A 72,089-nucleotide genomic window follows, 5' to 3' on the forward strand; every position below is an offset into this window, starting at 1 on the left:
ATCAGAGCCTATCCCTCTAGATAGTATCTTGATCCCGGTTGGAATAGCCTCCCATAGTACCTTCCACCTAAATGCTGGCCATTTCTTTTGCCACAATTTATTGAGGGGGGAGAACCAATCTCTTTTGAACCTTCGATTGTTGTAGATTTTTTTGGTTTGCAATTCAGACAAATTTTTGTTTTTTGGGCTATTGCCATGCTTTCCAATCAAATTCAATCTCACTAATTGGCATCAAAACATTCTTCAACCCTTTGATGACCCTATTAATTAGAAGTCTTTCACTTTTGTTGAAGTGAAACTGGGTAGTCAATTGGTCTACTTCTTTCCATCTCTTGCTGGCATCCCACAATTGAGCCAAATGGAAAAGTCCTTTGTTAGTAGCCTTTTATTGGAATTAGGGTTGCAAGGAAACACACACAGCTTGGAATAGATGAAGAAGCTCAAGGCACACAACAGAGAGTGTATTGATTAGTACATAATGGAAAGATAAGTTAGCCCTAGATTGATGGGAGTATATGCAATGCACGAGGGAAAAAACTGCCTTGTGAGGGAAAAAAATGCCTCGGCGGTCCTAAGTGTGTTCACACACATCACTACCATGTATAATATGGTAACAAGTTCCCATTGAGTATAATATGACACCTAATGTATAGGGAAGTGCCATGCCATGAGGACATGTTCCATTTATGAAGGGAAGCAAGCCCAAAGCTTTGCGAAAAGCTTCAAACTTCTCATGAGGCAATACCTTTGTGAACAGATCTGCAAGGTTGTCCTGGGTCGGCACATAAACCTAACTAATCTCTCTTAAAGCTGAGAGTCTCTCTCTAACATAGTGATAATGCACCTCAATGTGCTTGTGTGAGAATGAAAAATTGGGTTACTTGCAACTGCCAATGCGCTTTGGCTGTCAAGGTAGATGATGATGGCAGTGTCTTGTCCAACACCCAAATCAATCATAAGGCATCTAAGCCATACACACTCAATCATAGCTGTGAAGGCTGCCATGTACTCAACCTCAAAATTAGAAGTGGCCACAATAGGTTTCTTCTTGCTCACCCATGATATGCATGAACTTCCAAGAATGAAACAAAATCCACTTGTGGACACTCACGTCTCATAACAAGCAGCCCAATGAGTCCAAAAAAGCATGTAAATCTAGCGGCACAAAATGCCAGATGCAACTATTTCATCATCAAAATTGAGATCATGAGCTGTATATCTATCATCCACAAATTTTACAACGAGACCAATTCTTACAAGTGCAGATACAAAAGAAAGATTCCTTTTTATCCCTGGTACATCAGGTCCATCAACAAGTGTGAAAGAACTGCCATTCATAGTAGTTATCATAATCTTTTCAACTCCCTTGATTGGATAAGAGGCATTGTTGGCACAAAGTGACTGTATTCCCATTAGAGATAGACTCGAGAGAAGTAAACAATCACGATGTGAAGTAATGTGCTTTGTAGCACCACGATGGAACATAAAAAAATGGAAACTTACCTGCAAAAAAGAGAACTACCCACCAGTTGGCCTATGAAAAAGAAATGGGCATTGATCATCCAAGCTAGGAACTTCACATGGGAAGTCGGAGCACTATACAAACTAGGGAAGGATGGAATAATGAGACGATGCATGCCAACCGAGGAACGAATTGAACTGCTAAAAGAAGCTCATGAAGGAAAGCAGGAGGATACATGTCAGGGGAATATGACAACTAGGAAACTATTACAAGCTAGATACTATCATACTGGTGAAATTCACTCTTCAGAGACTCCTAAGCATGGGCCAAGGTGTGCGACGCATGTTAGAGAATGGGGAGGCCCTTACCCAGCAACATGGTGCCATTACAACCTATTCAACCCATAGCTCTACTCATGAAATGTGGAATCAATTTCATGGGACCCTTCAAGAATATGGGGAAATGCTTAGAAAGGGAATTGGTGGCCTTTCCCATGCATGTAAGGAGAAGAGAATCTTTCTGTGAAGAAGAGGGCAAGAGGGGAGCACAACTCCGGAGCCTCATGAGACCCTCAAAACCCAAAAGAGAGATGGATAGCCAAATACTCCTCCCAAGTATCGAGATATAGTATACTATATATGCCCCCATACATGCTATCCTATGGCCCCTAGCCACTAGAACCCTAGCCTTGTCCTTACACATGTATTATTATGCAAGAAGTTTGACATAGTTGACCATATGAATGATGGATTACTTGAGAAGGACACATACTTCAACAACATGTGATTCAGTATGTATGTTGAGTGTCGTGTACAAGGTAGAGCATAACAAGTGATTGATGAGCTTTTGATTCAAGATTTTGTCTCTTCAAGTATGCTTATTGCAAGGCATGTTCTCAACATGGATAGACAAATCTACTTTGTGGTGTTTTAGTGAGTATCTATCGGTGCATCTTTCAGAGCACGAAAATTCATTCAAGAACTTTCGATATGAGATGTCATCCCTTAGACCACGCTTATTGTTTGACTTCAGTAGTGCAAAGAAACTCTACGCTATTTTGGTGACTATGTATGCCAAGTATGATGCAATTGCTCCATCACAATAGGTCATTCAGAAGATTTTGGTTCAAGGTATTGGACTTCAATTATTGTAGTGGATGGCCCAACATGGGCAAGGCAAAGAAGCTCTTAGCTATTTCGGTAAGTATGTATGCATGCTTAGTGTGGTACTTTCCACAGAGTGAGCTTCTTGTAGGAATCAGGAGCTCAAGGAATTCTTATGAGAACTTGGTAGAATGTAGTGGTATGAGAGGTATGAGGGTGGAAAAGCGGGCATTAAAAAAATACTCATGAAGGTTGCGAGCCACATACTATGCTTCCAATAGAGCTGTTCAACATTGTTTTCTTTTTAGCAGTGCAGGAAAAGGAATCCTCCTTTGGCCTTTCACTTTCTATAGACCCAAGGGAGGCTGTAGGAAAAGCACACACAATTGCCTAGATAGATCAATGCGTAGACCTTTTGAATTTCTTAAATATTGTGAACTGAAGCCATGGATATATACGAGTGTCCAACCTCTTAGCCATGTGAAGCTCATACCTGCAACATATGTCATAACCCTTGTTTGCAACAACTTAAACATATATATGCAAGGCCTCTTGTAGATTTAAACATATGAACGGCCTCCTATATCTTGAAACCGTCTCCCTTTCTACCCTAGTTGAGACAGGTTCCATGGCTTCTCTTGAAGCAGACGATGAAGAAGAAGCACTCGCACGTGAAGGCCCAGCAGGAAGTGCTCCCTTCTGTCAGGATCCATGGGAACATGCATCCAAGGTTGCCTGCATTGCGCCTCACCCTCGTGCGCAGGCGGATTCCCACCATGGCTACTTGTCTGATCTTCCTCCTCCTCGTCCTCCTCTGGGCCCTCTACTCTTACTGGCAAACCATAGGGTATGCACTCAGACCCATGTGGGATACCCCTCCCAAGCCCTTTCACCATATTGCCCATTACTATGCAGAAAATGTCTCCATGGCAACCTTATGCTCTCTCCATGGGTGGACTGTTCGGACACATCCTCGCCGTGTCTTTGATGCTGTCATATTTAACAATGAGCTTGACCTCCTCGAGCTCCGATGGCAGGAGCTCGCTTCTGTCATCGCCAAATTTGTCATACTTGAATCGAACAGCACCTTCACAGGTCAAGGAAAGCCTCTCTGGTTCACGGAGAATCTCCAAAGGTTCGCATTTGTGGAATCACAAGTGGTATATGCGTGCATGGGAGGCAGGCAGCTAGCGAGAGGGGAGAACCCATTTGTTCTTGAGTATGCACAGAGAGTTCACATGGACAAGGTGTTACAAGGTGCGGGGATTGATCAAGGGGATCTCCTTATAATGGCTGATGTCGACGAAATACCGAGTGCACATACGACCAACCTTCTCAGATGGTGTGATGGTATCCCAGATGTAATGCATCTGCAAATGAGTACATATCTTTACTCCTTTGAGTTCCTCTTGGACAAGGACACTTGGAGGCCTAGTGTACATGTGTATGCACCAGGGAAGACACAGTATGACCATGGCAGGCAGACAGATCTCATTCTCGCCGATGCGGGCTGGCATTGTAGCTTCTGCTTCAGGCACATTGAGGACATTGCATTCAAAATGCTGGCATATAGCCATGCGGACAGGGTAAAGTCGCGCGTATTTTTGGAGACCCAGAGAATACAGGCAATTGTGTGCAAAGGGGCCGATCTGTTTGACATGCTACCAGAAGCATACTCCTTTAAGGACCTCTTACTGAAGAGTGGTGAGGTCCCAAGGTCTTACTCTGGTGTCAGCCTCCCATCGTTTCTGCTGAATCATCACGAAAGGTTTAAGTTTCTTCTTCCTGGCCACTGTGTGAGAGAGAGTGGGAGAACACATTAGCAGATGGTTGCTTGTTTGTTGTTGGCGTTTGTTGTTGTTGGGATCAAGAAGCTTGAATCTTTGAATCTCCTAACAACCCACCACATGCTTCTTAGCTACCCTACTTACGCTTTGCACTTGTTTCAATTGACATGTCAAGAGCTGTTTTTCATACAGGGGCTCACAAGCTATATCAATTATCAATGGGCATTTTAATTCTCTCGGAAGAGACTGTCTTGTCATATCTCTTTGGTTTAGCAGTTATCTGCTTTATTTATGTTTTGTCAGGTTGAGCATTTCTTGTTCTAAGACAGTTTTGTAGGTCGGGTAGAGGCATGTCGATACAAGTCTGCTATCAATTGGGGTCTGTGCTTGGATTGTGTGTTACTACTCAGATAGTGATTGCTTGTAATGGCACAAAATACTACAGTAGCACTACTTTAGTATAGTCTCTCGTAAATAATCAGTGCTGTTTATACTGAGCAAAAAATTGAAGCTTTGGTTATTGTGCGCATTATTTGATAACCAACAGTCAGATATTATGGAAGTTCAGCATGGAAAGGAAGAGCATGTTGATATATGTATTCTGATAGAGTGAAATTGAGTGGTTAGTAGTCAGCAACATAGTACCCATAATCTTATTGAATGGCTGATTGGGAAGATAGTGAATGATGGTGAGCAAAGGTTTTGTGTGTCAATGAAGGTAAATTGCGTCACTGAGAGGAATCAATACTGGCACGGTGTAACAAAATTTGTGTCTAGCTTAGGCACAACTACCCTACACAATATGTTTCTTTTTTTCCTTTTGTCTTGACAGTTTGGGACAAGGAGATTAATTTGTACCACTCAATCACTACGTTGTGCTACCAAAACAAGGGAAAATGGTGCTCTTAGAGAAAGTAAGGATGTTTGGATTAATGTTTTCAAGACTGAGATGGGGTTTGGGTTCCTGTTTTGTTCATTTCCACAATGTACAAAAAGTAAGGCACCACATGTATCCTAATGCACGAAAATGCTTGTATGTTTATGCTAGAATACTGAAGAGTAGAAGAACACTCATTTTGAGATTGCATGGGTGGTAGAAGCTCTCCTTCTCTCTTTGGCTCAATGTTAAAACATTGACAACCTACCTTTTGTAACAAATGGGGCCATCTCATTGAGCACAAAGAAGTTAAAGAAAGCAATCAATATGCTATACCTTTTAACTTGAAATGTCTTTCTAATTGATTCACAAGGCTCGGGAAACATTTTTTGTGGACCCGGCTTTGGAACCTTTTCAACGATACGAACAGGCTAACCTTAAATTTGAGAAGGATAATCACACTCAAAATCTCATATTATAACTGAAAATTTCATAATTTGAAAATTCCATAATTTGAACCGGCTTGAGAACCTTCTTACCCAAATTTGAGCCGATCATTTTTCAATTTGAACAGGCTTTGGATAAAGAGAATTTTCTCGAGCCCTTCTTTTTGATCATCTGTGAAAGCCATGCTTTGAGATGATAGCCATCTAACTAGGAAATTGCACCCTTCTTGCAAGTCCTTCGACTCCAGCAAGCTCGTGCTCAAAAGAACTCATTGGCAAACTGTTAACCCTCACGGCTCACAGATACCCTATCACCTACGACGGACGTTGTATTATTTACCTGGTAGAGTCAGGTACCGGGCTTGTTGGTCCAATAGGAAAAGGGTAAGAGTGATCGTCGATGAGAGGCGCACTCATTTAAGGGATTAGTTAGCTAAGCATGGACGCCCAAGTGTGAATGGGACGAGCTCATATAAAAGTCAACTAAACCTAAAATTTAGCCATTCTCTCATTTGTGCAATTGAAGAGTGCTCTTGCTTCATCTTCATTTTCTTCTTCGTCATCTCTTTGTGTTTGTGTGTGTAAGAGAGAGAGAGAGAGAGAGAGAGAGAGAGAGAGAGCGAGAGCGAGCGAGCGAGCGATTGAGCATTGTGGCGGCACGACGGCAGTGAGGCGGTTGAGTGCGGAGTAGCGGCGTCTCTCTTTTCTTTGCGACGAGGAATCCTCCACGACAGGAAGCGTAGAGCGGTGAGTAACACACCATCGTCATCTTTGAGTTTACTAGTGTATGCTTGTTGTGTGCTTTGAGCCATTTGTGGCTCGCACACAGTGTATCGGCAAGTTCTTTGCTTTGACACGTGGGACATATGCGCACATTTTTAGCGCCGTTGCCGGGGAATGCCATACACTAAGTTTGAATGGCACTCTGTGCTTCTTTTGTGATGCAATTTCAATTGTAGGAAAGGTATGAAAGGAAGGTATGTGTGTTGAGAAGAAGGATTTTGTGTTGCTACTTTGTATTTCTTTGTTAATGGAGTTTTCAAAGGTACTGTGTTTTTTCTCTGTATAAGGTGTTAATATTAAGGTTGTTAGTTCCGTGTAATGCAAAGTACAGTAAGTAGGAAGTAGATCTGTGAGAGCTAATGAAGTGTGTTAGTGTGTAACAATAGGTGTCATTAGGAAATTTCGGAGGTCATTTGGAGGGCCTTCTAAAAAAATGTATTTTTCGCACTCTCTTTTTAGAAAATATGGCGAATAATAGAGGCGGATCTGTCATGGTAAAAGTTCAAAAAATATACTTTAAGTAGATTCTTTACCCTTTTGAACATTTGTCCGTAATGATTGAGGGATAATCTTCTTTTCAGTTGCATTGAATGAACCTCGTCAACATGGAGGGAATGAAGCTAACATGGAAGGACGAAGCCGCATCAACTATTCACTTTTCATTAAACCTGCACCTTTGGCTAATGGCGTACTCCTCAAATGGCACAAATGTTACGCAGAAACAAGCCAAATATCACCTTCACATTGATTTGGACAACGAGTACCAACCATTGATTAAGCGGAGTAAAGCAAACACACATATACCTCCCACATCCATATACATGCTTAGAGCTCTGGGAGCTAAACACATAGATATCTGGACGAGAGGCTCTCTCTATCCTAAGAATCCAATGACTAATGCGTTTTCAGCAATTGTCAATCCTACAAGCTTATTGACCTTTGCTGGTTATGGAGAAAACGGCCTTTTGGGTTATTGTAAATCTCTTACAAGGCAAGCTGAAACTTATAAGGACATTCTCCAAGATCAACAATGTGAGATTGTTCGTCTTTCACATTTGCATTCTACATATCAGGTTACCATCTTGCAACACAAAATAGAGGTACAGAAACTGAAAGGAAAGGTACGAAGTTGTCAAATGAAGCACACCATCTTGGGTGGTCGTATCCGAAAGAAGAAATTGCGCAATCTTGAAACATTGCAGGTTGCATCCGGAGGTCTCAAGAAAAGAATCCGAGCATTAAAGTGATGCTTCTTGGTTGACTAAATAGTCTTAGTTAAGTAAATTTTTGTTTTTCTAGTTATGCATTGTTTTCATGTGTCTAAATAGTGTTAGTTAAGTAAATTTTGTGTTATTTACTTATGCATTGTCTTCATGTAGAGATTCAATCTATCATGACAAGGAAAACATTGACCCCAAAGCCAATATAGGAAAGAGATTGAAGCCACTTATAAGTAGAAGCCTTGCAGCAGATATAGTACATGGAAGTTTAAGGTCCTACAACGAAATGTAGTGGTCCGCTTTATTTCAGAGAACTCAGTGCGTGCAAAAGAGATACAAGGCACACTTGATTCACTTGGTGTAAGCAAAAGAGGATATTCGGCTATACAGAAATCTGTCTCATCCATCTTTGTTAAAAAGGGAATAAAATCCAAACTTTTACCATCAGCCTCAAGTGTTTGGAAAGAGAGGCTTCAGCTTAACGACGCACAGGGAGAATATTTTGGACAGCCGTTTCATATTAAAGTAACTTACACTGGCCATGGAGCAAACATAGCATATGATGAGTTCAATAATATTTTTATGGACCTGCAGATGTTGCAGAAGAGAATGGTGGAGTTTTACAACATCACATTTTGAAGAGTCACGAGGGGTATTACATTTTGTGTTGAAACTGTATGAGTGTGAGCTTGTTAAAGACAAGAAGTTAGAGCGTGTTACTATTACTTTAATGAATAGAGCCCTCTCAAAGTGTCCCACTGATGATCCTTTGTATTTTAGTGCTCAATCAGAATCTAACATATGGTGGCTTGGTGCTTTTGAGGTAAGCGAGATTCTCAACTGAGCTCAAATGTTCACATCTACTTGTCTCATTTATTTTGTGTTGCAGGTAAAGAAAGAAGATCATGAGATTCTATATTGGGTGTTCCATCAAACTAATGTTCTAGAGGTGATTGATCGACAGACTAACCAGGGAGAGGTACTACGTCTAGATGGAAGGGGAGACTTTCAAGTTCAATGGCATCTTGCAGGTGACCTCAAAACATTAAAGTGCATATATAATTGTAGAATGGGTGCAATGGCAAAGTCGCCGTGTTTGTTTTGAGACTGGATGAGTGTGAGCTTGTTAAAGACAAGAAGTTAGAGCGTGTTACTATTACTTTAATGAATAGAGCCCTCTCAAAGTGTCCCACTGATGATCCTTTGTATTTTAGTGCTCAATCAGAATCTAACATATGGTGGCTTGGTGCTTTTGAGGTAAGCGAGATTCTCAACTGAGCTCAAATGTTCACATCTACTTGTCTCATTTATTTTGTGTTGCAGGTAAAGAAAGAAGATCATGAGATTCTATATTGGGTGTTCCATCAAACTAATGTTCTAGAGGTGATTGATCGACAGACTAACCAGGGAGAGGTACTACGTCTAGATGGAAGGGGAGACTTTCAAGTTCAATGGCATCTTGCAGGTGACCTCAAAACATTAAAGTGCATATATAATTGTAGAATGGGTGCAATGGCAAAGTCGCCGTGTTTGTTTTGCATGGAGCCTACAAAGGTCATGGACCCAAAGTGGTGGAGAAAAGCTTCAATACGTCACATTGAGGACCCTGCTTTTCGACCGGTTTTGAAAATGCCACTTGTGAATGTCCACATATGTACAATGCATGCCCTTTGTAGAATTGTGGAGAAATTGGTCTACTTATATATCGGGTTTGCTTGGAAAATCAAGAACTCAGCAGAGCGACAGGTGGCTCTGCAGTGCTTAGAATTGGTACTGTCGGATATGGGGCTTCATGGTGGCAATGTGAAAATCTAGCGGGATAAAAAGAGATCAACTACTGAGAAGGATGCCCCATGCAAACCATCTATCGGTGGGGTGAAGGCACGGAGGTTTTTATCTAAACCCCAAGGAATATGAGATCCGAAGCTAACAAAGCATGGAAAAATATATAACACATCTTATGTTAGCAAGGTAGAGTATCAGAGCTGGAAAAAGCTACATATTGCAGTCAAAGATCAAGAACCAACTACTCGTAACGCGAAGGCTGAGGTTTGACGATCGATAGACATGCTATTTTTGATGTGTGACTAGTCACAAGGTGATATGAAAGTTCAAGGAGAATCTCAACCTTCTCAGGAAATCATTCAAGACAACATGGACAGACACTCAGATTACTCACTACATGCTATTATTGTGTATTTGATTCTCTTTTATGTGTAACTATGTGAGTGTAAAACATTCTAAGTAATCTGTTTTCATATCGAGCACATCATTTTCAATCATTTACCATATTTTATACAAAAGTATGGGAACACGGCTATATGGAAGACCCAAGGGATGGAAAAGTCTCATTACATGGCCAGAAATGCCTATTTCAGGCACACACAACATGGTGGCTCTCGGATCAAGGCTAACAGTTTGAGAGAACTATTTGAATGGTTCTATCATAGAATCATTCATCGAATGCAGGCAAAAGAAGTCTTGGCCTCTTCAGCAACAGCACAAGCCATCAGACATTTACAACAAAATAAAATTAAAAGATCAATGGCATACAACAACTCCGGTGCTCGTGAAGGTCAACGAAGGTGGAGAGAGACAATGGTGTATGTGAACCACAAGTGGAGAAAGATACTATGAGTGGATGACATTGTACAAAATTTCAATGTTTATGTAATACATGATGTTAATACAATTGCTACTTGAAGTGTATCAAGATTTTGAAGGTTCAATTTTGTTTTTTGGCACATCACCCTTGTAACGAATCATGAGATGTTTGCCATACTCTAAAAGTTCATCCGGGTTTTGTCTGCCAAGAGCTAGTGCCATTGTTGTGTGAGTGTAGTAATACGCCGCCCGACCACCTGTATAGCCCGGGCAATAACCAAAACAATCTCTGGCAAACACTTTTTCCACAAGAATGACTTTATCTGCACTTTTGGATAGCACGGGTCCACCCAAGAAGCGTGATAGTGTCTTTAATGTGTAAGTTACTGTTGTACCCTCTTGTGACGTTCCATTATGAAAAACTATTATCGGCGCCTCGCAAAGCTTTGAAAGGTAATGTGCCAGGCCGCATCCCTTCCATGATACTCTCGAGTCCGCCGTCGAAGGAAGTCATCCTTGTCATCAATCCAAGACTGCACATATCATGTCTGAGTAAGTGACACAGAGAGAGAGAGAGAGAGAGAGAGAGAGAGAGAGAGAGAGAGAGAGAGAGAGAGATTTTATTATCGTCCTCGGAGGTCAAATATGACCTATGGGACCAAAGTTACATGTGATGTAGTATGTGTATGGCTGATGAGTGACTCTCGATGCTCCAAAATTGTAGTGATGAGAGTCGCAATGGAGAGCCCACACTTTGGCTGGGAGAGGAAAGTGTGTAGGTCTAAGCTATGGTTGAAAATGTGAGAGAAGCAAGTTCAGATGTGATCAAAAGCTGAGCACTCTAGTAGTGTGTGGTACTCAGACTCTCGAACTTGCAGTGAGCATAATGTGCACAATCGATTTGACTCTTCTCCATTGCCCCAACGCCCTATCTCGCATCGAAGGAAATGGGAGCTAAGCCGAATTGCTGCGATAGTGCGTATCGCGGACAAGGGAATAGGCTCAAGCATGTAAGTGTGACTACGGTTTCCTCTCTCAGCGAAGAACATGGTTTTGTAGTTGGGGGCAATATAGGTGGTGTAATATATGAAGCGTGACTCACCGGATTTCTCCCAAGCCATAATACATTGGCGTTGTAGAAAAGCTTCATTCACTTGAGAGTCAATTGAAGCATCATGTAGCAAGTGTAATGCATCCCATCTCCCAAACCACTTCTTTATGTCTTGCATCCATCCCGTGCTCAAGATCTTGCTTTTATGCGTCTTTTGAACTTTTTTGCTTGCTTCCCATGCAATTGTAGGAAGTCGATGTGAGGGGTTTTGACGCATCTTTATCATGTTCTCCACAACCCTTTCCATGCCCATAACCTCAATTGGAAGAGATCCCGACTCAAGAAGTAGGAGCATATATGGTGTTTGTGTCTTAACTTGGAGAAAGTTTGTAAGAAAACGCTTTTGGACATTCTCAAACTCTTTCCAAGTAGACTTTGAGATGCTCCCGCCCCACACTTCAACTCCATAAAGAAGAACCGGTGTCACCAATGCATCAAAAAGATACTTCTTGAGAACCCAACACTTGATGTTTCCCGCATTACACATGTTCTCAAATGCATAATATGCTCTCTTTCCCGCTTCCAAACAACGCATAGCACATTCATGCCACTTGTGATTGGATGGAACCTCAAGGCCAAGGTACTTAAAGCTCTCAACAACTTCAAGTGTCTCGTTGTTGTACACAATGCATGGCTTCTCCTTATGGTTGGTTTTCACAAGCATAACCTTTGTTTTGGATTCATTTACAATCAGCCCACTATGCAAGCAAAAGTTCTCAAGGACAACCATAAGCTTTTGTGCATCTTCTAAAGTGTGTGCTAGAAGCACTACATCATCCGCATACAACAAAAGCATGATTACCGCATTGCAAATAGTGACCTCTTCAATGCCTTCTTCTTGTATAAAGTCAAGTACCATTTGTTCCAATTGATCGATGCATAGACCAAAGAGAGTTGGTGACAATGGACATCCTTGTTTAACCCCAATAGTGCTTACAAAAATTTCTGAAATTTCTCTTCCCATGCGCAATTGACAAATCACCTTCTCATAGATTCGAGAAACCGCAAGCATAAACTCACTTGGCACTTGGAGTTCTTCCATCCTTCTCCACAAATTGTTACGTGGAATCATATCAAAGGCTTTCTTAAAGTCCACAAAACAACAATACAATCGCTTGCCTTTCAACCGACTTTCCTCCATGAGAACACGAAGAGTGACAAGATGATCAATGGTGCTATGGCATCGACGAAAACCCGCTTGTCCCTTTGCACTCTTGTCATTCTCTTTAGTCCAATCACTCAATTTCATCTCCATTATGCACCCAAACAACTTTTCCATAAGAGACCCAATCATTATAGTCCGGTAGTTGCTTACATTCTTTACATCCCCTCCTTTATGCAAAGGCTTAACCCAATTAGTACTCCAATCATAAGGTATACCATGTTGAAGTGCAAGGTTGAACATATCACACATCCACTCATGGGTAAAATCTCCCGTCCATTTGATCATCTCCGGCTTGATATCTTGAAGATCTCCCGCTTTGCGAGTGGCCAACTTTTCAAGCCCACCGCATACATCCTCAATAGTAAAAAAAGACGGCATACATGGGAGTGAACCATAAAATGGCATTTTTTCAGTATTTGCTTGCTCATATAATTGCCTACAATGTGTGTACATATCCACTAGACTCAAGTTACCAAAATTCTCAACCCGCTTGCCTCTCAAGTTTCTCCAAAATCTTCCACATGCATGTGCCTTTTCTTGGACTTGAAATTCTTGTTGCTTTACTTCCCATCTTCTTCTCTTCTTTTGAATCAATGCCTTGTATGTATGCAAATGACTTTGATAGTTGTCTTTGTCCATAGTTGCATCAAGCTTTATCAAGGACTTTCGAGCATCTTGACATTCTTTATCAAACCACCTTTTTCGTGATCTATCTTTGTTGATACCATGGAGATGCTTTATGGCAAAGCATTCTTCCACACAAGAACAAATAGCTTTCTTGAAAGCTTCCCATTTAGTTTCCAATGGTGCATCACATTGAAGCTTTGTCATCCATAATTTTTGCTCAACCATTTCAATGTACATTGATGTCCGTTTGAAATCCATACATAGTGATAACTTCTCTTTCCTTTGGTTGAGATTATCATGCTTAGTTGCTTCTCCACATGAAAGGTCAATACATAAGGTGCGATGGTCGGATTCCGGGGTCCATTGACCAAACATAAAACTCTTTATGCGATACATGATGGCTTCAGAGAGTAGCATATAGTCAATCACACTATCCCCATTATGTCTCCTACATGTAAATCCATTGGTTCCACTCCACAAAGATACACCATTGGCAATGAGCATACCCGTGCTATTAAACATGTGTAAAAGTAACTTTCCATAGTGATCCGGCTCTTTCTCATCCATTGAAGTACGATCATACAAGTGAACTTTCTCCAACTCCTTTGAAATGTATGGCATATCAAATTGTTGAGTATCATGTTGCAATGTTTTTGTGCGAGCATTCATATCCCCAAATACAATAACATCACCTTCACCTTTGAAATAAGCAATGTCCTCTTCCAAATCAGAAAATGGTTGATCTCTATCCATGCAAGCATAAAAGGGAGAATCATGATGAGGAATGTAGCAACCGGCTACAAAAATGGGTGCTCTTTTTGGTGTCATAATTTTCAGTCATACATAACGTTTGTACTTGTCATCTTTCACAATTGATACAAAATCTTCCAATCCTTTCTTAACCATACATGCTAACCCTCCTTGTCCTCTTCGTTGCTTGAGATTCTTTGACCACATCAATGAATGTACATTGTAATCCTCCAAGCCGTTAATCCTTTGTGTATCATGCTCCCAAGTTTCAACAAGAAGTACAACATCGGCTTTGTTTGTTAGTTCATCAATGCCAAACCCCGCATTCCATGGGTATCCATTACAATTCCAAAAGCATATTTTCAATTGTAACTCGGTCTCATAGGTCACGCATTCCTATTTGCTTGAGAGACTTGCCTCCTCCTTGGGCACATTTTCTTCATGAGAGATCTCCTTGTTTTTATTATTCTTTTCCTCATATGCCTTGCGACGCATATTTTGTTGCTTAATAGTGCGATCTTCACATACAAAACATTTTGTATCCCTCAAATAGATCCAACTATTATCAAGGATAATCTTTCGCTTGGTCTCATCCGGCATGGTACATACAATTGGCCATTCTCCCGAGCGAGGAGCTCCTTGCTTCCCCACTCTATGTGCTCCATAGACCATAACTCCGGACATGCCAAAGTGGGTTTTGAAGAAATCTTCAATAACAATGGCAATAGAAGGAGGTGTCTCTAACTTCTCTTCGGAAATTCCACGAATAACAATGTTCTTGGAACGTCGCTCCCGTTCCTTCAACTCCTCCAAATCCACATTCTCAACATTCTTTGTTTGAACCATAGCTTGCATGAGTGAGGAATTAGAAACCACATTGCTACCACATACATCAGCCCAAGACTTGTTTGTGCATACATTTTTCATGTCGCATACATCCCGGCTCATAGTGTCAAATTTCTCCTCTTTCAATACATGGTCATGCTCTACTTTGCTCATCCGCTTCTTCAAAGCATTCAAGTCCACAAGAGAGCGTTTACATTCCTTGACTTCCTCTTCAAGTTGCATCAAACGTGTTGTTTGCATCTCAAGTGTCCTCTTGAGATTCTCATTCTCAACCACAAGTACCCTTAGTGTGTCATTCTCCATTGCAAGTGCTCGTAAGTCTTCGCCTTGTTTGTTTACGGTCTCTTGCAATGATACCAAGTACGCCATGATCATGGTTTTCGATGTTGTTGGTTGGGTGGTTGTGTTGCTATCTCCACACTTAGGAGATTTTGGATCATTTTCCACAATGGTTGTGGACCTTGTTGAAGAAGAAGAACCCTCGCGAGTGCCGGAAGACATTGTATGTAAAATAGGAGATGAGAATCAATTTTGTTGAACCTGTTCACTTCGGAAATGCTGCTACAAAAACGCCTTCCATAACTCTGAAAATTTCTGTCTTTACATCAATGCGTAGAGGACTTTGTGCTCTTCGATTGAGGCTATAGATCACCCAAATCGGAGTTCGGATGAAGAAGTTATGATCAAAAGAGTGGACTGATATCTACTAGGTCAAAAAACGGCTGCGTTTTTAGAGAGAGAGAGAGAGAGAGAGAGAGAGAGAGAGAGAGAGAGAGAGAGAGAGAGAGAGAGAGAGAGAGAGAGAGAGTTACCATGAAGCTCTCATCCTGCAAAAAGAGGTTTTCCTGCCATAGGTCCACAGACGTAGTTGACTCCTAACCTGAATGGTTAAACCAATCCTCCACTTCTTTGTGACTTGTTGATGGTCTTAAGCTTTGTTTTATTGCTTGGAAGGTGGCTTCATTTGGTAGTGTCTCCTTGTATTTTTCAGCTTTCTCAAAGCAACTTCGGAGGCATTCCATCGGATTGCTGGATGCTTCCATTGCCTCATCATCACTACTATCCTCTAAACAAATCCACTCCTTTCCTCTTGGATTCTAGAAATGATAGCCAGGGAGAAGTCCTCCCTTAAATAAAAGATGCTTTGCACATCATGTAAAAAGATATAGGTCCTGTCTCCAATCCTGAACGTAGGCACATCAGGCAACATCATCTGAGCATGCTTCTCAGTGAAGTTACTGACATCCAAGGATAGTTTGATTTCTGTTGTTTTCACAGAGAGCATTTTACTTCTTTGAACTTCAATTGCCTCAACCTCAAGGTCGACTGTATCTTCAACCTCCTCGACTTCTTGTATGTGTGTTGTCTCCTCGCATTCTTCATTTGGTGCTGCGTCCTGCTCCTTTATCACCTCATCAGGATTCTGCATGAGGAATCCAAACAGGCTGTTCAGGTAAATCATAAAGCCAAAGGATTCCTGAATAAGTTTGCACTCTTTTTGGCGCAAAGGGCAAGCTCAATGTCGGCAAGCAGGTGGTAATTCCCTATACTTCTTCAGTCCCTATCCTTTGCCACCACAGTCATTTAAATGAACCACAACCATACTAGGCAGAACAACCCTCCACCTGCACCATAAGTTCAAATTGATCTCTGTAGGGCTGCAAGAATTCACTGTGCTGAGCTGAAAGGTCTTCAATATCAAATTTTGGGTTAAACATAGAATGAACTAGATCATATTTGTTCCCAGCACCACACGATGCTGCAAAATCGAAGAGCCTCTCATCAGTTACAACTGGCTCTTCCAAAGACGGCACATCCTCTTTGGCTTTACCTTTACTTGAACAAGGACTGCTTGCTGGGAGATGTGCATCATCTGAGAAGTCTATATTCCTCTTTCAAGTATTTTTCTTGATAAGTACTATAGAGGGTGAGGGATCCTCTTGGCTAGCCGACCTCTCTGACTCATCTTCACAGATTGACTCTTCTTGATCAAAGTCTTGACAAAAGTCAACAGTTCTTTTGGCAGAAGTGCTAAGCAACTGAGCTTATAAAGGTTGGAATCCTGACACAAGCTCTGGGTCCGGTTTTAGTCTCTTCTGCCTACTGGACCTTAATCCTATTCATCAGAAAACAATGTCAAGTCTTTGTTTTCTCTCTCTCTCTCTCTCTCTCTCTCTCTCTCTCTCTCTCTCTCTCTCTCCAAAGCACACCAAAACACACACACACACACACACACACACACACACACACACACACACACACACACACACACACACAGATAGACACAGATATACACACACACATACACTCTCTCTCTCTCTCTATGTCTCCAAAACACACACACACACAAACTCTCTCTCTCTCTCTCTCTCTGTCTCTATAAAGCACACCAACACACACACACACACACACACACACACACACAAACTCTCTCTCTCTCTCTCTCTCCAAAGCACACCAAAAAACAGAGAGACTCTCTCTCTCTCTCTCTCTCTCTCTCTCTCTCTCTCTCTCTCTCTCTCTCTCCAAAGCACACCAAAAAACAGAGAGACTCTCTCTCTCTCTCTCTCTCTCTCTCCAAAGCACACCAAAAAACAGAGAGACTCTCTCTCTCTCTCTCTCTCTCTCTCTCTCTCTGTGTGTGTGTGTGTGTGTGTGTGTGTGTGTGTGTGTGTGTGTGTGTACTAAAGGCGCGCAGAGACAACCAAGTACTCTTTGGAAGTCCCTACGCGCGCCTTTAGTACTGTGGAGAGGCACACAAAGAGAGAGAGAGAGAGAGAGTACTAAAGGTGCACAGAGACAACCAAGTACTCTTTGGAAGTCCCTACGCGCGCCTTTAGTACTGTGGAGAGGCATAGAGAGAGATAGATAGATAGATAGATAGATAGATAGATAGATAGAGAGCGAGAGAGAGAGAGAGAGAGAGAGAGAGAGAGAGAGAGAGAGAGAGAGAGAGAGAGAGAGAGAGAGAGAGAGAGTCTGTGTGCGCCCTTGTGTCTGTATGTGTGTATCTGTGTGTGTGTGTGTGTGTGTGTTCAACAGTATAGATTTGTTTGTTTCCACACACACACACACACGCACACCGCTAGCTATTGTTATAAAGAGAGAGAGAGAGAGTGAAAGAAATGACCTTTTGTGGGGGGAGTTTCCAGAAACTCCATGGGAGGCGTCTGCTCCATTGCGCTCTCTCTCTCTCTCTCTCTCTCTGTCTCTGTCTCTTTGACAAGAATCAGTCCCTCTCTCTCTCTCTCTCTATGTCTCTGTGACAGTAATAAGTCTCCCTCTCTCTCTCTCTTGCTCAATTTCTGAGTTTTCACTCTCTTTCTATGATCCTCTCTCTCTCTCTCTCTCTCTCTCTCTCTCTCTCTCTCTCTCTCTCTCTCTCTCTCTCTCTCTCTCTCTCTAGACACGTATAAAGGTTAACACCCGGCGGCGCCCCATGTGTTCATTAAAATAGAATCTCTATGGAATGATGCCGCACGTTCGGTCATTTAATGCGGCGGGATTGGTTAGTAAGTGACACCTAAAAAGTATGAGAGAGAAAGAGAGACACCGAGAGAATGAAAGAGAGTAAGAGAAGGAGAAAGTGAGAATGCGTCTACGTCTATGTCTGCGACAGAGAGAAGGTGAAAAAGAGACTACGTCTGCGTCTTCTACCAAGGTTTGGCCTTCTCTCTCTCTCTCTCTCTCTCTCTCTCTCTCTCTCTTTCTCAAAGGTCCTTGTGCCTCTCTCTCTCTCTCTATCACCCTCTCTCTTTCTTAAAGGTCTCTCTCTCTCTGTTTCTTTCTCTCTCTCTCTTTCTCTGTCACATATCTCTGTCTCTTACACACACACACACACACACACACACACAGAACCTCTCTGTGTGTGTGTGTGTGTACTAAAGGCGCGCGGAGATAGCCAACTACTCTTTGGATGTCTCTACGCACGCCTTTAGTATTGTGGAGAGGCAAAGCGAATGAGTGAGTGTGTGTGTGTGTGAGTGTGTTTTGGTCTGCTTTGGAGAGAGAGAGAGAGAGAGAGAGAGAGAGAGAGAGAGAGAGAGAGAGAGAGTTTGTGTGTGTGTGTGTGTGTGTGTGTGTGTGTGTGTGTGTTATAGAGAGTGTAACATTTAATGGCCTAATAACTTATGTGTAGCGGAAATTAGCATAAACATAGTGGGCATTTCATTAGAATAGATTCCTAATGAGAATTACAAGAGTGCTTGGGTGGAGAGAGCAACAAAAAGCATAACACCTAGTTAGATAGCATCGACAATACTTTCAAAAGAGAGAGCAATTAAGCTATTGACAACAGTTGAGGACCGGATTTTCATGGAGCCGGTCCCCCCTCCAAAAGGCTTTGTATTATGGTTTCTCCCATCAAGAGAGACATTGTACAATACAATTCTTTGTGTTCCTTCAAGACTAGCTAGTGCAATGAAGATGGAAACTTCATGCACTAAGCAAAACACTTAACAAACACAACTTGAATTATCCCCTTTCTCAGACCCAAGACCTCACACACCTTCGAAGATGGTGAGAGCTAGCAGGGTATGAGAGTAGATTGAGAGGAAGAAGGAGTATCTTACGAGAAAGATGTACATCTCCTCACATAATCACTCATATATAGCATAGCTTAGCTTAGTAATTAGCTTGGTAGAGGAGATGAGCATGCATTGAAGCTTGGCTCTTGGTTGGATTTGCAGCCACATGCCAAGAGAGTGTTGATGTAGGCTTCTATCTCACAAGCTTGGAGTAGGTGATGAGTTCTCCATTAAAGCTTGGGAAGAGATAGTCTTCTCTTTCTTCACACATGAGCTTGTGTGAGTGTGTGTGTGATAATGCTTTGCAAAAATCAGCCCCCTCTCTCTCTTGGGCGAGCCCTCTTGCTAATTGCTCTTGCTGCAGCCTCATTGGCCCTCCCCAAGTCAAGCCAATTACAATTAAGCAGCATAAGTGATAGCCTTCTGACATGTGTCCCCCTTTCCCCTTTTGTGAGAGCTTTAGGTAATTAAATAATTAAACTAAACTCTCATTGGACCCCTTTGCCTCTTGGCCAATAGGAATCAGGCAAGCCATGGGGCTCTTGAATGCTCATTGGACCCCTTGGGAGACTGCCCAATAGTCTTCTAGGAGACTTAATTCTCATTGGTTTCTTTTATTAAATGTTTTTAAATTAATTAAACTAGATTTACTCTAGCTTAATTCTCATTGGTCCACTTCAAGGGTCATCCAATAGAAATTGGGCACACCTTGTGGGCATCTGGCCTAGGGAGCTAACATGTGTCCCTCATTCCCTTTGTGTAAAGGGAGCCTGTGTGTGTGTGTGTGTGTGGCTTTATCTCTCATCCCCTACCTTTAGGGCTCGCCCCCTCCCATGTAGGGATGTGCAAAGACTTTTAGGGCACACACAAAGCATCCAATTTTCCCTAGGGTTGACCTTTGGACACAACCTTTGAATTTTGGAACCTTGGCATTTTGGAAGTCTTAATGGGCTGAACCTTAGGGTCTTTTTAGCCCATTGTTACACATGGCTCTTTTGCAGATGGCCCCCCCGTTGGATCCCTATTTTCCCTCCTTTGGATCCCTACTGTGGCCGGTCTGCTAGCTTAACCAATATTCTAGCTTTTTCTCCCCTAGCCTTCCCCACATTAAATGATCAGTTTAATATGAGAAAATCATTTAGGAGAATTAGATATTGATTATTATGACATTACCTCTCTCTTGAAATCATAGTCGTCCTCGACTATGGTGTAGAGAAGATAAAGCATGTTCATGAGTCCTTTTTCTTAGCGGGTAGAGGATCCCTATGTTACCCTACGACATCATTCCACAATGGATGACTAGTCCATTTGGCGCTTGAGAGCCTGAGGCTGCCGCAAGCATGTCTGCACATTACTCCTATCAATCTTCCATAGTAGAGTGACAAGCTCTACTTGGTGTTTGGGAGACGTCGTCTCCGCAAACTTGATCTAAGCATGCATACTACTTCATTTTTGTGCACAAATAAAGAAAAAGAGAGTCTTATAAGATAAAAATTTTGTTCATTTTTAACATTTTGTACATTTGCTTACTCTTGGGAAGCATTGTAAGCATTGACAAGGTTTAGGTTATCCTTTAATTGTATGCCTTGCATCCATCTAGCATCTTCAAAAGGATAATTCTTAAACTTAATAAGATATCGTCGGATAGTCTTACCGCCTCTTAGTACCTTGTCTTCATGTCGGAGAATGGACTCGGGCTACAGCACCTCTTCTTGTTCCTCGATCTCCGGTGGGTCTTCAATAGTTGGTTCTTGAGGTGGCTCTCCTTTGTAAGGCTTTAATAGGCTCACATGAAAAGCATTGTGTATGAGCCAATGATTGGGCAACTTGAGTTGATAGGCCATCTCATTGATTGGCCTAAGAATATGAAAGGGACCATAGTACCTTTTTGCTAGTTTAGCATAGTACTTTTGGTGACCCGTAGGATTCTTGCCCATTGTGTGCCTTAATCGAGCCTTGGGAAACTTTAACAAGACCCAATCGTTTTCTTTAAAGGCTTGGGATCTTTTGTGCTTGTCAGAAGCAGCCTTTTGCCTTTGCTGTGAGATAGAGATAGCATCCTTAATCTTTTGGAAAGATTCTTGTAGGTCTCGGCTATACTCATCTGCAGCGAAGATCTTCCCATGTACCTTAAGTATCAAGGGACTTTTTGATCTTCCCTCAATTACCTCGAAAGGTGCTTTTCCCGTGGAAGTATGTACAGTGTTATTGTAAGCATACTCCACTAAGGGTAAGTACTTCTCCCATTGGGATCTTTGATCTACTTCCGTTACATAGGCTTTTAGTAGATCGAGAATTGTTAGGTTAGCTATTTCACTTTGGCCATCCGTTTGTGGATGATAGGCCGAAGAGAAATTTAGCCTTGTCCCTAAATTCTCAAAGAGACCCTTCCAGAAATTACTGGTCATTCTAGGATCTCTATCCGACACTATGGACATTGGCAAGCCATGGTATTTGAAAATTTGTGAAATGAAGAGGGTTTCCATTTGATGGGCTTTGATAGTCTTTTTGACAGGTATAAAATGAGCTTGTTTACTGAACCTGTCTACTATCGTCCATATTCCCGTATTCCCATGGATAGACTTGGGCAATCCAAAGATAAAATCCATGGATATGCTCTCCCATGGTGAATTAGGGATTGGCAAGGGTTGAAGCAATCCAGGTTGCTTCCCTCTATCAAATTTTGTCTTTTGACATACCACACATTTGGAAACATACTCTTGTATGTTGACTTTCATGGTAGGCCAATAGAAATATGTTTCAATTCCCTTTAAGGTAGACTGAATCCCTCTATGCCCCGCATACGGGGGAGCATGAGATTCATACATTAGTTTCTCACGCAGGGAGTTAGTAACGCATAGTCTATTGCCATAGAGAAGATAACCATCTTGTAAAGTAAATGGTTCTTCTTTCTTCCCTAATGTAAGGGTTGAAATCACATCTCTAAAATCGGGATCAATAGCATACTCATCTATCATTGAAGATAGATCATTGTGAGTTGCTATGGAAACCGCATTCACTCTCGGCCGTCTTGAGAGTGCATCGGCTACTTGATTATGCTTGCCAGCAATGTGAGCAATATGAAAATGAAATTGCGAAAGGAAATTTTCCCACCTCATTTGTTTGTCGGAGAGCTTGGTCTGCGTCATGAAGTACTTAAGACTTTGGTGATCCGTTCGCAGAATGAAAGGAGTCCCCAATAAATAGTGCTTCCATGAGTCTAAGGCATGTAGAACTGCAAGGAGTTCCTTTTCGTATATGCCTAGAGCTTGCTCAACAGGGTCGAGCCTTCGACTCTCATAACCTATGGCGTGCCCTTCTTGGAGCAAAACAGCTCCAAGGCAATCACCACAAGCATCGCATTGGACCTCAAATGGTTTTGAGAGATCCGGTAGTGTAAGCACAGGTTGAGAGATAAACTTTTCTTTAAGCTTTTCGAAAGCATTGTTCTCCTTAGCAGACCATGTATACCTAACGCTTTTCTTTGTTAGGACATGTAATGGTCCCGCAATTTGTGAGAACTTTTCTATGAAGCATCTATAGTATGCACACATACCTATGAAGCTTCTTAGTTCATGAAGATTCCTTGGTTTAGGCCATCCTTTTATTACCTCTAACTTGGATGGATCCATTTGGATGCCATCTTGAGAGATAATATGACCTAAATACTGAATCTCTTGCAAGAAAAATTCACTTTTCTTTCGATTAACATAAAGTTTATTCTCTCTTAAAACTTGAAATATTACCTGGAGGTGTTGCTTGTGTTCCTCCAATGAATTAGAGTAGATGATAATATCATCAAATAACACTCCAGTGAAGGTTCGATGAGGCCTGAACATCAAGCGGTTGAATGTGGCTGGTGCATTGGTCAAGCCAAAAGGCATGACAATGTATTCGTAAAGACCAAATGTAGTGCGAAACGCGGTCTTTACAATGTCTTGATCAACTATCCTTATTTGATGATAGCCACTCTTTAGGTCAACCCTACTGAAGTAGGTCGATCCTTGTAGCTTATCAAATAGGTCTTCTACCCGTGGAACGGGAAACCTATTCTTGATAGTGATCCTATTTAGTGCTCTATAGTCGACACACATACGATATGTGTTGTCTTTCTTTTGCACTAATAGCACAGGTGAGCAAAATGGAGATGAGCTAGGCGCAACCATGCCCTTCTCAACTAACTCATGCACTTGCCGCATAATCTCCTCTTGTTGAGCTTGAGAAACTCTATAAGGAGGTTATTAGGCGGTGAACTTCCTGGAAGAAGTTCAATTGCATGGTCATCATTACCTCGTTTAGGAGGTTAAACGAGGTAGCTCAGAAGGGATGTAGTCAATAAAAACATCTTGAAACCCCTGGAGAAAATTGGATAACTCTAATTCCTTTTGGTTGCTTTTATTTTCTTTTGCTAAAGCATTAGGTTCATTTTGAGAGTCTTTAACAAAAATCATGTACACGGAAATAGAGCTCTTTATTGACTTGTTGAAAGCTTGTGTATGTACAATGGGGATGGTGTTACCCATTTCCTTAGCATCTATATACATGTCTTTTTCCCTGAACTTAAAGGAGATTCTCCTTTCAGGAAATTTAACATCGGTAGCCAGGCGGTCAAACCATGGTGCTCCTAGGATTACATCCTCATGCTTGAGAGGAGAGATAAAGAAGTCCTCTTTGTCCACATAGCCTTGGACATGAAGCCTCAATTTCCCAATTAAGGGAGTGACTGAAGCTTCTTTCCCCTTAAAGGCAGTGTCTGCGGGTAGGACATCTCCCATCTCGTAGGATTGTATTCCTAGCTTGGTGGCCAACTCTATAGATATAAAATTGTGAGTAGAACCAGGGTCAAAGAGAATAAAAGAATCATGTTCTCTTACCTTTCCCCAAGCATGGCATAGAGGAGATCCTTTGTGGTGAGTTTGGTGAGTCTCCTCCTCTTGGATTTCAACCAAGGATGCTCTAGGAGGATCTTGGCGATTTTTCTTTTGGGGACAAGCGCGGTACGCATGCCCTTGTTCGCCGCACTTGAAACACCAGTTATCCTTACGATAACGCTCAAGCTCTTCAGGAGAGAGTTTATTCTTACCTTTGTAAACTCCCTTCTCTTCAGCTTTGTTGGAGTTGCTCTTAGGAGACTTTTGGACATTGTCCTTCCCTTTAGGCTCATTGGAACCCTTGTTTTCCGGGGGCTTATTATTCTTTTTTGCCCCCGTTTGGAAATTGATTCGAGAGGCGACCATAGTGTGCTGTATTACCGCCGATATGGTACGTGGTCTTTGGGAGTTGACATACTCCGCCATTTCTTTGGTTAAGCCCGCACAAAATTGTTGCTTTTTCTCTCCAAAATCCAACCTTTTGAAGACAGTGGCTTTGAGTTGTAGGTCCCAAAACTTGTCTACATATTTGTGGATGGATTCATTGGGAGAGAGCTTTAAGCTTCGCCATTCGGTGAGTACTTTGTCTTTGGCATCGGTGGCCAAAAATTGCTTCATAATGGAAGCTCTTAAAGCCTTCCATGCTCGTGGAGCTTCACCATTGGCTCGTAGGCTAGACCACCATTGTCTGCAGGACTTTTGAAAGTGCATAGCTACATGGCATAGCTTAGAGGACTCCGTGAAGCCCTCATCTCCAAACGCCGCATCGAATTGCTGGATAAAGGCCAAGACTTTGTCCGTAGCACCAAAGGTACCATCATAGGTAAGGAAAGAGATGCTCTTCCCTCCCTCTTTGAATTTCTTCAACTTGGACGACCTCTTCCATGCGGCATAGGATTTCCTATGGCCTCTTCTTTTTGATGGTCCAAAGGTTGCACCATCACTTTCTTCAGAGGGTGAAGAATTTGAAGAAGGTGGAGAAGAGGGTGACCTCTTTCTTGCCTTTTTCTTGTCTCGATCTTTGTCATCTTCACCATAGTTTTCATAAGAGGAAGAGGATGAAGAAGATGGAGAAGAGGGTGTCCTCTTTCTCGCCTTTTTCTTCTCTTGCTTTTTATCATCCCTCTTTGAATTATGGCGTGGAGAAGAGTGTGATGGTCTTCTCCGCTTTGGTGGTGATGGAGAGCATTTAGCCCGTCGTCTTCGTGGAGCCATCTCCGCCGAGGTGGCGGGAGACTCGCTTCTTTCTCGTTCCTTCGGTGGAGGCTCTTGAGTTCTCCTTTGGGAAGGAGATGCATCATCAAGAAGTAAATTCTTGAGCCCTTCATATGGATTCTCTTCTTCTTCCCGAATCGGAGAGAGACCTCTTTTGGTAGTCTCACAAGGAGGCTTCCTAGGTGTTCTCTCGTCATGGTGATGAGCTTGGAGAATCCCGTGAGCACGGAGCTGCCGTTGCACTTCACTTTGGAGAGATGGATTGCCCATGGCTTGTTGAAGCCTAGAAACAAGATTGTTAACAAGCATTGAAGCATCATTAGTAGCTTGCTCATGAGCAAAATCAAAGTTATCAAAATTAATTTCACTCTCTTTACTATTGTCAGCCATTCTAACAACTTTTAGGTGTACTTTGGCACTTCAAGCCCTAGTTGCTACTCCTCTTTACCCCTTTAGAAAAAGCACTCAAGCTACTGTACCCGCGGCTCGAATACCATTAATTGCAAGGAATAGAAGAGAGGGTCTTTCGACACCAAAACAGCACCGGCTCCTGTCAAGCTTCTAATAGCTCAATAGTGGTTAAACCGTAGGCAAGCCCCATAGGACTCCACTATTAAAACCATAGCTCTCGACGGTGATGCCCCGTTAACTGCACGAAGGCAGGCGCACTGCAAGGCTGACAAATCCCTATTCTACTTACTCACAGGCAATTAATAATACCAACCATTTGTAGCTAGCTCCCTTCTTGAGCAAGAAAAGAGAAACCTTGAGCTCTGATACCAATGTAACATTTAATGGCCTAATAACTTATGTGTAGCGGAAATTAGCATGAACATAGTGGGCATTTCATTAGAATAGATTCCTAATGAGAATTACAAGAGTGCTTGGGTGGAGAGAGCAACAAAAAGCATAACACCTAGTTAGATAGCATCGACAATACTTTCAAAAGAGAGAGCAATTAAGCTATTGACAACAGTTGAGGACCGGATTTTCATGGAGCCGGTCCCCCCTCCAAAAGGCTTTGTATTATGGTTTCTCCCATCAAGAGAGACATTGTACAATACAATTCTTTGTGTTCCTTCAAGACTAGCTAGTGCAATGAAGATGGAAACTTCATGCACTAAGCAAAACACTTAACAAACACAACTTGAATTATCCCCTTTCTCAGACCCAAGACCTCACACACCTTCGAAGATGGTGAGAGCTAGCAGGGTATGAGAGTAGATTGAGAGGAAGAAGGAGTATCTTACGAGAAAGATGTACATCTCCTCACATAATCACTCATATGTAGCATAGCTTAGCTTAGTAATTAGCTTGGTAGAGGAGATGAGCATGCATTGAAGCTTGGCTCTTCGTTGGATTTGCATCCACATGCCAAGAGAGTGTTGATGTAGGCTTCTATCTCACAAGCTTGGAGTAGGTGATGAGTTCTCCATTAAAGCTTGGGACGAGATAGTCTTCTCTTTCTTCACACATGAGCTTGTGTGAGTGTGTGTGTGATAATGCTTTGCAAAAATCAGCCCCCTCTCTCTCTTGGGCGAGCCCTCTTGCTAATTGCTCTTGCTGCAGCCTCATTGGCCCTCCCCAAGTCAAAAGCCAATTACAATTAAGCAGCATAAGTGATAGCCTTCTGACATGTGTCCCCCTTTCCCCTTTTGTGAGAGCTTTAGGTAATTAAATAATTAAACTAAACTCTCATTGGACCCCTTTGCCTCTTGGCCAATAGGAATCAGGCAAGCCATGGGGCTCTTGAATGCTCATTGGACCCCTTGGGAGACTGCCCAATAGTCTTCTAGGAGACTTAATTCTCATTGGTTTCTTTTATTAAATGTTTTTAAATTAATTAAACTAGATTTACTCTAGCTTAATTCTCATTGGTCCACTTCAAGGGTCATCCAATAGAAATTGGGCACACCTTGTGGGCATCTGGCCTAGGGAGCTAACATGTGTCCCTCATTCCCTTTGTGTAAAGGGAGCCTGTGTGTGTGTGTGTGTGTGTGTGTGTGTGTGTGGATTTCTCTCTCATCCCCTACCTTTAGGGCTCGCCCCCTCCCATGTAGGGATGTGCAAAGACTTTTAGGGCACACACAAAGCATCCAATTTTCCCTAGAGTTGACCTTTGGACACAACCTTTGAATTTTGGAACCTTATAATTTTGGAAGACTTAATGGGCTGAACCTTAGGGTCTTTTTAGCCCATTGTTACACATGTCTCTTTTGCAGATGGCCCCGTCTTTGGATCCCTATTTTCCCTCCTTTGGATCTCTACTGTGGCCGGTCTGCTAGCTTAACCAATATTCTAGCTTTTTCTCCCTTGGCCTTCCCCACATTAAATGATCAGTTTAATATGAGAAAATCATTTAGGAGAATTAGATATTGATTATTATGACAGAGAGAGGGAGAAATAGGTGGAGACAAGGGGGAAGGAGAGAGAGAGAGAGAGAGAGAGAGAGAGAGAGAGAGAGAGAGAGAGTTCGAACTCTCTCTCTCTCTCTCTCTCTCTCTCTCTCTCTCTCTCTCTCTCTCTCTCTCTCTCTCTCTCTCTCTCCTTTTCACTAACGGCGCACAGAGGCGTATTTTATCGTCAAAAAATTCTTTCACGGGCGTCGTTAGTAATGAGATACGTTTTGGTGAGAGACAGGGAGAGTTTTGGGGAGGGAGAGAGAGAGAGAGAGAGAGAGAGACACTCTTCTATTTGTATACAATGGAATGGCTAGAACAAAGGCCACTGCAAGAAAGGGAGGCAAGGGACCAGGGTTAGCAGCTAAGGCAAGTAGCAGATCTGCAACCCCAAAGAAGAGACCTGGAAAACCAAGTAAGATTTTGAAAGGTCCAAGGATGAAGAAGTTACAGAGCTGCATGGGACTTTTCAGAGAAATTAGGAAGGCGGAGAAATGTGTTGATTTGTGCATACCAAATCTGCCCTTCGAGAGGATGGTGAGGTCGATTTGTGAGGAAGCGACCTGGGGCACTAAAAGGTGGAAAGTGGTTGCATTGATGGCTCTTCAGGAAGCAGAAGAGGACTTCCTGCTTGAGTACTTCAGTGACATGACCATTGTAGCAGCCCATGCCCACAGGGTGACTGTAATGGACAAAGACAACGAGACACTAAAAAGGGTAAGGTGGAGGTATGACAAACTTCTGGTACCCAATGACTGCAGGGATAAGAAAATGAGGGAAATTTTGCTAAACCCCCCTGAACTATTGCCACAAGTCACAGTTGTAGATGTCACACATGATGTTAATACAAGGGCAAGGGCAGAGACGGTTGCTCGCCAAACAGAAGACATAAGGGAAGCAGAACTTAAGGAGAACATGAAAGCAGCAGTGGATTCCCATAGGCAAAGAGAATGCAATGTGACCCGATCCATAGATGCCAGCAACAAAGATACTCTACTTTCAATGAAGGATGGTTTGCTTGCAGAGATACCATTTATAGATGGAGCCAGAAACCTGGCTTTGGATACAGTGGACATTAATATATTGCTAGATCCAGATGCTCAGATATCAGATACAATTATCTATGTTTGTCTTAAGTAAGTTTTAATATTTTGCTAACTTTGAAAACTCAAATGATAGGTGTACTAAATTAGGTACACTCCTTGCAGTTTGATCAAAAGTCAACTTCCACCGCACACCCACACAGAGGTGTTTCTTCTTGATCCACAAATGTCTGTGATTATTAGACAGAAGAACAGTCCATCTGGCACACTCGAAAGTCGGTTTCTCCACTGTGCTATGCTGGAAGTAACCGTCATCATCTTTTCTTATGAAAACAACCATCACTGGAGTCTCATATGCCTTGATGTTGACCAACCAACAGTGTGGGTGTTCAATTCAATAAAAAGAACCCACCCTGAAATTAGGCTGTAAGTGTTATGTATCAGAAAGTGTTTCGTATGGATATCCATGTAAATTTGAAAGCCTCAAGCTAACATCCTGATACTCCTTTACGCAGTTGTGTAAAGAGATTATTGCTTGCTTACGGCAAGCTATGTGGAAGGTACGACTATACAAGGCCCCAATCAAAGATGTGCCAGTACCAAATCAAACTGATGCAACTTCTTGCGGCTGGAGATGTCTTCTCCATGCAAAATATGTCCTGCAAAGCTACTTTGCATTACAAACTTTCATGACTAAGGTAACCATTTGGCAATGCATTCGGTCAGTTTTGGTTTTCTTTATACAAGACTTCTCACTATGTGGTCTTTCAATTTTGTAGAGTGTTGTGCAAAACTACACATATGATTATTTGCAAAGATATCGTGCAAGTCTAATACAACACCTTCTCACTATGTAGAACCCCAGAGAAGCTGAAGATAGTTGCTTGGATGACTGCACAATCGATAAGACAATACATGATGAGCCACCACCACAAGCCCCTGCATCAGATACAGTGGAACCACAACGGGCCGAGGGGGTCATACCAGCTAAAGATGAAAGGGCCGAGGATGCAGAAAGGCCAAACGAGGATATGCAAGGTGCTAGTGTACAAGAAGAGGGGCTTATGGAGGAGACAATGAAAGAGGCAAGTAGGCCAGTGGAGGAGCCAAAACAGCCCATGGAGGAAACCCTGGATGAGGCAAGCATGGATAAGGAAAGCAGGCCTATGGATGAGGCAAGCCGGCCAACAGAGGGTGAGGAAAAGACCTTGGAGGAAACCCTGGATGAGGCAGAAAGAGCCATGGGGAGACCCTTGATGAAGATGAGAATGATGACTACGACAACGAAGCAAAAGCAGAGGATAGCAACAATGACAACAACACTATAGATACCCAGTATGGACCCTTTCTACCTGTAGATACGGTTGTTCCAGTAATCTCTATTCAAGTATAGCAAAATATGTTCAGCTTCTAACTACTTATATGTACTTGTCAACTTTTGCAGAGGTTGATTATCTTGGACATCAATCGATTGCTGATGATGCACGTGCCTCTGGGTATAACAGACACCTACGAGGATTTGCAAACATTTCGGATGGGTACTTGTCCAGTTGTGGTTTGTCCAGGAACAAAAGAATTTATTCAGTTTCTTCTTCCGCGCTTCAGAGTTGCCGTATGGTCTTCAGCGCAAAGGCAAAACTTGTCGCCACTAGTTAGAATAGTTTGCGGTGTATCCGGTGCTGATACGACAGATTTTGCCTTTTTGTATGATCAGAGAAGATGCGTTATCGTCAAGGGCCACTACCACCCTTAAAAACCCAACTTACATCTTTTGTACAAACTGTTCAGCCAAATCGATGCACCCTTTGATGCAAATAATACATTACTGATTGATGATACTCCTGAAAAGGGAGACCTAAATCCACCAGGAACAACTATCTCACCACCCTCTTTTAAAGGGTATACCTTTGATTTTTACCTTGAAGACATTTTGATTCCATACTTACCGAAATTGTCTCTCAGTCCATTGTTCACGGACGAGTTTGTACTTTCTAATGAATTAAGATGACTCTTCTATCATGTCTTTGTGTTGCCTTACATTGAGAGAGAGAGAGAGAGAGAGAGAGAGAGAGAGAGAGAGAGAGAGAGAGAGAGAGATGTGGCAATGGCTAAAGAAATGTATTTCAAGAACACTTATATTCACAGACCACAATTGACAAATGAGCTCAAAAAAACTTCATGTATTGAAAGTCACTCGTATACACTTGGGTTCACAAGAATCTTTGTTACATTGACACTATTTCAACCTGACCATCCAACTCTTTGCACAAAATATCTTTCTCCCTACGCTGCATCAGCTTACGGTCAGCTAGGAAAAAGGAAAAATCTGAAAGGTCCCTGTCCATTGACTCTTCAATTATGTCGTGCCGCAACTGCAGAAGACTGCATAGATCCCTTATTGTAACTACCAACATTAGGCCATGCTCTTTATCAAACACTTCCACATCTGGTCCATAGGAATGTACTTACGTCTGAGCATTTGTGATCGCATATACCAAAAGGAGACTAACAATGATTGGCTTGCAATCATGTACTTGACAACTAGAGTGTCAAGCGCGACCTCACACCGCATGCCAATCTCTTCCTTTACATACCATCCTCTGTCAAGAAGTTTTTCATAGGATGACTGTTGAAATGATTTTCACATGAACATAGTTTTCATAACACGTATATTGTAGTTATGAAACAACTCTATGGACAGTGCAGCATGACAAAAGTTTGCAATTCTAACCAGTTTGGTGGGAATAGAGCTATGTAGAGACCTCTGTATATCCTTGTAGAGCTTACTTCGCATTGCCTCCACCATTGTTTCCTCAGGAATTGGCCAGTCCATAGTGTTCCAGTCGGTTGGTAGAGACACTTTCACCGACATGCCATTCTTATTCCCTGGACAGAGTTGGTAGAAGTGGTCATAGAAAAATATTCCTTCATCAGCCAGGCTTTTGCTGGTTCTCCCTGAATACTGTAGAGAACCAATGTGGGCATGAACGACAAGGAAGAGGCCTATTATGCACTCCACAGACTCCCATTGCTTATAAGAAGAGGGATAAACATCTACAAAATATATAACAAGAGTTAAACTAAGAGTATCAATAAGTGAAAATGACAAATCTAATGTAGTTGAGATGTGAAGAGTGGAGCCATTGCTCATAAGAAGAGGGATAAACGTTGCAAAATATATAACAAAAGTTAAACTGAGAGTATCAATAAGTGAAATGACAAATCAAATGCAGTTGAGATGTGAAGAATACTTACAATTGCAACGTGGTTGATGTATATCTGACACATTTCCACCGTTTGCTATCACGTCTGGATGGGTAAATACATGCTAAACAAGAACTTCCTTTACAGATCTTTTGCCGATTTCAACTTTAAAATCCAAAACTCTGGCCTTCTATACTGAGCAGTAAACATTGATAGCACTAGACCTCTTACAAAGTGGTCTGAAGCTAAGGCTTCACAAAAAGTTGACGCGAGGACAACAGCTAAGTTTCTTTTTGAGAACATTATCACAAGATTTGGTTGCCCTTTTGAAATTGTTAGTGATAATGGTACCCATTTTATAAATGAGGTAATAAGAGAGCTTACCACGACCTTTATGATATCCCACCATAAGTCTACACCTTATTACCTGCAAGCTAATGGACAAGCCGAGAGCACCAACAAGACTCTAATCTCTATTTTAACCAAGACGGTAGAAGCTCATCGCACTGATTGGGATTTGAAGTTGACATCTACTCTATGGGCTTATCGTACTGCTTATAAAGTGGCTATTAATTGTACGCCATTCAAAATGGTATACGGCCAAGAAGCGGTTATGCCTTGGGAGTTTGTCATTCCTAGTCTTAGGGTAGCTTCGCAAGAAGGATGGAATGGTAACCCCTTAACCGAGCGTTTGTATATCTTAGAAAAACTAGACGAAGAGAGACAGTTGGCTGTGCAAAATGCTCTTGTGGAAAAGGATAGGAGAAAGAAGTGGTTTGATCACCATGTGAAGGACAAGGACATCAAAGTTGGTGATAAAGTCCTTATGTATGGAGTACGTAAAGAGAAGAAAAAGTTGAAATATGCTGGTAAAGGACCATATAGAGTATGTGAAATTACCCCACAAGGTACCCTTCGTGTGGAAACTATTGATGGAGTTGAAACCATTGGATTCCTCAATGGGAGTAAATTCAAAAGATATTATGATCCTTTAAGCCAAGAAGAACTACGGGCCATTCATCGAAAAAAGGCCGCCAAAGCACAAACCGAGTTAAAGAAGATACAAGCTCAAGCTGAGGCTAAGGAGCGACAACAACGTATAAGACAAAAACGAGAGGCTAACCTTGGAGTCACAAATGCATTTCACGTGGAAATCGAAGAGAATTGGTTGGACTCTGACACACCTCTACGATACCCTATTGAGTTAAATAGTGCCTATGGAAAAGTGCTATATAACGCCTTATTGGACACGGGTGCTAAATATAATCTGCTATCCTATGGGGTGTGGTGTCAGTTAGGGAAGCCACCTCTATCTGAGAGTATTATCCAAGTCAAGGGTGTCAACAAGAAAAAAACTACGGTTTTTGGAATCTGGCACACTTCTGTCAGTTATGACAATGGAATTGTAGCTCAAGACTTTTTGGTCATGCCTACTGGAACTATGGAGGGTAATATAAACCTAGGCCGCACATGGATGATAGCCACCAAATGCACTATTGATTGGGGGACCGGGGGTGTTACAACGCAAAAACTAACTCTTAGCCCTACCACTCAAGCCATATTCCCTGAGATATTGCCTAAGGAAATAAAACCCAAGACATTGCATGCCCAGGAGGTTGAACCATACGTCCCCATAGCCCAACTCTCTAGAGCTTCAACTGATGTAGTTGAAAGAAAGCTTGAGACACACAAGAACCATCCTAATATAACAGAGAAAACATACAAGTGGGTCCCTAAAGCTTCTGTAGTGAGCATGGTTGATGCAAAAAAACGGAAACCTCGTAAGAACCGTCCCACTCACTCCAAGAAATGTAAAGAAACGTTGCGTTGGATTCCTAAACGACTATTGGAAGCCCAAGGATACTATGAAAGAAATGATCAAATCTGGGTGCCCAAACGTAAAGTGTACTCTTACCTGTCACTTGGCCCATGTAAACCCATTCCTGTGGCTCCAAAACAAATTGAAAATCGTGAAAAGGAAAAAATCATGGAATGTTACACACCCGATCTAGAGCTAGTTTGGGTACCAAAGAAAGAACGATTTGTTCCACCTAGCTCAGGAACAGGGAAATCAAATGAAGCTTCTTGCTCTTCATGTAGTTCCTATACGCAAATAGAAGCTTCGACACAACCTCCACCTACCACTGTACATATCCATACAAGCACGAAAGAGTTTGCACCTCCCGGGGTAAGTTCACCACCTACAACAACGTTGCAAATAAAATCATGGGAGAGTACCTTACCACCCTTGCAACTAGATGAAACGCATAGGGCGGTCGAAAACTATTGGTTAAAACCTTCACCCATAACAACTTGGAACAATTGGTTTCAAAAGGTGACGACCTCATTCCAAAAGGTATGATCTACCCAAGGAAGGGGGGAGTGTTTGCTAACATCAATCATTCACTCGCTCCCCTCTCAACCTTCCTCCCTGACCTCTCAATTCCAATCTTAGGGAATGTATATATATAGCCTTATACTCACAAAAAACAAAAATAGTAAAGAGCAAGAGAGACTAGCAACGAGAGAGCACCTATCAGATCTTACATATAAGTCCAAATTCACCGTGTCAATTCAAGCAACACACAAAAACAACTTTTATGTTTTAAAGGCCTAACCAAATCTATCTGTCTTGTCAGAAATGGCTACTTCACCAGAGGCATGCACTTCTATTTTTAATGAAAGGTACCCTTTGTCTTTTCCTCAAGTGTTCTACGTATGCTACCCTATACTTTCTTGCGAATGGGATTTGATAGAGAGCCTTGCATGTGAGAGAAATTTTGAGGAGTTAGAATGGTTGATACGTCTATGGCTAACTAGTGATCCCTACCCAGTAGCGAATGTGTCTCCAATGGCACATGCTTATTCTTTTGCACAAGATGAGTATCCACGCATCGCAAGGTTCTTGATTAGCATGCTTGCACAAGAGGATGATGAAGAGGAACTAATAGAGACCGAGGAAGACTATGGCCTCACGGACAACGATTTTATTTATCTAGATGATGAGGATAGAGGCCTAGCCTTAGGGTGGCCACCCGGTTTATATAATATCCTCTTTCCTTGATTCTAAAAGGGGTGACAGATAGGTAGGTTAGGGGTCTAGATTGTGTTTTGAGTTTGTTTTTTAGGAGTTTTAATTTTTCACACTGACATGCCTCCTAGAGGTATAGTGCCTGTTTTTGGATGTGTTAGGTAGGACTTATATGGATCTCCATCCACATGGCTGAGGACATCTGCTTCAACGAAATGAGCCACTCCATACCTCCAGGTGTACTACTTTCCATGATTCATGTTGGTGGATATGTGTAATTGCTAATAATGATTTTTCATTCTTTGTTTGAGTGCAATAGTTATGATTGTTATCTGCCATTATAGATGTATAAATTTGTCTTTGCTTAAGTTGATTGAACTCCAGTTTAATCTTATGGATGAGCCTGGAGATTAGGAGACCGTGACTTTAGGTTAACTCATTTACTTGACCACTAGGACTAGCTAATAAAATTATCCGAGTATTTGAGACCTTAGGAATGTTTTAGGCAGAGAAAGGCTTGCTCACTCAAACAACAAAAAACACTAGTGCGAATACCAAGGAAATGGAAGCAAAAAAAAAAAACATAAGTGCCACAAATGAAAAATCTTACGCTGGAAGAGAAATCCTGGCTTGAATTGGTACTTCACTCACATGTATTGTCTATGGTACTAGAGCCCTAGAGGTTCCCAGTGTGGGCGCTTTTCCTTGAGAAGCAAAAAACCCCGGACATACAAAATAAGCACACACGTCACATGATTGTGACCCAAAGTAAAAAAGTATTAAAAAAAATAAAAATAAAAAAATAAAAGACTTCCATTGAGCTTACAGTTAACATTTCAAGCTTTTGTTTGCAGTTGTGAGACCGAGTTGGCTAATCAAAGCTGAAAAGCATAATTAGGGAATCTTGCATTTAGATAATCTTCTTAGCTTAGCTAGTACTAGAGTAGTTGTTTTAACCTTAGTCATAGCTAACTAATTGATAGACTCACCCATAAGCTCAAAACTCTTGATTAATTAATTTACTCAAAGTGCAATTTATTTGTCCTTAATGGTAGTCTAACATTTCATAAATCTTGCATTTACTCATTTCCACATGTACTTTACATTCCCCTCATGATTTATGGCAATATAATTCCGCTTGCTAAAACAGTGACTTTGCCTTGCAGATTCAAATCTAGATGCTCTACAACATGGACATACCAAGCTTCAACTCAATAGCTTCCGAGGACGGAATCTACATCAGGAAGGGGGGCAATGTTAACCCTCGTGGCTCACGGACACCCTATCGCCTACGATGGACACTGTAACCGTATTATTTATTTAAGTAGAGTCAGGCACCGGGCTTCTCGGTCCAATAGGGAAAGGTAGAGTGATCGCCGATGAGAGGCGCACTCTAACACGAACATGCTAGGGTTAGTTGGCTAAGCATGGGTGCCCAAGTGTGAATGGGGTGAGCTCACATAAAAGCCGATTAAACCTAAAATTGAGTCATTCTCTCATTGTGCAATAGAAGCTGCTCTTGCTCCATCTCCACCTTCTCCTTCACCATCTCCTTGTGTGTGTGCGTGTGAGAGAGAGTGTGAGAGTGTGTGTGCGATCGAGCGTTGCGGCGGCACGACGGTGGCGAGGCGGTTGAGCGCGGCGTAGCAGCGTCTCCCTCTTCTTCGCGGCGCGGGAATCCTTCATTCGCAACTACGCAGGAAGGTGAGTGACACACCGTTCTTCCTTGTGAGCTTGTCTGTTGTATGACTGTGTGCTAGGAGCCTTTGTGGCTCGCACACGGCGCATAGCAAGTCCCTAGTTTGACAAAGACAATCACCACAAGCATCGCATTTGACCTCAAATGGCTTTAGGCTAGACCACCATTGCATGGAAGATTTTTGAAAATGCATACCTACATGATGTAGCTTAGAGGACTTCGTGAAGCCCTCATCTCAAAATGCCGGATCGAATTGTTGAATAAAGGCCAAGACTTTGTCCGTAGCACCAAAGGTGCCATCGTAGGTAAGGAAAGAGATGTTCTTTCCTCCCTCTTTGAATTTTTTGAGCTTGAACGACCTTTCCCAGGCGGCATAGGATTTCCTATGGCCTCTTCTCTTGGGCGGTTCTGAAGCTGCACCATCACTTTCTTCAGAAGAGGAAGAGAATGAGGAGGATGGAGAAGAGGGTGACCTCTTTCTCACCTTTTTCTTACCTTATTCCTCCTTTTCTACACCATTACTTTCTTCAGAAGAGGAAGAGGATGAGGAAGAAGAAGAGGGTGGCCTCTTTCTCGTCTTTTTCTTCTCTTGTTTCCTCTCTTCTCTCTTTGAATTGTGGTGGAGAAGATTATGCGATGGTCTTCTTTGTTTAGGGGGTGTTGGAGAGCGTTTTGCCCGCCGTCTTCGTGGAGCCATCTTTGTTGAGGTGGCAGGAGACTCGCTTCTTTATCGTTCTTTCGATGGGGGCTCTACCGTTGAAACTTGGGCTCTCCTTTGAGAGGGAGATGCCTCATCGAATAGTAAGTTTTTGAGCCCTTCGTACGGACCCTCCTCTTCTTCCCTTATCGGAGAGAGTCCTCTTTTAGCAAAGCTTAACCACCCAATAGCAATTAAGAAGCATAGTTGATAGCCTTGTGACAAGTGTCCTCCTTTCCCCTTTTGTGAGAGCTTTAGGTAATTAAGATAATTCATTTAAACTCTCATTAGACCTTTTAGTGTTCTGGCCAATAGGAATCAAGCAAGCCATTGGGCTGTTGGATGCTCATTGGAACCCTTGGTAGACTGTCCAATAGTCTTCTAGGGAGCTTAATATTGGTTCTTTTATCAGGCATTTTTAAATTGATTAGACTAGTTTTAATCTAGCCTAATTCTTATTGGTCCACCTCAATGACCATCCAATAGGATTTGAGGCAAGATTAGGGGCATCTGGGCTAGGAGCCTGCCATGTGTCCATTACTCCCTTTGTGTAAAGGGGGAGCTTGGGAGTGTGTGTGTGTTTTTCTCTCTTCCCCTACCTTTAGGGCTCTCCCCCTCCTTCCTAGGGATGTGGGAAGACTTTTTAGTCTTCCCATAACCATCCAATTTTCCCACTTTTGGCCAAGAGACTTTTTAATTAATTTTTGGAACCCTTAGGATATGGAAGTCTTAATGGAGCTGAACCTTAGGTCTTTTAAGCTCCAATGATGCACATTGCTCTTTTGCAGATTGTCCCCCTTTGGATCCCTATTTTCCCTCATTTGGATCCTTGCTGAGACCAGTCTGACAGCCTTACCAATATTCTAGCTTTTACTCCCCTGGTATCTCCCCAGATTAAATGATCAGTTTAACATGAGAAAATCATTTGGGAGAATTAGATATTAGTTTTTATAACACCATAAGATCGGTTGTCCCCCCTCCCCCGCTTTTCTATTAATTTTGAACTGTTAGAAGAACATAAATCGGAGGAATTTATATTGTTCTCTATCCTGAGAGACTAATTTGATGCATAAAGATGAATGTATTCATGAGCCATTTGGCTGAAATTTTCCATACATGTACCCAAGAATGGCTATATCTACTTTGTTTTGGAGCCTTCTTGGCAGGCGAAGTTCCTTTTGCTATTTGCTCACATAGGAGATTTACAAGGGAATTCACCTTAATTCAAAATTGCTTTTGGAATTCATCGAAGTGCTGAAAATTGCATGGGAAATTGATGTTAAGCTTGTCTAAGTGCGGCTAATAGCCTTCCAACAATGATGCACACAAACTCTTACAGTCACCCACCACCTTCATTGCAAGTTTTGTAACCCTCTGAATGGCCTTTACGGACGCCGGAACATGAAATCATTGGAGAGAGAGAGAGAGAGAGAGAGAGAGAGAGAGAGAGAGAGAGAGAGAGAGAGAGAGAGAGAGAGAGAGAGAGAGAGAGAGAGAGAGCTGAAATGAGAACCGAGAGATAATTTTGTGTATGTACATGTGTGTTCTACCAACACCCCCTCAGTAGGTAGCGCTACCTCTTAAAAGGCCCAGGGTGTATGCATGATCATGTGTACCCACTTCCCGTTGTTAATTGAGTCAATGTTAGTTAACAGAAGCTGCTAAAGGTCCGAGCCTTACAGATACACATCAAAGATCAACAGGAAGAAGCAGTAGAGATTGGAGTTACACATTTTCCACATTTTTGCAAAATGATAATGTATTGTAAATTCTCAATTTATTTCAAGCCATTGTAATATTTTAATGTGTTACGGGATCAATGGGAGTTCCAAGCTATAAAGAACAGGTCAGTTAGTGTGCCTAGGTTGCAGATTCAGTAAGTGGTGAAGCCCTAAAGGCCTTGGGCGCCCGGACATTGCATATTTTTACCCTAGGTATATAAGGCAGTGTGTAAAAGAAATTAGGGTTCTCAAGCTCATTTGTTGAGAGCACTCTTTGGTGAGAGGTCTTGAGGTGTGTGGATATGGAGTCCTTGAGCTTCTCCTTGTTCATGTGAATTGGTTAACACTAATCAATGCTTAATTCTCTTTCATTATGCCTCTCTCATGCTTTTTGTGATTGCTAATGATGCTTTGATTAGCTAGATCGTAACTAATTAGTGGTTGATCCCTCTCTAATCTTGTGTGATTGCCCTCTCTTTCTTGTGTGTGCATGTAGGTTTGATTGGAGTGTGGTGCTCGATAGATCTATGTGTGTGTGCTTGCGACTAGTGTGTTACATGATGGGATTAGTGTTGTGTGCATCTGGCAATCATTAGTGTGTGTGATTGGGTTGATTGGAGGTGAAGAGAAGTGGATGGGAAGATTGACCATCATTGTGGCTTAGTTTCTCTATATGCCGAGAAGCTCACCTCGTAAAGTCACCATTCATGTTGCCATGATTAGCTCACTAATCGTGTGAGTGTTTCCATGCCTTAGCCGGGTAGCTCATCCCTCCGGATTGATAATTTTGTTGGTCATTGGAGCTATGCAACGATGGAACCCCCCACATTTGGCTCCGTTGCTGGGGATGATGGCCTACGCTAGTGTAATTGTGGCATAATCAAATGTGTTTTCTCACTAATTTCACTACTAATTTCACTTGTGTGTTTATGGTTTTGTAGATTTTGGATGTGTGTGCATGAAGCAATGTGTTCATTATTCCCTAATTTCTCGTCATATCTTGCCAATTGTATGTTGACACACTTTAATTTCACACTAACCTCTTGCTAAATTCACTAATTTTGCTAACTTACACACTAATTTGCTACTAAGGATTGGAGCTTTCAACCATTCAATCGATCTTCATTAAAAAGGCAATCAAGGTGGTATTCTCAACCACCCTAGAATCTAAACAAGTGTAGATATGTAAAGAGATTCCATGATGATGCAATGTCATGTCAATGCTATGTTAATTGCAATGCAATGTTATGCTATGAAAATTTTTGAATTGTTCATTTTCATGCCGTCGTAATGCAAAAAAATTTCAGATTTGGTGGCGTATGAAATTGACAAGTTCAATTTCTAAGTGGTGATTGTACATCCCTATTTGTGTGCCTAATTGATCTAATTGCATGCTTGAATGGTCAATTCCAAGTGTGTGTGCACTAAAATCAAGTATGTGTGCATTCTAATTGAGTGTATGTATGCCTAATTTTAAATGTGTATGCACTATTTTGCCCTTGATTGTGCACCTACAAATCAATGTATGCTTAATGATTTTTAATTGTGATGATTGATTCGTGTTGTGGTCATGCCCAACTAGAGATTTGTGAAATCACATTGCAATTTCAACAAGATTAACCCTTTTGTGTGCGCACCTAAAGATTGGTAAAAACTGCCAATTATTAGTGTGTGTGTGTGTGTGTGTGCCAAAAAGTTGCTTAATGTGCATGATTAATACAATGTTTGATTTTATATTTGATGTGTGTAATGGTTAATTGTTGTGTTTATTAGCTCAAAACAAGGATTTACACACTCCAAATGTGTCAAATTTTGACATGATTTTGCCGGTTTAATTGCTTAGTTTGGATTTTATTCATGAAATTATTTGGCAATTGAATTGATGTGATTATCGTGATTCTATTTGGCTGCAGTACTCCCCTATGTGTGGAGAATTTTCAGAAAATTTTTGAGTATTTTTCGGATAATTTTTAAAATTTTTGGGTAAAATTTTCATTAATTTTTGCTTAATTTCATGAAAAAATTGATACCGTGTGATCTTTAGGAGCTGTTTTGTGTGCGTATGTACAGCATCATTTTGAGCGCATTTGTGCCCTCCTTGGTTGAGTTTTGAGTGTTTCGCTATTTTCGGGGGTCGGGTTGATGATTTTGTTGTAAATCGTATTTTTGATAAAAACTACTATTTTTGGTGTGCTTATGCATGTTGAAAGTGTTTGATTGTGATTGCCAATAATTTTAAGAGATTTTTTGGGCAATTTTTGGAATTTTCAAATAATTTTCTGTGTTCTCGTATGATTTTCGGCCTAATTTTGGCACTTTTGGACGTTCAAAAATAAAAATAAGATGAATTTTGAGCTTCAGTGCAGATTGGCGGGATTTCCCGAACCTTGGCGTGCAGTCTAATACGCCTTCAACGTTCATGGCAAACTCGATGGCGGTGATTTTTTATTTTTTCTGGGCTCGCGGTGAGAACGGCTCCTTGTGGTGCTAAGGTTCAAAGTTATCAACAAAAATAAAAATAAAAACATAAAAATTCCTCCCCCTCCCAAAAGCGCGATTATTACCTCTCTCTCTCCTCCCCTATGTCTCTCTCTCTCCTCTCCTGTCCGATTATTAACAGTCTGGATGCTTTGCGGGCTTGTGCAGGTTTCTGGATAACCACTTGGATCCATCTTTTGCACTTCTATCTACACTTCATCTTTGAGCTTGCAATACCTGGCTCCACTGAAATCTGTGAACATCTGGGAGTTCTCTAGATTTGGCTTTACTCTGATCAATAGGATCTTGGCTCCTGTCCTGCTTTTGCTGCTCATCAAGTATCTACGGCCTTCTGAATCTGCACATAAGACCTTATCTCTATTGTAGCCATATAGCTGAAAAATCTGCTCTGTTGCAGTTGTGTATGTGTTGCCACTGCTACTAGCTTGCTCTGTTGTACTTGAACTCTCAGTTCGATTTGAGTCCATGTCGACTGGTTTTGTAAAAACTATCTCCTAGCAGATTCTGGTATTGATTAACAGAATTTTTGTTGCTCGTACTAGCTTAATCTACAATCACATGTGAGTAATGTCCCTGTTTGTCCGACTGGAAGCTAATTGTCAATGCAATTGCTTGCACTTGCCAATTTCTAGCATGCAATACTTTGAAATTTGCCTGCCCCTCAAATGGCTTTGAGTTGGTCGTTTTTCTGCTGTTTCTGACTTTTTTGCGATTTTCTCAGTGTGATTCTTTCGACGGCGTGGTTTCTACTTTTCTGCCTCTTTCTCGCTCTTTCGACGACTTTCTTTTGATTTTTATTAGTTTTTTGTGAAATTTTGAATTTTCTAAGAAATTTAGTATTTTTATGACTTTTTGAAAAAAATTTGATTTTGATGTGATTTTTCTGTGAATTCGTAATTTTTACGGAATTTTTTGAAGGTTTTATGAATTTATTTGATTTATTGTTATTTTTTGAGCAATTTTTTATATTTATAAATTTTCATGATTTTTCTTATCATTTTTGTGATTTATTTGTGTAATTTTTGATTTTTTAATGAGTATTTGTGAAGTTTTTATTTTTTGAAAGTTTTTGATGAGTTTTTTTCTATTTTTTTCTAAATTTTAAAACTTTAATTTTCTTTTTATTTTGTGATTTTTGGCTTTTTAATCGTTTTTGTGATTTCTAATGTTTTTTTTGACTTGTTGATTTTTATGTGAGTTTTCTAAACCCTTTTTTCTATTTTTTAAAAATTTTCAATGGGTTTTTATTTTTATATTGCAAAACAAAAGGTTATTACTTGGCAGCGCTGGCAGCTGGCGGGGCGGGCTGTTGACCTGTGGTGAAGGCGGGGAGGTCGTGGACGTCAGCGTTGAATGCGGGGCTGACAGTGGGGTACGCAGAGAAGACGAGGGAGAGAAAGAGTGCGCGTGCTGACGGGAAGAGAGAGAGTGATGAGAGAGAGAGAGAGTAGGTACATTGTACGAGCCTTGACGGTGCTTGACATGGCAGAGGAGAGAGAGAGAGAGAGAGAGAGAGAGAGAGAGAGAGAGAGAGAGAGAGAGAGAGAGAATGAAAGAGAGAAGAGAGAGGGGGTTAATAAGCGTTTGGGGAGGAGAGAGAGAGGGGAGACTAGAGAGAGAGAGAGTAAATAATCGGAGAGAGGGAGAGAAAGTAAGAGAGAGAGTGGGAAGGAGAGAGAGTGCTAATAAGCGTGCTTTTGGGAGGGGGAGGGATTTTTTATTTTTTTAATTTTTTTTTGGTAAAGTTGAACCTTTAGCATCGCAAGGAATTGTTCCCATCGCGAGCTCGCAACCTTTGGTTTTTTCCGTCCAAAATCAAAATCATGAGGGCAAGGAGAAGCTCAAGGACTCCATAGCCACACACCTCAAGAGCTCTCACCAAAGAGTGCTCTCAACAAATAAGATTGAGAACCCTAATTTCTTTTACACACTGCCTGATATACCTAGGGTAAAAATATGCAATGTATGGGCGCCCAAGGCCTTTAGGGCTCCACCACTTACTGAATTTGCTACCTAGGCACACTAACTAACCTGTTATTTACTACTTGGAACTCCCATTTGGCTTGAAATAAGTCGGGAATTTACAATACATGACCATTTTGGAAAAATGTGAAAAATGTGTAACTCCAATTTTTATTGCTTCTTTGTATTGATCTTTGATGTGCATCCGTAAAGCTCGGCCTTTAGTAGCTTCTGTTAACTGATGTTGACTCAGTTAACAACAAGTCTAACTCTTCTTGATTCCTACTATTTACATTTGATAAAACATTAGGACCTTTTAGGGACTCTTTAACAAAAATCATGTACGCAAAAACTTGAGCTCTTCATTGATTTATCAAAAGCAGGTGAATTTACAAGTATAGTATGACCAAACTCACTAACATCTATATACATGTTCTTTCCCCTCTAGGTGAAGTAGATTCTCCTTTCAGGGAACTTCATGTTGGCAACCATGCGATTGAACCATGGTTCCCCTAGGATAGCATCCTCATGTTGGAGAGGAGAGATGAAAAAGTCTTCTTTGTCGACATAGATTTGGACATGAATCCTCAACTTCCCAATTAAGGGAGTAACAAAGGCTCATTGTACCTTGAAAGCAGTGTCGGCCATTACAACATCTCCATCTTGAAAGCTTGAATAACCAACTTGGTGGCCAACTCCATTGATATGAATTTGTGAGTAGAGCCAGGGTCGAACAAGATGAAGGCATCATTCTCCCTTACCTTTCCCCAAGCATAGGAGAGAGGTGCACATTTGCAATGAGCATCCTCTTTTGGAGCTTTGATGGTGGAAGCTCTAGTTGCGGGCATTTTTTTTGGGGCAAGAAAGATATCCATGTCCTTGCTCCCCACACTTTAAACACTTATGGTCCTTGCGAAAAGCTTCAAGATCTTCAGGAGAGAGTTTTTTTTAATCTTTGTAGGCTCCCTTCTCTTTCGACCGATTGTTGTTGTTGTTGTTGTTGGAATTGCCTTGGGAAGAATTTTGGGCATTGGTTTTCCTCTTTGCATCATTTTTGTCTTTGTTTTCCATGGGATTGACATTCCGTCTAGCCCTTTGTTGGAAATTGATGTGCAAAGCAACCATGGTGCGGTGGATTACTTCGATGATAGAACCAGGCCGTTGAGAGTTGACATACTTGGCCATCTCTTCAAGCAATCCCACACAAAACTATTGCTTTTGCTTGGCAAAGTCTATCTTTTGGAAGATAGTAGCCTTGAAATGTAAGTCCCAAAACTTGTCTACGTATTTGCGGATAGACTCATGAGAGAGAAGCTTCAAACTGCACCATTCGTTGAGCACTTTGTCCTTTGCATTGCTTTGCAAGGAATTGCTTCATGATGGAAACTCGTAGAGTTTTCCATGTCTTTGGGGCTTCTCAGTTTCCACGAAGGCTAGCCTACCATTGACGAGCCAATTTTTGGAAGTGCATAGCTACATGGTGTAGCTTGGAGGACTCCGTCAAGCCCTCGTCTCCAAAGACCGCATCAAATTGTTGGATGAAGGCCAATACCTTGTTGGTGGGACCAAAGGTGCCATCATAGGTGAGAAAAGAGATACTCTTTCCTCCCTCTTTGAACTTCTCGAGCTTTTGTGACCTTCTCCATGCAGGATATGATTTGCAATGTACTCCCCTCTTGTATCTCTAGGAGAATAGCCATAGCTTTTGTCAGAAGCGAAGGAAGGTGAAGAAGAAGGAGAAGAGGGTGACCTCTTTCTTGTCCTTTTCTTCCTTTGTTTCCTCGCTTCCCTTTCAGAGTGACGAGAAGAAGGACTGTGTGTTGATCTTTTCCTCTTGAGAGGAGTTGGCGATCTTCTAAACCGCCATCTTCGTGGAGCCACATCTTTAGAATAACTTAAAGTTTCATTACTTTCTTTCTCTTTATATTCCTCCTCTCATATGGGAGAGAGTCTTCTTTTCGGGGTCTCTTCAAGAGGCCTCCTAAGCTCTCTCCTCTTGGAGAGGAAGGGTAATCCCATAAGAACAAAGTTGTGGAGTAACTTCGGCTTGCAAAACAGGGTTTCCCATAGCTTGCTGCAACCTAGTAAAAGATAATTGACAAACATGGGGGCATCATCATTAGCACCATCATGTGCAAAATCAAAGTTATCGATGTTCATTCTACTCTCTTGGTTATTGTCATCCATGTTAACAACTTTGGCAATTCAAAACCTTAATTGCTACTCCTCTTAGCCTTTGAAAATAGGGACTTAAATATCTACATCCACGGCTCATAGTGGTTAATTATTAGTGGAGTGGGTCTAATATTGCAGAGTTGCCGAGGGCTAGCTCCTTTCGGACTTCTTATGGCTCAATAATGGTAAAGTTGTAGGCAAGTCTAAAAAGACCCCATTATTAAGTCCAAAGATCTTGAGGGCATAGTGGGCTCAACAAAACCGATGACAGATCCTTTATGCTACTATAGGTCTTTGAAGATAGTGTGTAGGTGTCATTTATGATGTTTCTTTGTGCGAGAGAAGATCAAAATGTTTTTAAAGAAGATTCCTATGAATTGTTGATGAGGACAAAAGATTCAATCCATCACTCTATTAACAGTTGTTGGAGTGTTAGTAAGCCTCTGAAAGACATTACTAAAAAATTTGAAGGTTGTACAAAATGCAGTCTTATGTACGATCTTTTGGAACTATACAAATTTGATGATAGCCGCTCTCGAGATCTATACAACTACAAACTTGTGCCCCTTGTAGCTTGTCTAAGATAACATCGATTTGAGGAATCCGAATCTATTCTTGATCGTGATCTTATTTAGAGAATGATAATCGATGCACATTTGAAAATGTCGCCTTTCTTTTGAACAAGCAAAATTGGTGAACAAAAAGGACAAGTACTAGGGCAAACAAGACCCTTTGCATCTAATACTTACTTTGGGTTCAACGGAATTTTAACTTATGAAAGGAGAGAGTTTTCTTTAAGAGAATATAACAAGAGGAGATTAGAGATTGTGTCAAGCTAATTTTTGTACACAATTACACATTAGAACATCAAAATCATGCACATAATTCAAAGAGAATACCACAATTAAGATTGACAACTTGATGAGGATCGTATTTTCTTGGAGCCGGTCTCCCCTCCAAAAGAACTTTGTATTATAATCCTCTCTCAAAGAGAGATTTAATTTCAACTTGTGCTCTTGTAGAGCTTTTCTTGAATCAAGAAGATGGTGTTCTTCAAGATTCCATGGTATAACCCTCCTTTCCACTCTACCAACTCTTTTTCTACCTCAGCAAGGAGAAAGAACAACATGGTAAGAGGTAGAAAAAAAGCGTTACCTACCACTCTACCAACTTAATATTTATAATGATGCTTGGATGTACCTCAGAAGGGTCTCCTAGCTGTGCAAATCACTTGAAAAAGGTGGCTGAGTGTGTTGCCCATAGATCGGACCTCTTATTCGAAGCTGTGTGTTGAGCCCTTGGACTAAGCACCAAGGAACCATCGCCTCTACCTGATGTTGATGATAAGAGGAAAGCCACACAAGCGAAAGAAAAGCTCGACAAGAAACTGAAGGACAAAGGCATCAAGGAAGGAGAGCTTGTGCTAAGGTATGACAATCGACTTGACAATCGTTTTGATGCCAAGTTTGAAACTAGATGGCAAGGGCCATACATAGTCAAGAAGGCTTTCAATTCAAGTTACTATCAGCTTATGGACTTGAATGGTAAAGAGCACTCCAGTAAGTTAAACGGGTATCGCTTGAAGCCCTATTTGAGTCCCCTTCTACCAAAGGATCTACCAAAGATTTGTCAAAAGGCCGTTGTCTCATGTAAGCATTATTACATGAAGCACCAATGTAACTCCAGTCAAAATGCCGAGGGGCCAAACAATGAAGATCTTGTCAAGGACTCTGATGTACTCTCTTTGGAAAAGATGCTTTATGATGGTACATGAATATACCATCATCTTGGGGGAGGGCTAATGATAGCCGTTTTTTGGCTATTCAAAATTGTCATAGTGAGCTACCTCACCCTACCAAATTCACCCAAACACTATGGCTGTCCCTACCATTTCACTATATATTGGCGTGTGTGAGTTAGGGGACTTTCCCCATATTTTCTTAAAAACCCTCAATTAGCTAGTCACTGGGCTAGTTGAGCCAAAAAAATAAAAAAATAATTTAAAAAAATTATATTATGGCCTCTTTGTGTGTAAATATTTCATTATATATATGGCCTAAATATAGGGATTTTTATAATTATTTTGATATTTTATTTAAATATTTATACCTAGGTGTGTGTTGTATTAAACTTATGTATGCCTTCTTGCACCATAAGTGTATTTTTTGCCAATGTGTACATACTCTAACCTCATATTTTTCTTTTATAAAAACCACCTCCACATTTTCACCCTCACCCTCGTGAAAACAAAAAAATTGATTCCTACTTTCTTAGTCATGTTTATTATATTATTTTCATTTACTTGCATACCTTTTCCTCTTTCACCCAAAATAATACAAAGAGGGACCATATCATATGATTCCAATATCTTTCCATATCCATAATTCCTCCATATTTTTTCTTATTATTTTTACTCATTATTCTAACACCATGTGCTCATTGAGCTAAAATTCATGAATAGTCCATACACTAGTCCCACCATGTATATATTGCTTTATTCACCAATAATCCTCCTCCATGCATGTGTAAAGGGCAACTTGGATGCTTTGTATTATGATATGACAAAGGAGGGGCTCACTCTTGGATCCATTGTACAAATTTAACAAAGGAGGGGGCCACTAAAAGACTTTTGCAGGCATAAAAAACAGGCTTTTTGGTAAGATTTTTGGCACTCATCGCCACTCTGAATTTGGAGCGGCGGTTAAAAAATAAAATGTGGAACAAAAGCTGAATAATCACCTCAAAAATTTTGGTGATTTTTGGAGCAACCACCGGTGAGCTATGAGTTTTTGAGTGGACCCCAGTCTGCCCACTTTTCTCACAAAGTAACCCATAGTCTTCTCTCACCTTCTTTCCCACTTCCATACACATGCACTCATTCCTTTCCATCCCTCGCTCAAACCTGCAACTTTCATGGCTTACTTCATCTTCTTCACCATTTCCATATCTCCTTACTCCATAGCTCAAAAGATTATCATCTCTACACACATATAGCTCAATTTCTCTCTCTAGAATCAAATTCATATTACCATAACCTCTTCATCCTTTCATAAAAAGAGAAAAAATCAGCAAATAACCAAGCTCAAGCCCTGCAAAAGGAGGAGTTTGATCATGGAGAATTCAACTTCCCCATGGTCACAAGAACTGCACCGACAAAGTTCTACAACCGCTTCATTCACTCGAGGAGAAGGTGGAAAATTTCATTTACATCTTGTGGTTTCAACCAAATTGTGTATATTCTCATCCTTCTCTTACTTTTTATCATTGTATAAATCATATAATGCACCTTGAGTGCATATGCCATGTAATTTTACCCCATCCTACTAACTTCAAACTATTTACAGTAACTGCTAACCCTTTTTTTTTTGTAAATTTCACCCACTCTACTCTACCGTGGAGTAGGCAACCTCACACAAAAAATCACTCACCTCTCTAGAATCTTCTCTATTTCACCTCAATAATTCTCTCCTCTTGAGCCCACATCCATGTGACTCAAGAGACAAGAGATCCCCACTCTCACAAGAACATATAAAAAATTTCATAAACACGGTTTTCTATGAAAATGTTGATTAGGTATAATCCTAATTAGGGCTCTCCTCACCTATAAATAGAGCCCTTCTCCCTTTGTAAATGGAAGGATCCCTACACTATTGCTCACTACTTTGAGCGTGCCATTCACCATCTTAGTTTTAGGGAGTGAGAGTGAGCTCTCTATACACCATTACATGTGGTGTATAGAAAAGCTTCTTTGAGCTAGTTGTAACATTGCAAGGGGTGAGTGATTCATAACTTCCAATCAAAGCTGTACCTACTCTTGTGCATCAATTTAAACAATAAGTTGGGTGCAAATCGCGGGTCAAAACTCTCTTGAGTCTCTCCAATTCACGCTTGGCAACCTCATCTCGTTTGGTTTAAGGTGACGCATTTTCATTTTGAGATTCTTTTGTAGTATCTGCTTGTATGTGACTCAAGAGCTCTTGTGTTTGTTTTTGTTGCTTGGGAAAACATTATAAGAGGGTTATATGGTGAGAGGTCTCCCATAATCCTAAGATAATGTGTAGTTTGCAACATCATCAAACTTAATCGTGTCTCTTGACTCTCCTCCAAGCTGTTCATACACCCACGTCAATCATTAAAACTGAAGCTAAATTCTTGCACAAAGATCTATCTCTTTCTTGTGTGTTTGGTGTGTGTATTTGTAGCATTTAATTTAGTGATAGTGTACCCTTCCTTCTCGCTTGTATTGCTAAGGGATTCTCCTCTTTTGTATCCTAGTTCGCTCTCTAACTAGGTGGTGCCCCTATCTTGTTTGGGTTTGGCTGTGGGTTGGTTGTTGTGTTGTGCTTGTGGTTGCCCCAGCCCCAATTGAGCAGCACGGGAGCCTTGAGGGGTGTTTAGAGGTCGCCTCTCTTGTTGCCCACCCTGGACCGCCTCAGTGGTTGTGGCTACTATGGGGGAACCGACAACTGAGGGGGTGCTGGCTGCTATGGAGGGTGGTCACCTCCATGCTTTGACTGCTGCAATTGGTGCATGCATTGAAAAATAAACAATCAAATACAAAAGGATGCAACAAAATTCTAATAGGTAAATAAGGTAAACCTTAGACTGTTATGGTGTGGAAATTGAATATCAATCCTAGACCCTAGACTTTATAGTTCTCATAAATGTCACACAAAGCTTGTCTCCATATATAGTAGCATATTTCTATAAATGCTCCAGAGATCCCAAAGCTTCTAGCAATACATGTTCAGATGCTCAAAGGGTTCATCAATGATATTAAGATGCCAAAGGTGGTTCCACTTGACTCCCTTGCACCTGTAAGATTTGAAGGTTGTTGGAAATATGCTTGCAAGGAAACACACAAAGCTTAATGAAAACGAAGAAGCTCAAGGCATGCAGCAGAGAGTATGTATTTCTTAGTGCACAATGAAAGATAAGATAGCCCTGGAGTGATGGGTGTATACAATGCACAGGGGAAAAACCTCCTAGTGAGGTAAAAAATACATCGGCGGTCCTAAGTGTGTTCACACACATCACTACCACATAGGCTTTTCAAAAAGCTTTGAACTTCTCATGAGACAATGCCTTTGTGAAAAGGTCTGAAATGTTTTCCTCTGTTGGCACATAAGCCAAGTTGACCTCTCATGTTGAGAGTCTCTCCATGACATACTGATAATTCACCTCAATGTGCTTTGCAAGAACATGCCAAACTGGGTCCCTTGCAACTACCAATGCACTCTGGCTATCAGTGTAGATGATGTTGGTAGTGTCCTATCCAACACACAAATTAGCCATAAAGCATTTGAGCCATAAACATTCAACCATACTGTGAAGATTGCCTTGTACTCAGCCTCACAATTGGAAGTGTCTAGAGCAGATTTATCCTTGCTCAAACATGATATGCATGAACTATTGAGCATGAAACAAAAACCACTTGTGGACACTCACGTTGTCAGGATTTTTTTGGAAGAAGTGATTGTGTATATGTACATACCCATGCATGGTGCATCAAATAAAGGATTTCCCATTTTCCATAGCCAGGTGGTTACATGGGGTCCACATGTGTACAGGTAGGACATCATTTACATAGTGCCTCGACTTTCACTATCACCAATACCAGTGTGTTTTTTCTATAATAATAAGGAGTTGGTAGCACGTAAAACTTCTCGAGGAAGCTATCCGCGGGCCGATGACATGAGGTAGATAGGTGCGTCAGATGGCATCTAGTGGCGTCAGGAGGTCGAATGGGGTCAATACTTGCACGCGGATAAGTACGAACACAACGTGGGTGTTTCCTTGTGATAATTATGCAGAAAGGTCATCATGAGGACTATATTTGGGGGCCACTTCACGTGGTGGCGGGATGCATTATTAAAAAAAGTTGAGTGCTAGGTGTGCGGATGGATGCAGTAGGGTGACAACTACTGTGAGGCCACTTTTTGGCTTGTTTGGAGTTCGTTTGAGGTCAACTAAAATGCCAAAGGTGCCCAACTAATAATGCTAAGTGTGGAAAAAACTGAGAAAAGACCAGAAAATGTGGATATAAACTGCTCATCCGAGGTCGGATTTGAGCACTTTGACATTTTAGACTGGGGTTTTGGGCCATTCCGGAAGCAATGACCTTGTCCATTTTGCCAAATTCCTCACTTCTTTTTTTTCTGTTTTGGTTGTGTAAGTTTCTCCTATGAGCAAAGCTTCTGCTCCAATTTGTGATTGTATCTGGCATATTTAACCCGTATTGTGTGAGCTATTTTCCCCATTGGTGTTGGACCAAGATCAATTGTATCTAATCATAAAAAATTATCCTCTTTTGAGCTGAGTTTTTTGGGTGTGTGTGTGTGTGTGTCTCTATGTGGAGTGGGTAAATGGGTAGTCTCTCTCCTTTCACTCCATCGGTTTGTTCCTTGTCTTGGCTAGGTGGGTTGTGTAAGCCGAGTGGTGCCCCATAGTGTGTGTGTGTGTGTATCATTCCAAGAGTGTGTGTCAGGTCATCATAGAGGCGTTGTGTGTGTTTCCATCCCGCTAATAGTCTTTTGGCGCCCCCACGGAGGATCTTCTTCGAGTACCTTTAGCTTTGGGATTACAGGTTGCAGATTACAGAGTACAGGTTACATGTTATAGGTTACATGGACAGGTACAGGTGATTCACACAGGTACAGGTAGCTAGAGTAGAGTGATACACTGATAGTGGAGTCACTTGCAGTTGCCGTGGGTATGCATCATTTGGCGCCTATTTGAGCGCATTGTTTGTTGGTTGTACGTTGCTTGTGGAAACTACCATTGTACGCCTTTGTGGAGCCATACTTGGTTTTATTTGGCAGTCCCAGCCATTTCTGAGACTTGACTATACGAAATTTGCATAAGCCATCGTGAGAGGGTCGATAGCATGAGGTTTTATTGAGCTGGGGGATTCTCAAATGTGAGATCCTTTCGGTGATACAGGTGGCTGGAGAACCCTTTTCGTGAACTCACCATAGGCTATGTACTTGTGATTCCTACTTGATGCTCGGGTTCTATTGTTGGCAGTTTATGCATACATATACAATCTATATTTTGGGTTCTTACTGCTCTACTTCTTGGGAAACTCTGTCAAAAATTTTCCAAGTTATGATGGCTGGTTTTTTGGTCTTTTAAGCCATTTATGTTGTTATGCTGCTGAAATTTTGGCAAAATCAGAGGATAAGACAGGTGTGCTTTCTTGGGAGTTGCATGGTTGACTTTAATGGATGATCAAAATGGCCCTCAATTCACTCCTTTCATTTAACTCAAAGAATCCAGATAAATGTTCATGTGTCCAGGAAGATATTTTTCCAGCAGCGCATAGTCTTTATGTTTGGGCCAAGAAGATTATGAGAGATACTAGAATGTCCTTTGCCTGTTGTAATTCCGATGATTAACTATGAAAACTCATTTGATGTGCATGTGTTTGTCCTTATCTAAAGTTGAGCTACATTGAAGTTTTTGGGAATTGAGTCAGTCAAAAGTTTTGGGTTCTTGCACATGTGTTTGAAGGGGTTCTTGAAGCATCGTAACTTGGGTAGCCATGGATTTCTCTTATCCGGAGTTTCATGGAAGAAGTGATGAAGATGTGGAAGAATTTTTGGAGAAGATGGAGGTTGCCTGCATTAGCAACCAGATTCATGATCCGACGTAGATGTTACGTCTTCTCCAAATCTGTTTGAAGAGTGATGCACGACTTTGGTCCAAAGCATTTGAAGAGGAGTTGTGTGTGGCTGATCCACCTGTAAGATTGAGTTGGGACAATCTAAGCCGTGGATTGGAAGTGGAGTTTGTGAAGACAAAAGACCCTGACAAAGTGTGGCAAGAAGTACAGGCTTTAGTGCAAAAGGAAGGTAAGCCAGTAGATGCGTACATAGGAAAGTTTTCATTGGCATGGGAGCGGATGTGAAAGGCCTTAGCACCACAAGTACCCCCGCGTGACATGATGAAGAAGGACAGGTTCTTGGCTAGTCTTTGGGAGAATATACGTTGGAGAGTGGAGCTAAAGAAGCCTAGGATATATGAAGATGCACTAGAGGTAGCGAGGAACAAAGAGTGGAAGCTGAGGAAAATGAGCCAGCTAGGAGTAGAGTCTTTGCCCATGAGGTCTGAATTTCAGCCTATGGATTCTTTGCAAGGTCGCATACCAAGGGTTCATCATGAACTAGTGGTTTCTGTTACTCCTCAAGTTATGCCAGCAGTGGTCACTACAGCAGTGCACGATGATGGGCTAAGGCAAGACATGAGGCAAGTGGTAGATTTAATGAAGAATCTCAGCCTAGACATGCTAGGGAAAGTGGGAAATAATCGAGGTCGAGGGAGGTTTGAAAATTAGCCAGGAGGTGAAGAAAGGCCCAGGAATGGTGTTGGACAAAGCAATGGTAGGTTCTGGAGGCAAACGCCCACCTGTTATAATTGTGGAGAGTTGGGACACATCAGCTCGCAATGTGATAAGCCACCAAGGATGGGGGGAGATATGTATCCATTGCCAAGACAGGTGCTAACTAGGTCAAATGATTATGGCATCGAAATTAAAGGAGAAGAAGGAGCCACTGGATTAACCCAGGAGGAAAAGGGAAAGACAAAAGTGATAAGTGTAGTCACCTTGGAGAAGGCATCAAATCTAGAGGATACATTAGTGATGCCTATTGGAAAGAGGACAATAGAGGAAAAGGAAGGAAGAAGTGCCCGAGGTCCTGGAAAAAAGAAGGGAAAGAGTCATGAAGGTGAAGATGTCAAGGCCAAGAGGAAAAGGAGGGCTCATCGCAAGTTTCATGTTTCAGATTTTCCACTAGGGGATGGGCAATTAATCTATGACTTGAAGGAGGATTTGACGAACAAGAAGGCAGATCTTACTTTTGGGCAGCTTATAGAGATGGTGCCTAAGCTAAAGCGACAGTGGAAGAGGATGGTTAACCCAATGGAGAAAGAGCCAAAGAGAGGTTCAGTAAAGGTGTTGGCGATGGGTGAGCTACCAGACATTTGTCCAATAGTAGATGTGTGGCATAAAAGAAAAAATTTGGGACAAGGTTATGTGGATAGTGGAGCCCAAATATGTGTCATAACACACACATGTGTTGAGAAGATGGGTCTCACAGTGACTGGGGTGTCAGGCTTTTGGATCAGATTGGCAAACCATCAGAAACTAAAATGTTTGGGTGTTGTAAAGAGCTTAGAAGTGGAGGCGCATGATGCAAAGGCAGTGGTTGATTTTCATGTGATGCCAGCGGGGTTGGGAGCATATCCTATTATATTGGACAGACCATGGTTACGTGCAGTGGGAGCTATTCAAGATTGGAGACGTGGTACGATTAGCCTCTATGGAAAGACAGGTGCCAAGAAGCTATATAATATGGACACAAGGAGACGATTGGAGGATCTTTATGAAGATGAAGTTGAGTCTAGTGATGAAGACTATTCCACAGTGTCTGATGAGGACAGTGATAGTACTACCAGCAGTGATGAGGATGTTGATGTTGCATTTCTTTTGATGGACAAAGAAAACCTGGAGTCTGGTTTAGTTGCATTTGCGAATGAGGTTGAAGATGAAAGTGAAGGGCCTGATGAAGTGATTGAAGGGCTAATGCAAACCGAATTGTCGAAGAAGCAAGAATTGATGACACAAATGATCAGTGGAGACCTCTCAGCTATGGAGAAGGAGATATATTTACACATGCTGGCTAGTTTTCCTGATTTTTTCATTACTTCATATGAAGAGATTAGAGGGTTCAAAGGCAAAGAGATGCATATTGAGTTGAAAGAAGGTGCTAAGCCAGTGCGGCAAAGGCTAAGAAGGATGGGTCAAGAGCAAATGGAAGCCTTGCGGGAAGAAGTGGATAAGTTATTAAAGGCAGGGTTCATAGTTCCAGTGGAGACCATAGAATGGGTGAGTCTAGTAGTAGTCAGCCCAAAGAAGGATGGAAAGTGGAGGATTTATGTAGATTTTAAACCCTTAAATGCAGCCACTAAGAAGAACCCATATCCTCTTCCATTCATCGATCAGATCTTGGATTCAGTGGCAGGTTATGAAAGGTACAGTGTGTGTGATTGTTTTTCAGGCTATTTTCAATTGAAGATTGCTCTTAAATATCGCACAAAGACAACTTCTATTACACCATGGGGCTGCTATTGCTACACGGTATTGCCATTTGGGTTGTCAAATGGACCATCTTTCTATCAAGAGAGAGCAAATTGGGTATTGGCACCGTTCATTGGTAGTTTTGTTAAAGCTTTTATGGATGACTTCTGTGTCTATAGCAGTAGGGTTGAACACCATGAGAAGTTGCAGATGCTATTGGCTCGATATGATGAATGTGGAGGACAACTAAATACCAAGAAATGTCTCTAGCGCAGCCAAGGGTGAAGTTATTGGGCCATATGGTGTCAGAAAATGGCATTGAGGCTGATCCAGACAAGGTTAAGTCTATTATTCTTCTTCCATGGCCTACGAGTACAAAGCAATTGGCAACCTTTATACACAAAGTGAAATACATGGCACGGTTTATTCCATTGTCTTCGTAGCTCCTTTATGTTGGGGTGGTAAAGTCCAATGTGCTGTGCCTGAGTGTTGGGCGGCCGGAGACTAATCGGGAACTAACACTGACCATTCATTCTATACAAAAGAATAAGGACTCATAACCCTAACACTTTTGTTTTTGGAGTCCACCCAAACCTGTGTCTCCTCTCTTCTCCATTGCTGCACACACACACACGCACTCTCGCACGCACTCTTCAATTGGTATCACAGCTCAGGGATTGGGAGCTCAGCGGGGAAGCAGGCAGAGAAGCAGCAAAAACTGCAGCACGTTTTTGCAGATCTATTTTGGCCTATCAAAACGTCTTTATTCAAACCAATCCTTGCATTTCCTATTCGATGTTTTGTCCTCTTCAACTTTGCAGAAGAACGTTTTCTCAAAATCTTGACCAATTTTGAGATACGTCACTCAGACTGCCTGTAGGTCGTGAAGTAGAAGCTGCAGTTTTTTATAGATCTGTTTCGATCTGTAAGAACATCTTATTTCAAGTCCATTCCCGCTAACCCCAACCATTTTTGCGTGGTCTACAACTTTGCAGAAGGAAGTCTCTATAAATTTTGCACAGGAGATATTCAATTCAGACAGCAGGGTGGTCTACCCTCGTCGGTTCTTCTGCGTACATGTTTTCGTTGCAGACTCTTTCTGCAATGTCTGTCACATGCATATTTGATGTAAGGTCTTGAGGGTCTGTTATATCAGACAAACCACCGCAGCGGTTACAAAAAAGGGTTTCTGTGGTTGATGTAAGATCTTATGCGGTTTATGTATTGTGATGGAAATATGCAAAGCCTATTGTTAAGGGTCGTAGTGAGGTTTTATTCAGCTGGGGGATTCTCAAATGTGGAGATCCTTTCGGTGATACAGGTTTTGGAGCGAGCCCCCGACATCCCCATAGTTTCGGCATCGATATAGGATGTATGTTTATGCGGTTAGTGCAGTATTGGTGTGCATCTGCTGACCCGCCATTGTTGGCATTGCTGTCATCTTTATGCGTATGCCTTTGACAGTGTTCAGTTGGTCAGAGACACTCTTCTAGAGTTGGAGACATTGACAGTGACAGTTCTTTGAGATTTTATCTTGTCGGTTTAGCCACTTTGCTCAGCGTTTCAGTCATTGTACACATTTGTTTTGGGTTCAAAAGTCAATTTTGCAGGGGAGACTCTGCCAAAATTTTCCAGGTTTTTTATCATCTTCTTCAGTGGAGCGGATCTATCACTTTTGTTCCTTGTCGAGTGATGGCTTCATCATCGGAGAACTCTTTGTTTAACATTGAGAAGTTGGATGGCACTAACTTCCCATTTTGGAAGGAACAAATTTACAATGTCATAGTACAAAAGAAGCAGATCCGGCCGATAAAGATGAAGGGAATAAAGCATGAGGATATGGATGAGTATGACTGGGAGGAGTTGGATGAGCTTGCCAAGTCCACCATCATGCTGACTTTGTCAAAGAATGTGTACTTCAATGTGAACATGGCACAGACTAGTTATGAGCTGTGGAAGAAGTTATGTGACCTATATGAGAAGCAAAGTGCAGCATCACAAGTTTATTGGCTGAAAAAGCTAGTTGATTTGAAGATGGATGAGGGCACACCCATGTGCAACCATCTCAATGAGTTCAACACAATTTTCAGTCACCTTTCTGCGCAAGGAGTCAATTTCAACAATTCGATCAAAGCAATGTTCTTGCTAGTTACGTTGCCAGAAAGTTGGGATACTTTTCGCACAGCCATAAGTAACTCAGCACCTCCTAATGGTTTAACATGTGTTGATGTTGAGGGTAGTTTTCTCACTGAAGAGGTTAGCAAGAAGAATCTTGATACTTCTCGTGGTACTAGCAATGCTCTCGTTGTTCGTGGTCGATCACAAGAAAAGGGCAAGCAAAATTAGAGAGGAAAATCTCGTAGCAAATCACGTGGAGGAAAAGACATTGAGTGCTATCATTGTCACAAAAAGGGTCATATGAAGAAAGACTGTCGAAAGTGGAAACAAGACAAAGGTAAAGACAAGAAGTCGGAAGAAGTCAAGACTAAGGAAAGCAGTATAAAGATTAAAGAGATCAACAATGTTTTTGTTGAAGATTTTGATGGAGATATTTATCTCACATCTGCTATGGATTCAACATTTTTGGTTGCCACTGATGGCTATGCTTTACAGGATTGGGTTATTGACTCGGGTGCATCATTTCATGTGACTCCTCACAGAGACTGGTTCAATACATATGATGCAGCCCGTAAAGGTCGTGTTCGTCTTGGCAATGATTTTGCTTGCGACATCGTTGGTGTCGGTGATGTGCAAGTGAAATTTCAGAATGGTTCCTCATTCATGCTCAAGAATGTGAGACATGTGCCGAAGCTTACTAAAAGTTTGATTAGTACATGACAATTGGAGGACGCAGGATATTACTGCACATTTGTTGATAGCTAGTGGAAGATCACCAAAGGTTCTTTAGTGGTAGCACATGGTTCAAAGTCTAGGACTTTGTACATGCTACATGTATCCAATGTTAAAAACCATATAATTTGTGTAACCGAGCAGCCAAGTGTTTCTTTGTGGCATCGCCGGTTAGGACATATGTCTCAAAAGGGAATGAAAATCTTATCTCATTTTGGTTATGTTCTTGGCTTCAATTTCTCAAATTTTTCAGCTTGTGATCATTGTCTTTATGGTAAAAAAACATAGTCACCACACAAAAGGGGAAGCACTCGGAAAAGTGAGCCATTAGAGTTAGTGCATAGTGATGTGTGTGGACCTATGCCTAACGTATCCATGGGAGGTTCATTGTACTTTGTTACATTCATTGATGACTTCTCAAGGAAAGTGTGGACATATCCTCTCAGGAAGAAGGATGAAGTTCTTTCAAAATTTCAGAATTTTGTGGCATTAGTGGAGAATCAGTCTGGCAAGAAAGTCAAGTGCTTAAGGTCAGACAATGGTGGTGAGTATGTCACTAAAGCCTTTCAAATTTTTTGTGATTCCAAAGGCATCAAAAGAGAGCTGACTTCTCCATATAACCCTCCACAAAATGGTGTTGTTACTGAGAGGATGAACCATACCATACAAGAGAAGTTACGTAGCATGTTGTCTAATGCAGAGTTTCCTAATGGATTTTGGGCGGAAGCGTTAGCAACTGCTGTCTATCTTATTAATAGATCTTCTAACAAGGCTTTGGATGAGAAGGTACCTGAAAAGATTTGGTTTGGGAAGTCACCTTCTTACAAGCATCTTGGAGTCTTTGGCTGTGCGGCGTATTGCCATGTTCCAAAGGAGTTTCAAAGTAAGTTGGCTCCTAAGTCAAAGAAATGCATATTTCTTGGCTATGGCAATCCTGGCGAGATGGGATTTCGGTTATGGGATCCTAAAGCTAAAAAGATAGTTTGCAGCAATGACGTGTACTTCAATGAAGAACAGATGCATAAGAAGCCTGTGTATACAGTGGAGGTCAGGCGAGTTATCTTCCAAGAAGATGGAATTGTCCACAATCGGGCTGAAGTGCCTAATGTCAGACAACAAGTGCAAAATCCTCCTGTAGTAGAAGATAATGCTGAGGGACAACCAGCTCAAGCAGTTATTAGCAGGTCTACAAGAGTTTCAAGGCCTCTTGATAGATTTACTCCCTCATTGGACTACATTATGTTGACAGATTGCGGAGAGCCTTCCTGCTATAAGGAAGCCATGTCAATGGATGACAAGGTGAAGTGGGAGAAAGCTATGCAATCAGAAATGGACTCATTGCATAAGAATCAAACTTGGAAGTTGGTTCGGTTGCCTAAAGGTAAAAAGGCATTACCATGAAAATGGGTGTACAAGCAGAAAATTACACCTCATGATAATAAACCCAAGTACAAGGCATGGCTTGTTGCTAAAGGATTTAAACAGCAGCAGGGCTGAATATGTTGCAGCTTCAGAAGCTTGCAAGGAAGCTATATGGCTTGGTCGGCTCATGGGAGACTTGGGAATCAATGTTGAGATGCCTGTGTTACATTGTGATAGCCAAAGTGCTATACAATTGGCAAAGAATCCAGTGTTTCATGCAAAGACAAAGCATGTGGATGTAAAGTATCACTTCATTCGTGAGGTGCTTGAGGACAAGCGATTGCAGCTTGCCAAAATTCACACCACTGAGAATCCTGATGATCTTCTAACAAAGGTCTTACCTTCAGAGCAGTTTGCACATTGTCGGGCACTCATGGGCATTGGGTAGATAGTCATGGTCATTGTCTACCTGTATTGTATGTATATATACATTATCACCCCAACTTAAAGGCACATTGTTCTTTAAGTGGGAGGTTGTTGGGGTGGTAAAGCCCAATGTGCCGTGCTTGAGTGTTGGGTGGCCGGAGACTAACCGAAAAATAACACTGACCATTCATTCTATACAAAAAGTAAGGACTCATAACCCTAACACTATTGTGTTTGGAGTCCACCCAAACCTGTGTCTCCTCTCTTCTCCATTGCTGCACACACACACGCGCTCTCGCACGCACTCTTCACTTTATCCATTACAACAAGTCGCAAAGCATTATCCATTGCAATGGGATGACAAGTGTGAAGAGGTGTTTCAAGAGGTCAAAGAGGTGTTAGGGGGGTTGTCAGCCATGCAGGCTTCTGATTGGGAGAAAGTGTTTTATGTAAATCCATCAGTAGGGGATGGTGACATTGGATCCATGCTATTTCAAAAGGGGAAGGGCAGCCATTATATGAGGCCAGTGTATTGTGCAAGCCGAGTGAAGCTGGTAGCAGAGAGAAAATTCTCGGAAGTAGAGCTAGTGATGGCCAGCGTAATATTTGCTTGTCGACGATTTTGTCATTACTTGCTACCACGACCTTTTGTTTTCTTGACGAGTTACGCTTTTTTTCTACAATTAATTAATGGCACTAACATGTCAAATGTGGTGAAGAAATGGGTAATTGAGCTGCAAGAGTTTGAGTTCTCTTTTCTAGTGGAAGACAGTACAAGGGATACCCTAGCTGATTTGTTGACTTAGAAGGAGAATCCCCTTCTTGTTAAGGAAGAGGTGGTGAGAAAGGTAGTCAAAGAAGTTCCACATATCAACAATGCACATGTGTTGTTCTTTGATGGCTCATACAGAAAGAACCATGATGCAGAGCCATGATGCAGCTTCAGGGGGTATAGCACTTTATGATCTAGAGGGGAAGCTAGTATGCAAGAGAGGGTTCAAGTTGGATGCGCATAGTAACAATGAAGCTGAACATGCAACTTTGGAAGCCGGATTACACATTTGTTTGAAGCATGGGATTAGAAGGTTGAGCATAAAAGGTGATGCCTTGTTAGTGGTGAAGTAAGTGCTGGGTGTGTGGAAGAGCAAGAACACCTCATTGAAGGAAATGTGTTTTAGAATTAAAGACCTGTTAAAAAAGTTTGAAGCATGGAGCATCAGACACATTGAACGCGCTCTAAATGGAGAGGCACATGAAGCAGCTCAAAGCATGATTGGGGAGCTATTTGTTTTGAGGACCAACTTACCTCTTTATCATGGCCGGGAAAGTTTGGCTCAAGAAGAGGAGTTTTTGCTAACAGGAATCATTCTGAAAGACATTCAGAAGTCTAAGAAGTATGGTTTCGTCCGTAGAGCATACATGTACAAATTGATTGGTGATGTCTTATACATGAAAGGGGTTGATCTTGTGTTGAGACGTGTACCTTTGCGGGAGGAACTTTATAGAGTGCTGGAAGAGAATCATGAAGGTGCATGTGGTGGCCATTTTTCTCTAAAGATCACCTAAGATCTTGCAAGAGGGATATGTATGGCCTAGTTCGCACAAGGATGTTCACCATTGGTGTAGGTCTTGCAATAGGTGTCAAGCATTTGGGAAGATAGTGTTGAAGCCAGAGCTACGAAAAACCATTATGGCATTTGATGTGTTTGAAAAGTGGGGGATTGATGCAATAGGCCCATTACCTATCACAAGCAGGGGCAAAAGCTATATTTTGACTGCAGTGGACTATCTCTCTAGATGGGCAGAGGCTATAGCAGTAAAACAGATCACTGCAAAGGATGTGGAAAAATTTGTGTATGATGAAATATGTTGCAAGTTTGGGGTGCCATTGGAGCTACTTTCGGATAAGGGGCCAGGATTTAGAGCTAAACTGCTAGACTTTTTATGCGCGAAGATGAAGATTAGGCACCAGCATACCACTCCTTATTAGCCGCAGTGTAATGGCTTAAATGAAAGATTCAATGGTGAGTTGGTACAAATTCTTTCGAAAGTGACAAAGCACCAAGGAAAGAATTGGGATTTGGAATTGCCTAGTTCATTATGGGCTTACCGTACTTCGGTGAAGACAGGTACATGGTTTACTCCATTCCATTTGGTATATGGAAAGGAAGCACAATTGCCTATGGAAGTAGAGTTTCCTGCAGTAAAGAGGCTAGAGAAGTTGCTTGAGCCGCCTAGTGATGCATTCAAAGAGAGGCTCTTGCAGTTACAAGAGGTTAAGCTAGATAGGATGAGTACATTGGAACATTATGGGCAGATGCAGGATAAGGCTTTGGCAAAGATAAATGAAAAGGTCAAAAGTAAGGGTATCAAGAAGCATGACTTGGTTTTGCGCTACAATAGTAAGCTGGACAACACCTTCCAAAAGAAGTTTCAGATTAAGTGGAAAGGCCCTTTCAAGGTAGTGGAGTGTTTTCCAAATGGTACATATCAGTTGGCTAACCTGGATGAGATTTTACATAAGTCAAGGATAAATGGATTGCGTCTTATATTATATCATGCTAGGTTAATGATGGTGGAGCAAGATGAGTTGTCTGTGAAGGAAGTAATGTTGGTGAGGGATGAGGAGACCTGTGATGCGGCGAGTCTCATATCTCTTTTTGCTGTTGCTGATCATGAATGATCTACCAGGCTAGGGGATGGGCAAATTATGTCAGGAGTTTTTTGGAAGAAGTGATTGCGTATATGTACATACCCATGCATAGTGCATCAAATAAAGGATTGCCCATTTTCCATAGCCAGGTGGTTACGTGGGGCCCACATGTGTACAAGTAGGACAGCATGTACATAGTGCCTCGATTTTCACTATCACCAGTACCAGTGTGTTTTTTCTATAATAATAAGGAGTTGGTAGCACGTAAAACTTCTCGAGGAAGCTATCCGCGGGCCGATGACATGAGGTAGATAGGTGCGTCAGATGGCATCTAGTGGCGTCAGGAGGTCGAATGGGGTCAATACTTGCACGCGGATAAGTACGAACACAACGTGGGTGTTTCCTTGTGATAATTATGCAAAAAGGTCATCATGAGGACTATAATTGGGGGGCACTTCATGTGGTGGCGGGATGCATTATTAAAAGAAGTTGAGTGCCAGGTGTACGGATGTATGCAGCAGGGTGACAACTACTGCAAGACCACTTTTTGGCCAGTTTGGGGTCCGTTTGAGGTCAACTAAAAGGCCAAAGGTGACCAACTAATAAAGCTAAGTGTGGGAATTGAAAAAGACCATAAAAAATGTGGAGAGAAGAGGAGGAACAGCTGCAACTGTGTTTTTGCTGTTTTTGGAGCCTGTTTTGGCCATAAACTGCTTATCCGAGGTCGGATTTGAGCACTTTGACATTGTAGACTGGGGTTTTGGGCCGTTCCGAACGTGATGGCACTGTCCATTTTACCAAATTCCTCACTATTTTTTTGTTGTTTTGACTATGTAAGTTTCTCCTATGAGCAAAGCTTCTGCTCCAATTTGTGATTGTATCTGGCATATTTTACCCATATTGTGTGAGCTATTTGGTGTTGTCCCAAGCTCAATTGTATCTAATCATCAGAAATTCTCCTCTTTTGAGTTGAGTTTTTTGGGTGTGTGTGTGTGTGTGTGTGTGTCTCTGTGTGGAGTGGGTAAATGGGTAGTCTCTCTCCTTTCACTCCATCGGTGTGTTCCCTGTCTCGGCCAGGTCGATTGTGTAAGCCGAGTGGTGCCCCATAGTGTGTGTGTGTGTGTGTGTGTGTGTGTGTGTGTGTGTGTGTGTGTGTGTGTGTGTGTGTGTGTGTGTGTGTGTGTGTGTGTGTGTGTGTATCATCCCAAGAGTGTGTGTTGGGTCATTATAGAGGTGTTGTGTGTGTTTCCATCCCGCTAACAGAATGTCAAAAGAAACAGTCCAATCGAAGTCCAAAAAATCATGTAAATTTGGCAGCAATTATCTCCCACTGGGATTAAAAAACCCAAGACTTAAAGTGTTACTCAAGTAACAAAAGATTCTCTTAACATCCTGTGGATGCTTAAACTCTGGGCTATGCATAAATTTGCTGACTTGTGAGATTGAAAACTGAATATCTGGCCTCACATAGCATACATAAATAGAGCACCCAATAGCAGTTTGGTGAAGAGTGACATTGGCAGGATCCTCAGCATCATGAAGACTCAACTTCAAACTTGTTTCCATGGGAGTGGCAATAGGCTTGCAATACATAATTCCAAACTTACATAGCAATGTCTCCATGTAATGTGTTTGACACAAGGCAATACCACCATCACATTGCTTAAATTGTATGCCCAAACCAACAGTCCCAAATCTTTCATCTTGAAAGTAGCATTCAAATCATTTTTAAATTTAGCAATATGTGTCTCATTCGAACCATTCATTGTAAGGTATGGGCTTAGAGACACTAGAGTGTGTGTATGTGAATGAAAAAAGAGGAGGAATTATCCCACATGTAAAGGTGTGAGATTGTAGAGCTACTTAAATCTCCTTTTATGAATAAACAATCATTCCAAGTTTCCATTACATGTATCTTGTCTATGGTAAGCTTGTGATGGGTTAGTCAACTACTCAAGAGTGTTTATGAGTCCAAGTTAATCTATCTTGGAACCTAATTCTCTTGAGTAACAATCTAGACTACACACACTCACAAGTGTGCACAATGTTTGTCTATCACCACCTTAGCTAGCACGATCCCATTCCCATCAAGTGGTATCAAAGCCATGGTGTGCTGTCTAGGTTTATTGTTATGCATTTGTGTGTTAGGTCACATTAGCACTTCCTCTCTTGCAAATTTTGATTGCTAATATACTTTGTTGCATTTTCATTTTTGGGTTAGCACTAGCTCATTGCCCAATTAACTTGTAATTGAGGGATATGTTCATGGTACTAGCCCATTGAGTCACAATTCCACTACAGGCAGTACTTCATAGGCTATTTCGTCATTTTGTGCAGAATTTTTGTCAGTGCCATTTTTTGCATAACAGGTGCCTTATAGTCTTCTACGGTTTTTGCTATATAGCACGTGTTGTTCCCGCTTCCTTTCTCCTCTTTTCCTGCAGTTTTCACATCAGATGCAGCATTTACCATGGCTGACAACAACACAAATGTGTTCAAGATGTTTGCTGCTAAGGACAAGTTGGATGGGGACAATTACCCTATGTGGGCTTACATGATGCAACATGTTCTTGTGTCAAAGGGCATTGATGTACATCCTGGTTCTGAGGATGCAGGCGATGTTGAGGATGTTGCAGGTCTTGGAGTTGTTTTGCCTACGGCAGAACAAGCTCGTTGGGATGTAAAGGATGCACAGGCTCATGCATTAATTACGTTGTCTGTGAAGTGCACCATTGTTCCTCACATCCGTTCAACAAAATCTACAAAACAGGCTTGGGATATTTTGTCTGGTCTTTATGCAAGCCGCAATGAGGCTAAAATTGCTTTGCTGCGTAAAGAGCTGGAGTCGAAGATTATGCATGAGGAAGATGATATGGACACTTTTCTTTCTGGTGTCAAGGATATCAATGAGCAACTCATTTTTGCATGTGAAGTCATTTCAGATAGTTCCCATGTGCAGACTGTTCTTGATGCCTTACCAGATTCTTACCAGACTTTTGCTAGTACTTGGAGACTTATGACCCAAGGAAATCCAGAAGTTGTCAAGTTTGATGCATAATGCACATTGCTGTTGCATGAGTCACTTTCCAAAAAAAACAGGACTAGACGGTGACGGGAGCAAAGCGAACCCCGAACCCCCGACGGCCTCTAAAACACCGGGGACCGAATGGCGCGCCTCGAGCCTGTCATGGTAAAGCAAACAGGGGGCACCACCTAGCTTCAGCGGCTAGGATGCAAACAACACACCACCATAACAAAGTTTTCATCCAAGAGAGATGGATGCTTGGGAGTAATGATGAAGAGGAAAGGGAATGAGATCAAGTGAGAGAGAGAGAGAGAGAGAGAGAGAGAGGGAGGGGGTATAGCGGCTTAGTACTTAGGCACCACAAAAGGATGGCGAATCCGCACACCCTTCACACATACACAAGCTCACTCCAAAACACAAGACTAGGTGGCGATTCCGCACACCTCACATGGGCAAAACATTGCAAGAAAACATTCTCACAAAACCTCAAGCTTTATTTAGAGAATTAGGCGATGAAATGGGGAGCATAGGGTAGGGGAATGAGAAGGGAGAGAGTGGTAGAGCACATGGCGGATAGGTGGGAGTTGATGGCGAAGACTCGCACGAGGATTATGGCCATCATCTTTCATTTAGTTGCCCTTCATCTTCCATAGCCAAGGGTGTAGAGGTCATGCTCAAGACAAGCATGGTGATTGCGGTGATGGTGATGGTGATGGTGTGTGTGTGTGTGTGTGTGTGTGCACTAGGCACACACAGTGCATAGTGTACTCTTTGGTGATGTTGTGTGTTTTTGTGTGATGGTGACCCCTCTTTATATAGGGGAGGAGGGGGGAGAAATTCTAGAATTTAGAAATGAAGAAATCATTATCTACATAGGCCATGTGACTGTGGGCCCCACTTGTCTGGCTGTGTGTATATGTGCCAGAACAGCAGTCTCATGAGAGAGAGACTAAGAGAGAGAGATGGGTTGATGAAAAAAAGTGAGAGGTGACATGGAGAATAAAGTAATTACAAGAGGGGAGAGAGGGGAGTGTGTTCAGAGGTGAATCTGTGTGCAGATGTGTGTGAACACAAGAAAAATCAGGTAACCACCGGGTGGGGATGGGTCTGTGGGCACCTTTTTCAGTGAAACTGAGTGTGTGTGATTGTGGGGGAGGTTATTTAGCTACAAGACAAGAGACATGGCGCCCTTTAGAGAGAGAGGGGGGTATTTGGGTCATGGGATATGATAGGAGAGAGAAAGATGGGGTGAGGTATACTATTTTGGAAGATAGGGTAAATTGCATGTGAGTTGGTGCATTATTGGTGAGTTATAATGCATTATTGGTGAGAGGTGGGGTAGCTTGAGGGGAGAGAGAAAGGAGAAAGGACAAGGGGAAGAGAGAGGGGGTTGACCTTTTGAGTGGAGGAGAGGAAAAGGGACACACGGCGGGGCAACAGTGAAGAAAAAGGAGGCAAGGTGGGGATGGGCTACCCCGCAGGCATGAGGTGGCCTATTTTACCTTTCTTATATATTTACATAATCATACTTTATTTTTTTCTTACTTTTTCCAATGCCTTTTATCACTCCCTCCCTAAGAGGGGGTTTTCATGGGGTGGGGACAAGAGAAGAGGGGTATGGGAGCTTGGCTTGTGAAAAGCCCCCATCATTAGCCCTCCCCTTTTGGCTAGAGGCATTCATGTCTCTAGCTCATCTGTTTGATCATTATCGTCGGAGGTGGCGGCTGATGGTGTGTCCTCATCTGGAATGTCAATTGGTGGAGCCTGGTTAAATCGAAGAAAATAAGGTTTAAGTCGCCAACCCTGGTTTTATGAAGTTTTCCATCAGCCTCCATAAGCTGGTAGCTTCCATTGGCATACTTTTTCCTGATGATGAAAGGGCCTTCCCATCGGAGTAGCAGTTTCTTATCCTTGCGCGTGTCGAAGCGATTGTCGTAGCGGAGCACCAACATTCCTTTCTTCAATTCTTTTTTCCGGAGATGCTCGTTAAAGCTAAGCCGTCTATGCTCTGCTTGTGCTGCATAATAATTTATTGCTTCTTCTCTGTCTAGCTGCAGTCTTTCTAAGTTGATGATGTGATCTCTCAAATGCATGTTGGGTTGTTGAAGTTGGCTTGCCATTACTCTGAGGCTTTGTAGTTGCACTTCAATGGGCAAGATTGCTTCCTTACCAAATACTAGATGATACGGTGTGAATCCCAAGGATGTACGAAATGAAGTTCTATAGGCCCATAAAGCTGGTAGTAGATACTTATCCCAGTCTCCAGGATGATTGTTTACCTGCTTGGTAATAATTTTAGAAACCATTCCATTTACCTTTTCAACTAGGCCATTACATTGAGGGTAATATGGTGAAGAGTGCCTCCTTGTAATGCCCAGTTTCTGCATTAATTCTCCTACCAAGTCTGCTCTGAAACCTGGCCCTCTATCAGAGATGATCTCTAAAGGTGTGCCAAACCTACAGCATATGTGCTCGTAGATAAATTTAGCTACCTCTACCGCTGTGATTCTAGTGGTGACTGTAGCCTCTGCCCATCTAGTCATGTAGTCGACCCCCATGATAATGTAGAATTTTCCTGAGTTGTCCCTAGGTAATGGCCCAATGGCATTGATACCCCATTTTTCAAATGGGCCATATGAGAGAATAGGTGTCTGTGGTTCAGGCATAAGTGACCTAGTGCCGGCCTTTTGACACAACTTACACGTTTTGCACCAGTGGTGTACATCACGGTTGAGGCTAGGCCATATGAAGCCTGCCTGCAAGATTTTCCTACTTGTTATGTCTAGGGCAAAGTGAACACCACAAACCCCATCGTGACAACTAGAAATTACTCCCATGATTTCCTGAGAGAGAGGGACCTTCCTGAGTATTTGGTCCTTACCCTTATAGTACAAACCATCATTGATGAGTCGATACCTTGTGGCCTTCCGCGTCAGCCATTGCTTCTGTCCCTTTGTTAAATCTGATGGGCATTCTCCTGTTTCCAAAAAATGCATGATGTCAGGCAAGGCATCACTGCCTTGAAATAGAGGGAGCTTTAGCTTTATTGCTCCAACCACCACTTCCTGTAGTCTTTCACTTGCTAGGGCATCTGATTCTTGGTTTTGAGCCCTTGGGATATGGTGTATTTGAACTTCTTCAAACTTACCCAACAAGGTTTTTACACCACTTAAGTGAGTCCTTAAACTAGGATTCTTGCATGTCCATGCTCCATTTACTTGCCTTACCAGAAGTAGAGCATCCCCAAATACATTAAGGCGTTGTACACCTTGCGAGACGCACCATTGTAGACCCTTGGTTAGTGCTGCATACTCAGTTTCATTGTTAGAATGTGAATCTAACAATTGGCCCAACGAAAATACCTTTGTCCCTTTGTCATCAAAGACCACTATGCCTGCAGCTGCTTTGTCAGACGCTCGCTTGTAGGCTCCATCAAAGTAGAGAGAGTATGCTCCTTCTACCATCGGTGGTACTGGAGGTAATCGGACTTCTCCTTCCTTAGATTGCTTCTCCTTCCTTTCAAAGACTTGGTAGGTCATGAGTCCCCCCAAACTTGCCCTGTCGTGCTTTCTACCTGTACCGTGTAGTCAAACTCTTGCAGACGAACTAGCCATTTAGTAATTCTAGCAGACACATCCATGTGTTGTACAACATAGGGAAATATTTCATCCGTGGTTAGAATCACAAATATGACCTAAACTTTGTAGTTGCAAATCTAAGAGCTAGGACTAAGTGTTCCACATGGGTGAAACCTTTCTCTCCTGCTGTCATCATTCGACTAGAGAAGTAGATTGGCCTCATGAAAGATGTCGTTGTATCCTTTTGGAGTAGCACAGCCCCCAATGAGTCATCACCAACACTTGAGGTGACATAGAATTTTTCATCCCACTTAGGTGGTGAGATAGTTGGCAGAGTGGCTAAGACCTCCTTTACCTTGTTGTAGTGATGTTCGCTTTGCTCGTCCCAAGTGAAAGTTGATCTTTGAGTGAGTTGTTGCAGTGGTAGAACAAGTTGTGATAGTAGATGTATGAATCTACTTAAGTACCTCACCTTGTGTAGAAAAGAGACCAGTTGACGTGCGGTCATTGGTGAAGGTAGGGCTATGAGTGCGGACACCTTACTTGGGTCGGCGTTGATACCTTTTACTGAAATTTCATGACCTAGTAGAATGACTTTACTCTCCCCAATGTGGCATTTATCCACATTTAATTGCCCACCTATGCTCTGCAACCTGGCCAAACCTTCAGTTACCTTTTCTAAATGTGAAATATGGGAGCTATATATACAAAAATCATCAATGAACACTCTTATGGATGTTCCAAAGAACGGTTGAAAAACATATGTGACATATCTTTGGAATGTGGCAGGTGCATTTGTGAGACCAAATGGCATAACCCTGTATGCAAAACAACCCCATGGCGTGATAAAAGTGGTTTTTAGCTGATCTTCCAAGGCTATGCGTATTTGAAAGTATCCAGAATAACCATCACAGACGGTATAGCATTCAAAACCCGCTACTTCATTCAGAATTTCATCCAAGAAAGGGAGAGGAAAGTGGTCTCTCTTTGTAGCTGCATTTAGTGGTTTGTAGTCAACACAGACCCTCCACTTACCATTCTTTTTAGGCGTCACCACTACGGGTGACACCCATTCTGAGTTTTCTACAGGATAGATGAATCCCGCCTCCAGCAGTTTCCTTACCTCGGCCAAGAGTGCCTTTTCTTGTATGACCCCCAGTCGTCGTAGCTTTTGCACAACTGGTTTTACCCCTTCCTTCAGCTTAATATGATGTTCCACCACTGTAATGCCTATGATTCTTTCATAGTTGTCAATGAACAGGTTAGGAAATCCCATCAACATTTGCAAAAAACTATCTTTCTCCTCAAGTGTTAATTCCGTAGACAACATACCCTTCAACCTACTTCCTCCTAGGCCAGGTGATTTGCTCTCCCCTTCATTGGGTTGCCCTTTTGGTGATGGATCACCAGTTGTGCTTACCCTTTGTGGATCCTTCATAATGATACCCATCACATCAATGGAACTGTCACTTTCGTCGGTGGATGTGGTCTCCTCCTCAGAACTGGAAGATTCGCTAGTGGTTTCATCTGCCGATGTTTCCAGATTCATTTGCTTCTGCTTGCCAATCCTCATGTCGTAGTAGATTGTCTCCCCCTTTCTTACCGGTCATGCGTAGAAGGCCAGTACCCCAGTCCTGTTTTGCCTTCATGGCCATCAACCATGGCCTTCCCAAAATTAGTGGATAGCCCTCCCCCTTAGTAAGCATCACAAAAACATCTACCTCTACCTCAGTGTTGAAAGCTTTGATTTTCACGGCACTTACCACACCCACACACTTAACTTTTGCGTTGTTTGCCATCTTTGCCTTGCATGGAGAAGGCCTGTCAACCTCGAGCCCTAATCGAAGCATCATAGCTTCGCTCATTACACAGATTTGTGCACCTCCATCAATGTAGGTGTTTCCAACCCTCTTTCCTTTTATGTTTACGTCGACAATTGGAAGGATGTCATCCATGTTGCATCCCAAAATTGCTCCGGCTACCTTTGTTTTGGAGCGTCTTGTACTTACCATTTTGGACCATTGTCGCCTTACTTTAGGTACAAGATGTAGCAGTTGTGGCCATGTAATCTTCGATCCTTGCTCTGCCACATCCAATGTTAGATCATAGGGCTTAGAACTCTCCCCTAGCTGGAAGTCGGTGATGCCCAATTTCCGTCGTGGCCTGGATGGCCTCTTGCTAGTTTCTCCTCTCATGCTTCTCTCATCATCTGATTGTGTAGCTTTCTCCCTCCTAGCTCTTTTCACAGTCATGGCTTCAAGTGGTTCTAAAAAGGTTACCTTCTCCTTACCCTT

General features: G+C 41.9%; 1 protein-coding gene and 1 pseudogene across 1 annotated transcript; both read left to right on the top strand.

The window, feature by feature from the left end:
• The first annotated feature begins 3,125 nt into the window (after positions 1-3,125).
• Positions 3,126-4,594, top strand: LOC147418549 (uncharacterized). Its single transcript, XM_086507377.1, has one exon. The coding sequence runs from the start codon at positions 3,216-3,218 to the stop codon at positions 4,386-4,388; it is 1,173 nt and encodes a 390-aa protein (XP_086363503.1). The 5' UTR covers positions 3,126-3,215; the 3' UTR covers positions 4,389-4,594.
• A 4,857-nt stretch (positions 4,595-9,451) lies between these two features.
• LOC147418550 (uncharacterized) lies at positions 9,452-10,315 on the top strand (annotated as a pseudogene).
• The last annotated feature ends 61,774 nt before the right edge of the window (positions 10,316-72,089 follow it).

The sequence above is a fragment of the Adiantum capillus-veneris genome, chromosome 30 (assembly GCF_014529385.1).
Source record: "Adiantum capillus-veneris isolate H3 chromosome 30, ASM1452938v2, whole genome shotgun sequence".
NCBI lineage: Eukaryota > Viridiplantae > Streptophyta > Polypodiopsida > Polypodiales > Pteridaceae > Adiantum > Adiantum capillus-veneris.

Coding starts and splice junctions, on each gene's coding strand:
- LOC147418549 (XM_086507377.1), top strand. CDS start 3,216: ATGAAGAAGAAGCACTCGCACGTGAAGGCCCAGCAGGAAGTGCTCCCT.